The sequence below is a fragment of the Hevea brasiliensis genome, chromosome 9 (assembly GCF_030052815.1).
Source record: "Hevea brasiliensis isolate MT/VB/25A 57/8 chromosome 9, ASM3005281v1, whole genome shotgun sequence".
NCBI lineage: Eukaryota > Viridiplantae > Streptophyta > Magnoliopsida > Malpighiales > Euphorbiaceae > Hevea > Hevea brasiliensis.
In genome coordinates, this window is record NC_079501.1 from 23,445,457 (window position 1) to 23,516,034 (window position 70,578).

The window sequence follows — 70,578 nt, forward strand, 5'->3', positions numbered from 1 at the left end:
TTACAATGATGAGAACAAGAAGAATAAGTATGCTAGGGACACACTAAGGCATGTTTAAAATAAGTTATAGTGAGATGATAGATTCAAGGAGTAGTAGAATCACGATTTAAGTGTTAATGTGTCAGGAAATACATCACATAAAAAGAAGTTTTCGGAAGAAGTCAAGATATTTTCATTCCAGAGGAGGAGTGGGAAATGATAAAGTCGCATGAATTGGGTTATCAAGGAATACAAACACTTTTGTCATATAAGAGAAGGGACCCAGTTCACTTTCCAATATTGATAGATGGTGTAGGGTACACTTGGCACTTGGATGGAGCTTTATAGGACTAGATGCATAAGATGGACAGGAGTTGGCCTAAGGACCTTACTAATGACACAAGGTAAATTGGAAATTCGAAGTGTCATGGGAGTGAGAAGATGCACAAGTGTTGACCATTGAGGTCATGGGACAAGTAAAGATGTCGAACAAGATGCCTATGATAGATGGTGTAGGAAAGCATCTTATAGGATACTATAGGATAAGGAACATAAGTCATGTATGTAGGAAACAGAGATTATTAAAACAGAGGTATGGGGACTAAAGCCACTAAGACATACGTTAGGGCATAATGAAGGAGAGATAAGCACCAAAGCTAATGGAAGTTATGAGATATCAAGTTAAGCACAGTGGAGGTACGGTGAGTACTGAAGATGTCAGAAAAAGATTAAGAAGTGGTTTGAGGTATGAGTTTCACTATGAAATAACGATGATAGCTAGGATACTACAGCAGATAAAAGAGCTATGCGGATCCTAGGCGGAAAGATGTAGAGTTTACAGTGGATGATTATGTATTCCTAAAGGTCTCCCCAATGAAAGGAGTCACGAGGTTTGGGAAGGAAGGCAAGCTGCCACCTAGATACATAGGACCTTTGAAGGTATTAATAGAGTTGGAACAGTTGCTGACCAGTTGGAGTTATCACCAAACCTTTCTCATGTCCACCCAGTATTCCACATCTCTATGTTGAGGAAGTATGTTCTTGACCCTTCACATGTGCTACAATCAGATGTAGTAGAGTTGAATGAGAACCTAACCTTGGAGGAGCAGCCTGTAAACATAGTGGACTATTAGATGAGGCAACTAAGTTCAAGCAGATCCCTATGGTTAAGGTTTTATGAGGAGCCAATCAGTGGAAGAATGCACCTGGGAGTCAGAGCGGAATATGCACAGCAAGTATCCGTACTTGTTCACTATGTAATCCTGTAATTTTATTCTGCCTTATATAAAATTCGAGTATGAATTTTCTGTAAGGGGAAAATAATGTAACATCCCTAATTTTCAAATAATTATTTTATATGTAAATATTTTATTCTAACCCTGATATTGTTGACTTCGCTTAGGTACTTTCGTTTGGTGGAAATTCGATCGTCGCCCAGATCTATAATTTTGGGCTGAGTAGATAAGCTACTGGAACCATTTCGGAATCGGGTCAAAATTATATGCTACCCCACCATTTGCGGATGCCCCGGACGAATTTTAAGCGTTAGTGTCGGGTTCACAATAAAAATCCATAACATATTCGAGAATTATTAGAAAATTATAATTCTTTTTGCAATAACTTTATAATATTGTTGAGGACCGCGAGGCAAAGTTTTAGAATTTTTAGAGTTTATTTGAGTGATTTTTGCAGAATATCCATTTTAGGGGCTAAAACATACTTTTTCAAATTTGTGACTATTACCTGGTTTGGAGAGTCTAGGAGGGGCCATATGATATTGATGAGATATGGGTTGAGATGTGTGATTCTAGAAGTGTTATTTGAACCATTGTACAGGTTGAGTAGGTCCTGGCTATAGGAGAAACTTTGTCGAATTTTTGGCATAATTTAGGGTATCTTTGATTCTTTTTAAGCTTGTATTGAGTCAATTATATTAAATAATTATAATAAAATCATTAGGTGAGCCGAGACAACCTTCCTCCTCCTTCCAGCCGCTACAGTGACCTCGGTTCACGTCTGTAAGTAATATTGATTTTAATTATAATTTTAATATTATTATATGTTCAGACATGCCTATGCATCACTTATAAATATATATATATGTAGTTAAACACTAGGCACATTTTATATTGCATTCTTAATTGATGAAGTGCTATGGATGTTGTTTTATGGTAATTTGAAGCAGTGTGCATGTGTTGGCGTGCGTGTGGTGTGTGGTATTGAATATGGACAGGACAGATAGACGAGGTTGGAGCTTGATTCGCTAGACTCAATCCTTTTATGTATAAGTCGGGGTAGGCACGGCTCGAGATGATCTCGCTGGCCCTCGCATTTGGTTTATTAAGCGAAAGTCCGGCTTGAGATACACTCGCTGGCAGAGGTTGGATTAAGAGAGCTGTATAGGGGATCAACTCCCATATATGTACTGTTTGAATATTACATGGGTGCGTGAGTGTTCCAAAATACCTTTTTGCTATTATGATGTCATTTGTATGAAAATTATGAAGGTGTTGCATTCCACTCTTTAAGATGCATAAGCTTTAGATATCTATAAAAATTGTACTTAAAATCGGTATTTTACTCTTTGAGTCTAACACTCACTCCTGTTCACCTTATTTTTCTAGGATACAAGAGAGTTCTCGTTGAGTTTTAACCTGCCTCTCTCCTTCGTAGGTAATTTAGTAATGCCTGTTATGTTTTGTATAATTTTACTAAATTATAGAACTCCGCATGTATTAGAAGTATTTTATTTGATTTGAATCTGTATTATAATACAATGTTGGATCTGTAAATCTATTAAATATGTGTATGATTAGATTGGATGAGGGAGCTGAGCTCCCATTTGATTTTATGACATTATGAGTATGTGCAGGGTGTGTTGAGCTTTCCAAATTGTTATATATATTTTATTTACAAGTCGAGTGAGTTAAAAATTTTCCGTTGTATGGTTCATGTTATGGCCGGACTCTGTCCGGTTGAATTCTCGAAATTGGGCTTAAAATAGGCCTTAGGATTGGGTTAAGAAATAGTTATACTTACTACGGGTCTCAGGGGCTTTAGACTAGCCCAAATCCTAGTGTTGGTTCGGCCCATGGAATTGAGTCGTGAGAGAAAGCCTGTTCTTTTATCCTTATTTGTGAAATTACAATTCCCGAGCAATACAAAAATTTTCTTCTCCAGTTTGATCAATGAAGGCCATCATTAAAAGAAAAATCTGAATTACAAAAATCCAGAGTAGGCCTAGGAATCAAATGACTCATCTAGCAGAAACTCCTGAAGATTTCAGAAACTGGACACCCCATATTTACATCATCTAGTACAGAAGCCAGCATCAATTTCTTCGCATGAACATAAATTACATCAGAGGGAAAAACATGGCAACACTTCATCATTCTCCTTGGACAGCGTTCTGCCTCTCCATGTTTTTATTGAAAATTTCATTCTTGGCCACCCTGTCACAACCTGCCTTGGTGCTTATTCAAAGTAATCCATCCCCCAACGGCCCACCAAAGAACAATGAGCTACCCAGGAATGTCCCCACAGCATTTATCACTAGTGATCTCATTCCCTGATTGACATAAGTAAGGGCGAGCATCATACAGTTCTTTTTTTCCTTTAACTCCAGCATGGGGCTAGATATCCGGAATGATTGACATTTTTATCCTCCATTGACTTTTGGCCGTTGTGAACATAGTTGGCCAAGGATTTTGAAGGGTAGCAGTGCCTTGTAGATGCTGGATTTATGGATGATCAATCCATTCCAGGCAAGCAGCTAAGAACTATTACTTGAAATCTGAGTCTCTGGATGCACCTTGACCAGGGAAAGAATTTGTTATGTATAATAAATTCTATTAACATTTATCCGCTCAAATGCAGATGTGTACACAATAAACCGCACCATCATTTTCTGTCCTAAGTATTGTCAACTGAAGCCTATACAGATGAACAGCCGCTTTTAGACACTGTCATTCAAATTTCCCTCCTACAACTTCAAGCAAGAAAAACTTTGTAACAGCAATGGTAACTTATCCGCTTGACTACCTGAGCATAAATTCCAATTTCTATGGATCTATCTGTTGGACGTAGCCAACTTTCTTCAGGTCATGACCCAATTTGTCAATCATTTGATAAATCGTATCTGATTTGGGGTGTGATTTGTCAAATACAGTGAATTCATGAACCTCATTATCCAGCTCGATGGAACTAGCACCTGATGGTTTTTGGACTCCAGTACCCTTCATCTGCAACCTCATATTGGCAACACTATTCCAGTCACCTGCAGCAGCAAAAATATTTGACAACATAGAGAAATTACCAGGTTCTGATGGTTCATGTGTAACCAGGCGATCTAATACCACCTCTGCTAGTTCCACAGCATTATGCATTCTACATGCCCCCAAAAGGGTACCCCAAATAACGGCATTTGGCTCCATTGGCATGCTCTGCACAAGCCTAAAAGCTTCTTTAAGATGCCCCCCTCTACCTAAAAGATCAATCATGCAACCATAATGCTCAATATGGGGAACAATCCCATAATCCCTTTCCATGGTATTAAAGAAACAAAGGCCCTCATCAACATAACCTGCATGAGTACAAGCACACAAAACACCAATCAAAGTAACTTTATCAGGCTTAAACCCTTCGTCCTGCATTCTAGAGAAAAGCTGAAGTGCTTGTTCACCATGCCCATGCATGGCAAGCCCTTGGAGCATGCAATTCCAAGTGACTAAATCTCTCTTATGCATCCCATTAAACACACTTAGTGCCATGTCTATGCTACCACACTTAGCATACATATCAACCAATGCATTGGACACATTAATACTGCACTTAAACCTAGTCATCTTAATGGAAGCATGAACTCTTTTCCCCAACCCAAGCGAACCAGACTCTGCACAAGCAGCCAGTATGCTGATAAGAGTCCCATCATCAGGCCTCAGTCCAGTTGCTTCCATCTGATCATACAATCTTGCTGCCTCTTTTACAAGCCCTTTCTCAGCAAACCCAGATATAATTATGGTCCAAGGAATTACATTCTTGACTGGCATCTTATCAAACAACAACTTAGCCATTTCCATATCTCCCGCTTTCCTATATCCTGAAACCATAGACGACCACGAGACAACATTCCTCCCTGGCATTTTATTAAACAACTCAAACGCTTCATTCATCTCTCCTGCCTTTGCATACCCATCTAATATAGTGTTCCAGCTAACAGTATCTCTCACAGGCATTTCGTCAAAAAGCGTGCGAGCTGCACTCAAATCCCCAGCTTTTACCAACCCACCAATCATAGAATTCCAGGAAACAATATCTTTCTCATCCATCGTTACAAATAACTTCATTGCAGAATTAACGCCCAATAAACCACACTTAGAGTAACTATCAATTAGTGAATTAGGCACAAACAAATCTCCGAAAAACCCACATTTCTCCACATGGCTATGCATCATTTGCACTAAAGGCAACCAAGCCTGCCCATTACAGGCCTTCAAAAGAAACGTGTATGTGAAATTATCAGCAAAAACACCATTCTTTTGCATGTCAAAGAAAGCAGCAAAAGCCAATGAAGGCTGCGAATTCTGAACATAAGCTCTTATCAAATTATTATACAAATGAACATTGAGGTCTTGAATTTGGTTAAAAACATTAACAGCTAAAGTCATTTCGTGACAAAGAGAGAAGGCAGATATTAGCTTGGGAGCTACATACAGGTCTCTGTGAAGATCTCGTTTGATTATTTGGGCATGAACTTCCTTTATTTGGTTTAACTTGGTGCATTTGTGGAGGTCTTGGAGACTTTGCTCAAAGAGCCTTCTTGTTGAAACCCATGCTGGGGCTCTCATTGGCGCTGACATTTGTGTCGGTTTAGACATAGAGGGGAACTTGCATTATTAGAGAGATTTGGGGTTTGAGAAATTTGAGGATGCTAAGACGAGACAGGGTTTAAGGATTTCTGGAGTCTCATTGCTTTGAACTACAGGGCCGGTTCAGTTAATGGATCTCTGTTGATTGTGTGGGCCAGGCCCAATCGCACAATGAAAATTAATAATATTTTATTACCATTTTAACCAAGCATACATATTTTTTGTATTTATCATAATTTCGAATATAATTCTTCAATTTAATCCTAATTTTATTACAAATTTACAATTACTAAATTTCATTTTATATTAATAAAATTGTCTAATCTTGATTTTGATATAAATTTTCGACATGTTAAATTGTTAATCATTGCAAAAAGAATTGAAAAACTCTTAATTTTACCCACTTATAATTTTAATAATTAATGATATCAATAATTTATCATATTAGAATGTTAATGTAATTATTGAATTATATTTTCATATAATTTAATAAATTAATAAATTTATTATTATAAAATTTTAATCTTAAATACTTTTTTTGTATAAATATTTAAATATTATTATTTAAAGTTTAATTAAAATTTAATTTTTTAAATTAAATGTCAATTTAACTAACTTTATTTTAATAATAATTTATAATATATATAAAAGTATTAATTATAATAAATCATTAATATTAATTTTATAATATTTAATAAAATACTGACTAAATTCCAATCTAGTCTCTATTAAATTGAAAACACTTAATCCTCCACTTTTACTTGTTTAATGATTATCAAATTAAAAACATTAATTTAATAGTTTTTAATTTCTACTTAAATTGATTAAACTAATTGGTTTTATCTGAATTTAATGATAATGTAATTTGACTAAATGAATAGAATATAAGAATAAAAATAATTAAGATGTTGGTTTCATTTTTATGATCAAATAGGAAATAAAATCACAATTACATATTACATACATTCTTGTTATGATTAAATATATATTAATTTAATTAATATATATTAATTTAATTAATAAAAATATATTTTTATAATGGTTAAATATAACACAACAATGAGGTTGAACTTAAGATGTATAGCGATTCTCTATCCCTTTTAAATATAATAAAAAAAATAAAAATTCTTTTTAATTTTATTCAATAATATTCTGAATTTATTTATTTAAAACGTACGTACTAAAAAAAAATTTTGAAAAAAAAACTTTAAAAATGCCCAATCAAATAGCTTAGAAGTGCTTCTTCTAGACTTCTAGTGGTGGTTGGAACGCAATAGGCTTCAAGGCTGCAGGAACGTGAGATTCTCCATCACTGGCGCCACCAAACCACTTACGACACCAACCAACCAAACCAAAGTTCCAACCTTTCTTTCTCTCGCTAGTCGCCGTGGACTTTTGTTTCGATAGTTCTCTCTCTCTCTTATTTCTCAAGTGTAGATTTTCCTTGCACTTTAAGCTTTCTGTCGCGCTCTACAATGGAGGCGAAGCTATTGAAGGCTCTCTCGCCAGTATTTCCGTCTCCTCATATATCGAAGTTTCTAAGCACAAGTAGCTGCTTGGATCCCAAAACCGGGAAATATCCTTTTACATTAACGCCGCGAAGCTTGGCAAGGAGACGCATTCCATCTATTCGTGCATCTGCTTCTTCCATTGGGTAGTGGAATAACCACTCTTGCTTAAATATTTAAATTTTTTCGATTCAGCTTGCATTCTGAATGGTTATCTTGCATTTTACTTTGTTTGGTTTTGAATATCTCTGTTTTCTATTTTCTGTTTGTTTGAATGTTATTCCTGAGATGGGTATATCTTATTTTGTCAATTTTTTAAGAGGTTCGAAGTGTTAAGGTGTGCTGTGGTCCAATTTCTCACATTTTGATATTGAAGTGTTAAGAGGGCATATTGAACCTTTTTTTTGTTCTTTTTCCCCCTTGAACCGTAGATTTCCTCCCCCTGTATGCTGCTTGTGCTTTAGTATCAGCACGATTGTGACACGCACTCACGATTCTGTTTTATTTCATTTTATTTTATATTATTTGAATGATGCAGATTGGGAAATTATGTCATGCATGCCGATTGATTGATGAATCGAGATAGACGAGAAGTAGGCATACCTGCTATTAGAAATAATGGAACCTATTCTTGGACCTCCCAAAACTTTATTTTAAGTTGGGTGGTTTTATGACTAAACTTGAGCATTTAAACTGAGATATTTTAGGATTTAAGTAACCGAGCGCCTCCCTAATCAAAAGTTTTACAGTTTGAATGTTGGGATGCCCTTCGTATTTATTAAATTTCGATGCATGATAAGGTGGACATGTACTAGACTACTAGTCCACAATCTAAGCTCAACAGGTTTTACCTGAGGGGCGTACCAGAGTTTATAAAACTTATTCTTGGACCTTCACTTATAAGCTTTAACTTTTATGTTTGATTAGTTTATTGACACCTGCAAAGTATATATTGTGATGATGCGTTGTATAGATCAATCCAAAGCCAAAATTTGAAGTACATCATGAAAATTTGTCAGTAGAATAACTCTAATCACATAATCAAGTGTGCACCTATTTTTCAGTTGAAGATTTTTCCCTTTTTTTGTTTTTGGTGTTTCATCAGAATGTCAATATTTTTATTCCAATATAGGAGATCATTTGATATTCACATATCTATTAAAAATTGTCAGTACTATGGTGATTTGCTTTCCTGCAACAACATGGGTTTTAGACTAATGGTTTATGTTTTGGAATTGTGAAAAAAACTTGTGCACATGCATAGACAAGCATACTTATGGGGTAAATTGTGCGCATATACTTTCACCTTAAATGTGCTTAAACTGATCATTAAGTACCTTCTTAATAACTCATTTGTTGCTAGTGATAAAAATTTTGAAGCAACAAGTTCAGTCCTCTTTTGTCCTTGTTAATATTTGTGGCTAAAATGCTTTCTTATTATTTGGACCCTTAGTCTCATCTGGCACTTCTCAATTGTTCTCAAAGTTTACATCATTATATGTTTTGAAATATTTTAGAAGCTCAAATTTTTTGTGTTTTGAAATTGATTTTGATGCATTCTTTTGGAAGTTTTTTGATACATTAACTTCTAATTGGCCATAAGGCTCCAAGTTTTTAAATTAGGCTTTCTTGCTATGTAGGTTGGAAAAGAAGAAAAGGGTTGATGAGAGTGATAATTTGACCCTTGAGCATATTAGACGTTCCTTGATTCGACAAGAGGATAGCATAATATATAGCCTTTTAGAGAGATCCCAGTACTGTTATAACGCTGATACCTATGACCCCGATGCTTTTGCCATGGATGGCTTCCATGGCTCTTTAGTAGAGTTCATGCTCAAAGAAACTGAAAAACTTCATGCTCAGGTATATTATACTTATGCTTCTGAACTTCCTGGAGAAACGTCTTGCTGATTTTCTTAAATTGTAACTGCACATTAGGTTGGCAGATACAAGAGCCCTGATGAGCACCCTTTCTTCCCAGACTTGCCAGAGCCAGTGTTGCCACCTCTGCAGTACCCACAGGTACAAAATTAGATGCTGTAAAAACATTGCATTTGATAAGGTAGTTGTTTTCTTAGTTCATGGACCAAGCTCCATGCAACAATACTCTAAATAATATGTGATATTTGGTAATTTCCTTCAATCTAGAAGGAACTACACGTTACTCTTGCTGAATATTTGGAAAACTGATACTTTATCTGACATATGAACAAGTTTTCAGAATGGAGAACTCAGGGAGTACATTTCATTAACTTGCACCTAATTATTTGAGCATATTAGAGGCAATTGCTTGTTTTTGCTTGTGATATGAATCCAAATGAATGTGATATAGTTTTGAAATAGTATGACCATGATCAGATGAAACTTTTTAAGAGTGATTTGCTAGTAGTGTAAGATGTACTGGCCTATTGATTTTAATTAAATGACTGCTTATTCACGAGTCTAGTTCATCCATTTTTTGCCCTCTTTGATTTTGTTTCTTTCTTGTCAAACAGGTACTACATCCCATTGCTGATTCAATTAATATAAATAGGAAAGTATGGGACATGTACTTCAGAGATCTTCTCCCACGATTGGTTAAAGATGGAAATGATGGCAATACTGGATCGACTGCTGTATGTGATACAATCTGCCTGCAGGTAACCCATTTTAACTATTATATCCACTTTGTGACCAATATTGATTAGTTTGAACACATTCAGTGGGAATATTCTGTGATTATCACAAACTTGGTGGAAATTGTTCTCTCCTTTATGATATATGAGATTTCAAATTTGTGCAATTAAATTCCTTGATAATCTCTCTCTCTCTCTCTCTCTCTCTCTCTCTCTCTTTTTGGTCATTTTTGTACTGTATATGTCATCCATGGAAGATCATGAGTGGTAGTGAAACATGTTGCATCATAGCGTGCTCCTGATGCAAGGATAAAAATTCATATATTTAAATGTATGCATGTGTGTGTGTGTGTGTCTATGTCTTTATGTGTATATATGTATCTATGCTTGAGTTTTTTGTATGTTTATTAAAGTTCATAAAATTGTATTGAGCAGGTTCATGTTTTTTAATTGACATTGCATTTGACTTTTTATGACCACAAATGCATCATAGATTCCTAGTACTCCCTCTGTCTCGAAAAGGTTGTCACTTTCATTTTCTCACACATTTTTAGAAAAAATAATTTATACTATGCCAACTCACATTGTCATTTTCCCTTTTACGGTTTCACTCATTATTTCCTAGAAAAATTATCATCTCTCTCTTTCCTGGATTTGTTTGCTTGAAAATATACAAAGTGCAATTAATATCACATTTTGGTATGTAGTTAATGAGGGGTTGAATAGGAAACTCCTTTTTATGTGAAATAGGGGCCATCCTGCAAAGGAATAATGGGCAAGCTTTGTAGGACGGAGGGAGTCGTAAAATTGGTCTACCCGTGTAGTTTATTTACTTCCTTATAGTCAAGGGAAATGAAAGGGTTACTCTTTACTTCCATGAGTTTGATTCCTGAACTCAAATGGTTCTTTCTATCCAGCTAAATTTTAATATAAAAGCGCCAACCGCTTGGTGCTAAATCACCTCAAAAAAGGGTATTGACAGGGGTGGTTCGATTCACCTCCCAGCACTCTAGTTTATATAATCAGGTTGGGAAGGGTTTGAATGGAAAACCTTAGTCTGCCCTGCCATATTTCTTTCCAAATACTGGTTTGGGCCAGGACAGGACTAACAGAATATTGCTGGCCCAAGCCTGACAATTGTCCATGCCAGGCTGGCTGGGTCCCTAAAGTTCATGAACAGGTCTAATCGCAAGTATTTAAATCTGATAAAAATGGATGTCGGGATCAGTTCTGGTCCTATCATAATCCCAATCTGAGATCTTTGTTATTTTTTCTTGATTCATATGATAATTCTGATGAAAGCACATGGACATGGGTAACATCTTCATAGATTGGCTAAGAATCTGTAATTGCAAATAGGCAACTGGTTTTTTACATGGCACAAATGATTAGCAGTTAGTTTGACAATTGAGACTTAGATGGCTTAGAATGCTAATGAATTCAATTAAGATTCGAGTTTCCTAAATTTTTGAGCTAATGGATTGAGACAACTACTTGTTAGATCATTCAATTTGGATCTCTTGTGCATCCCTGGCATTACCATCTATCTCTGACCTTTCTTTTGTGGTAGGATTAGACTTTGCTTGTGGCTTACTGATATGAAGTTTACAACATAACTCTCAGGAAGGGGGGAGGGATAAAGGAAATAGGAAAACACAAAGATGAGTGTAGATCCTGCTCTCATTTGGCTGTTTGTTGAAAGTACAAGCCCTGATATACCTGTTCTCACAGCATCATTTTTATATGAGACTGTCTTCTTGAAGTTCATGAAATATAATTTTACCTTAAGAGGATTTACTGTGTATATAAAGTATCAATGACCATCTGCTATTGATGCAGAACCCTAGTTTCACACACAAAAATGTTTCAATCAACAAAAACCAAATATTCCAGTAAAGGCTACATTCATACTCTAGCTTTACAAATGGGTATACTGCATTAGCTATGCTCCTGGTATTGCATCGATTAAAGAATTTATATTTCCAAAGGACACCTTCTCATATGTGTGTTTCCTCTAGTTTTTGGAGATCCATTTATGGTGTTTTCCTATAGGTTCCTGGCATAGCTTAATATGCGGCTTAAGTACATACAGATTATTGTTGAATTTTTGTCCTCTATATGGTAGATATGCACACCATTGGAATTTATGGTGCTGGCACATAAATTCCAAAAGCTGTTCATTAGGCTTGGTATTGCAATGCTGCAATCCATTCAATTGCTGAATCTGGTGTTTTTTAAAGCTCAATGTAAACTTACGAACCAAGGTTTCGTGCGAAGCACAAAGTATGAGGTGAAGCCATGAAGGTGCTTGTTTGAGTTAATATAAGTCTAAATCTCTTTATATGAAAAATAATTATAAAACGTCAAAGGAACAAGAGAAAGTTATGACAGTAGTGATTTGTGTATCTCATTTAACTTAAATTGTTAAGCACTGTGCCACTGCACAAAGGTTGTGCATTTGAATCCTGCATGAGCTATTTAAATTATTTAAAACTTCAATCTGATGATATGCAATGCAACCAAGCCAAATGGTTATGAAAAGAAAATTGAAACAATTTTAGTTCACCTCTTTCTATTATGATTTCCAAACTTGGACATGAGCATGGAAAAGCAAGATGAAGAAAAAAGAAAATTAAGTTTACAAATTGCCTGGACTTTGAAATACATGTGGAATTATGGTGTTTTACCAACAGAATTTATCTGTTTTGGGGAAATTGCGTACAAAGGAGAGAGCAAATGCAGAGAGAGAGAGAGAGAGAGAGAGAGAGTAAAAGGAAAGAGAGAGCTAAGCATAAAAGTTTAAAAAGAAGTGTGAAAGAGGGAGGTGCCAGAAGAGAAGAGCTGGGCAGGTTAGCAAGACAGAGCATTCTTCGGTTAGAGCTGTCCGGATAGCGTACGCATTTTCCTTTTATTTTGTATTTTTTAAAACCAACTTTTTGCGCCTCACCTCAAGGTTTTAAGATTTGAAAACATTAACTGATCATTAAAACCATTCCTATCCCCACCCACCTTCTCTCTCGCTCTCTCTCTCAAGTGGATGCTTGCATCAATTCATGGATCAGTACTATTTTTTAGATGCAAATGCACATTACAATTCATATTTATGAATTCTTATGCATTGTCATGATTGCAGGCTCTCTCAAAAAGAATTCATTATGGAAAATTTGTCGCTGAAGCCAAATATCGGGCCTCTCCAGATGCATATGAAGCTGCAATTAGGGCACAGGTATGACCAACAACTGTTGTGAGTGTTGTAAATATTTCCATGATTTGTTTCATGTTTTGTTGTATGCTCGCCTTGATGGAATTCTGAAATTTCCAGGACAGAGAGAGGTTGATGGATTTGCTGACATACAAGAAAGTTGAAGAGGCAATCAAAAAGAGAGTGGAGATGAAAGCTATAACTTTCGGGCAAGAGGTGACAATATATTGCGAGGAAGATGGAAGTGACCCAGCATGCAAAATAGAACCAAGCTTGGTTGCCAATCTATATGAGGACTCGATAATGCCATTGACAAAAGAAGTTCAAGTTATGTATTTACTGAGAAGGTTGGATTAAACTTTTCAATGGTTGTTTATGATAGAGTTTTTCCTGATAGCAGCCGGTTGATGCTTGTGCTTGTAATTACACGTGTGAAAGATGACAGATATGCAAGATCGCTATGTAAAAATATCAAACAGTTACAGATTTAGAAAAATAAATTTTGTGCATGGAGACAACCTGCACCAAATAAGTTGTCATGTATCTTATTCTAAGGCAAATTGGAAACATGGAAAATTTGTTAATTCTCAGAACTCCAAATGATAGTGATGCATGGGGCTTGTATTTGTATATGATGCTGCTTGGCGGCAGCCAGGATGGAATCCTAGCATCCCCTAGAATCCTAATCTAGGATGGAATCCAGAGAATCTTCTCTCAAAGAAGTTGTTGGATTCATAAAATCACGTATAATTGAACCAAAAATGTTATTAACGATTTAAAGATTCAAGATTATTGTTGAACAAGAAAAGCCATTGAAGACACCTGAACTTGGTATTGTTCCGGCTGTAATGGGCTCTGCAGGTGAATCCAGCTCAGCCATTGCATCGAGTGGGAATCTAGTAATAAAGATGATTTTGGGGTCCACCCCCTGGTCCCACATTGAAAATAGAATTTTTAATTCTGATTTGATTTGTAAATAGGAATCTTAATGTTGATATTTGGGCATTGATACTGTTAGACTATTTGGTTTGAAAAGGGACCGTTGTAGGGTGATGTTTATTTTCGGGAGTCGTAAAATAACATGTAGAACATGATGATGGTATGGTATTAATCATAATCAAAGCATGGGAAAATGTACTTGATTGTGGGCTTTTCTGGTCACCCATTTGCTACATGAATCAGGGGAATTGAAATTGCCTTGTGGATCACTTTCCATTTCCCCCCAATTTAAATTTAATGATAAATTATTTTTTATTTTTTAATTAAAAAATTTTATTAAAATTAAATCAAAATAAACAGTTTTAATTTGATTTATAATTAATTTTGATTAAAATAATTTTATTGATTTTAGTCTATTTTTAAATTAATTTTAAATAATTTTAAATTTGGTGTGTATTTAAGAAAATTTGGAGAGTATGTTATTTTGTTTAACTCCAATTAAGTTTATCTTTATTATCATGGTACAAAAAGAGAGAGTGGGGAATATCACAGGGACAGGGTGATTGAGCTTGAACGCTAAATAACGACAGCTTGTCCCAATCACTTAGAATCCATGGAGGTTAACCCCCAAGATTTTCAAAATAGATTAATCCATGGTGGTTTAATAGATCTAGCTAGAAGCTAAACAAGTAACCTTTTCTTGATAAGCAGCAGCTGCTCTGTGGTCTCTGTACTACATCATATAATAAAAAAACCAAGCCAAGAAAAGCCAAAAGCATAACGTCTTGCAGCGTGCTACAGAGAGAGAGAGGGAGGAGATGGAGCGAGTGAACAGAGGATGTGGGTCTGGCTTGCCTGTCTTGATGGTGGTTACTTTGGCGGTGGTGCTAATGGTGGTTTTGGTACCTGAAGTGTCTGCAACTAGATGGATTGTAGGAGGTAATATGGGCTGGACTACCAATGTGAATTATACTGTTTGGGCTAAAGACAAGCATTTCTACAATGGGGATTGGCTCTGTAAGCTATCATTTTCTTACTCTTCTTTTCTTCTGCAACTTCCCTAGCTTCAGATCTGTGCTTATTGTCTAGCTTTTCCTTCTATCTCTGTTTGTTTATCTTGCACTACTTGTCTCGAGTGCAGGATTTGGCTTTTTGTTTTAGTTGATTTGTACTGGTCTTGGAGCTAATTGGAATAGATCTGCAACTGGGTTGTGTTTGGAATGAGCTGAAAGTTGGGGAATCATCAACTTTTCCTGTGTCTTTGTTTGTTAGATTAAGTTGCTAGTTCGTATTTCATTGCAGGTTTCTGCTTGGAGAAGTTAATTTAATTGCTGAATTTTGATGTGGTTTAGCTGATCAGATCTTTGGTTTCTTGTGCATATTTATGTGGGTTCCAGTGAATGAAACAGAGTCTGGCTGCTGAGAAAATGCAAAGAAATTTATGGTTGCTAAATAGAAAAACGAAGAAGACCAATTACCTATAATAAGCTAAGTAGAGGATAATTTTATGGTTCCTAGGAGAACTTGAGAAGTGCAGAAACAATGAAACATGCATGTTTGTGCAAAGCCCAAGAAAAGGTTGTAAAAGTCTTGGATTAACTTTATTCATTGCTTTGCTAACCATCAGATCCAAAATTTTGCCTCTTACTTCTACAGTTTCGCGTCGGATCTTGAACTTTCTTGGATTTCCTGTTTGTGTTACCCAAAGTGCTTATCTTTACGCTTTGAGCGTTTATTATTTACTTTTGGTGATTCTATTAAAGGTTTCTTTTTTTTTTTTTACTTCTTTCTTTTTCAAATCAAAGGGGCTGGATTGAGTTTACAAGCCAAGTTTAATCCAACGAATTATCAACTGCCCAGTTTCCTCACTTTACCATTTTGAATTTGGGTCCTTTAGCTGAATGATTTAGCTTTAACTACATTTTGCAGACCCTTAGGCCTCAACCTAAACTCAGTTAAGCAAACTTGAAGCCACAAAACTGGATTGAGTTTGTCTTGAATTTTGCTTAAGAAAATGCTTTGGTTCAGTCAACAAACCCAATTAGGGCCCAATTTTTACTTCTGCATTCTTTGCACATGTTAAGAAACAATTCCCCCAATAATTGTGCCCTTTTGTCAGATGGGATAGGTGTATTGGAATACCGGAAATATAAACATCATGCACAAGAAGTGCAATGGGTAGTGTATTTGCATAAATTGTACTATGATCCATATAAGAATCATTTTATTAATCTCATTATCTGAACTGGTCTCAAATCCTATTAAAATTTATCTTTTATTTACCAGAAACATAAAACTTCTTAATAAACTCTGATGATTAAGGGGAAATATGAATTTTTCTTCCAAATATTCAATTTAACTATTTGGCATCAGCCTATAGGACCTTGAAATGTCACTTTTAATTTTAAGTGCTCAGAGTTTCTTAAAACTTAAATCTCATTTCAGTCTTTTCCCAGTTTTTGTGTACGATAGGAACCAGATGAATGTGCTAGAGGTGAACAAGACAGATTATGAGTCATGTAACTCTGATCATCCTCTTCACAACTGGACTAGGGGAGCCGGAAGAGATGTGGTTCCACTGAATGTGACTCGCAACTACTATTTAATCAGTGGTAAAGGGTTCTGTTTTGGTGGAATGAAGCTAGCTGTTCATGTTGAAAACCCACCTCCCCCTCCTACAGCTGCCTCCTTGAATGAGAACAGTGCCTCTCCAAGTTTCAATCTCAGAGGCCAGTATGTTCTCCCAGCTGTTCTTGCTATTGGTGCTTTGTGGGATGCATTTGTCCACTTCTGGTAGTAGCATTTTCTATAGCTTTCTTATGAGGATCCATACCATCTCCTACATTTCTTCAACCTATTTGTGAAGGGAAATCGAGTTGTCTTCTACATTTTTTCTTTCTTTCTTTCTTGGGGTGTTGTTTTCTTTATGGTAGTTTGACCTGAAATTGGGTTTGTCTTGATTAAGGTTGTTCATCTGTGCTTGGTGTTAATTTAATCTGCATCCTTAGAAATGTTGGCTAAATCAAACATTAAGGATTGCTTTCACTATTTATTGGAGAATTCAATGCTTACATTGTGCAGATGCTTCTCATTTTCTAGGACAGTGAATGATGAATTTTGTAGGGCCCTCTACCATATGGTGGGTCAATGTTACCAGATTCTATGTAAGGAATTAACTACCGATTCCGGAATTAAAAGTGGATGCTTTAATGATTTCTTTATTTGTAGGAATTTTTCAAAGAGTGTCTATATTATTTCGTTAGATCACACGTGCACATGTGCAGCTTGTACCTGTTATTGAATCCGGTTCCAAAGTTGACCGATAACGGAATCGGGTGAATGAATGGGTATTCAATCAGTAGATTAGATTAATGATTTAATAGGTGAGTTATTAAAAACTAATTAAATATATATATATATATATATATATTAATTATAATATCTATTAATATATATATAAATAAATAAAATTAATTAAATTTTAATTATTCAAAATAATATTTTAATATTTATTAAATTATATTAATAAATTTTAATAATATTTTTAAATTTTATATAAATATATAATTCTCTTAAACATTAAGTATATGTTAAAAAATGAATATATTAAAATAAAAAAATATATAATTATTAAGTTAGTTCAATTAATTTTGATTTTAAAAACTTTATATGAGATTTTGAGTTTAATTTTGTATACCAACATTCAAAGAATAGAGATTCCATCGAATAATTAAACTAGCTGAATTAATTAGATCATATCAATTTATCGATTCAATTGTTGAGTCGATCGAGTCATTTCAAATCACTTCATTATTTGATTCAATTATAATTTTAAATTAATTTAAAAATTTATTCACTAATTTAATTAACCGATTCGATTCGGATTTAATTAATATGACTTCTACTTTATGGGGAAAAATGGCTACCAAATGCAAGGGTTGTGTGTCTATATATATATATATATATATATATATATATATATATATATATATATATATATTGATTAACTAATTCAGATAAAAAAAAAATAAATATTTAACTCTCAAACTCATTCCTCCTTCCCCCTCCTATTATATTATGATGATACAGTGATAAAATCCATAAAGCTCAGATGTTACACTGCTTGCACTTATACATCTAATGAAAAAAGATGGGGAGCATTTATATAAGGAAAAATGGATAGAGAGTTCGAAATTAGGGGAGACAGAGGGGGGACAAATATCGTTCCACTAATGGTGTGGGTCATTGAACTACATCTGTAGCCCATGCCATTGAACCCTCAATGTCACCTAAAGTGCCTGATAGAACCTAAGGTTTTACAATGGGAAGAGGGCAGCCTCCTATACCTAATTAAAATTAGCAAATAATATAATAAACTACATATATAATATGAGTCTTTAATGGATTTTGTATAATAAGGAATAAGATGTGAACATGGCATGATATATTGGACATTATATTTATGCTATATTTTGGCTTTGCTTTATGGCGTGGGGATTGTGTGTGTGGTTATCAAACATGGATCCACCATCTTCATTTCATGCAGAAGTTTAAATACAACAAGATTTAATAGCTACTAGCTTATGTCTTATTGCTGTAGAATCAGCATGCTATAAATCAAGAATGATAACTTATTATTTAATCTCTATATTTTAATAAAATTAAATATTTAATTTTTATATTTTAAAAATATACTATTTTGTCCTTATATTTTACTTTTATTAAATTATTTAGTTCATTTGTCAATTTTTTCATTAGTCAATAGTAGACAAACTATTATTTAGTTCCCTTATTTTAATAAAAATAATTAGGTAGTTTATATATTTTAGAAAAACACATTAGTTAGCCTCTGTTATTTGACTCTGTTAAATATTTAGTCTTTTAATTATTTTTTATATCTAAACTATATTAATTATCTCCTCTTTATTTTTCTTTTATTCTCCCTTATTCTCTCTCCACGTTTTTTTCCCTTTATATTTACACTCTTCTCCCCTTCATTCTCTCTCTCTTTTTTTTTTTTTCATTTGTTAATAAAAATAATACAAGCTATTTAAACAAAAAAGTGAACCAGTTTCCTTAAACTTCTAAGTAATTAAGGAAAATTGTTTCCCAATATATAAAACACAAAAATGATGTACAAGAAATTGGAAATTAAAAAAATAATAATAAATTTAGATTAAATTTTCACATAGCAAAATTTATATTTTTATCAAAGATTATATTTTTTAGAATATTATATTTTTCAAAATATATGGACTAACTAATTAGTTTTACTAAAATAGATGAACTAAATAGTAATATTTATCAAAATACAGAGATCAACTAATTAGTTTTCTTAAAATAAAGTAATTAAATAGTAGTTTGAATAGTATAAATAATGAAAAATTTGACGAGGAATTAAATAATTTAAAAGAAGTAAAATACATAAACTAAATAATATATTTTTCAAAATACAAAAACTTAATAATTAGTTTTATTAAAATATAGAGACTAAATATTAATATTTTCAATTAAGATTTAAATTGGAGTCTTCCTAATGCTTCTGGTGGCAGGCATATAAATTATGATTTTTCTCCTTTAAAATAAGTTTATCATAAACTCAATAAACAAACATATAAGTTTCATATATTTAATAAATGAGTTTTATTATATATCATCTTTTATCTGAGATTCATGGTAAATTGAGTCTAAATATAAATTTTCTTACAAATTAATTGTGACAATTATACAACTAAATGTAATTACTGCTTGGTATGGAACGGTCATCAATTCAAGGAGATTTTTAAACTGTCTGGAGTAATAATTATATTTTAATTCAAGAACCCTAGTTGGATGATGCAAGGGTCCAATTTATGTGTTCATTAAATTTCTGAGCATAAGGCCAGTGGATGTTGCATTGCACTACACTGCAACTGTATTTTACATTTCCTGATGCAACTGTATTTTTGTAACGATTTTTTTTTTTTAATTCTTAAATCATTTTAAAATATAAAAATATTATTATTTTAATCCACATCAGCCTTCATACCGTTCGCATCGTTCTTATCTACGTCAATAACGATTGATAGAAAAAAGATAGAAAATAATCTTTTATTAAAGGTTGGAAACTCTAGGTATCATTTTATTATAAAATAAATTATAAACCTTAAAATATAAATGAGTGTAATTATATGATATTTATGTAATTTTTTTTATGAATTTAATTAAAAATTATTTTTATTTTTTATATTTACTAATTTAATAAATAATTTTATATAATTATCAAAATTATTTTATAAGTTTCAATATTCATTTTTTATGAAAAAGAGTAACTCAAAGTAAACAGCGGATCGAAGCAATCAATAATTATAAAGTCTAAAAATCTGAAATACATTTTGGTAATTCTATTCAAAATATCAATTCATTAATATAAATTTTAGTGGAACCAAATATTACATTCCCATATATCAAGCTGTTATGTTTAAATTTTTGAATTTAAATTTAATAAAATTGATTGTTTAAATTTAGTAAACTTTTATGAATTATGTTAATATTTAAAAATATTTATAAATTTAAGTGAACCTTTATAGAAATTTTGTCCTTTTAAATTCATAAATTTAAACCAATGCGTTGAGATAAGATCCTTTAAACGGGTCATACTCTCTCCACAATCTCCCTCCATGGCTTCTACTTGCCACTCCCTCCTCTCATTTCCTCCGCTTTCCAAGCCACCGTCTCTTCTCACTCCCAAATTCTTCACGCAACACTCCTTTCCTCGCTCCATTTCCACCGATAGGCCCTCCAAAACCCGATCCAACAGCTCACCGTCCTCCTCCACCGCAGCAGGTGTCGAAGATGACCCCAAAAAAAACTCTCTGCCCATGTCCATCGATAATCTTCGCCGCTTCTTTGACCTCAATGTAGGCAAATGGCACGGCTCTTTCCACGTGAGTTTCATAAGCTTCAAAGTTTTCGTACTGAGGTTTTTTATGCTGTTATTGATTTCGATATTTATTTTCATTTCCATGAATTTTGATTTGGGCAGCAATTTGATGCCAATGGTAAATTGATGCAAAAAGTGAGCACAAGGCTTTCTGCGAGCTCTTATGGAGAAGATGAACTCATTAGTCTCATTCAAACGTAAGTGTAGATTATTTGACTACTCTTATTGTGTTTCATGTTGACATTGAATGTTTTATTTGTGTATGGTGCATAATCTGAAAGCAAAATTAGGGAAACTAATGGGAGGGACTTTTGAAGGAAGCAAAAGGGTATGATGAATCAAGCATCACGGCCTTCTATGATTGGCTTGTTGCACCAAATCAACTTATTGTTTGAATAAGTTTTTTCTGGTTTTCCATGGAAAGTTTATTAGTTTAACCATGATGAGAAACATGTTAACTTGTTGAGCTTTTTACCATTGCACTGCAGTTTATAATGTGAGCTTCGTAGTACACTAATAAAAGTATAAAGTTGTTATTAAGAAACCATTTATTGAGCTAATGACGCAGTTAGTATGCTCTTCCTGGAGTCATTTCTATCTTCTCATCAATTCCAGTGAAATAACTAAGTGTTGTCTTGGTGTTTTTTACTGTATGCATCTCATTGCTATTGAACCCTTTGTGCTCCTAATTTTATTGTATTTTGTAGGCTATATATAAAACAACCACCAACAAGCACTTCAATCTCTGGATATGATGAGGAGCCAGAATGGGCAGAGTACAAGATAAAGGAAACCAACATGTTCACTGTGGATAGTTATCAACAGGTGAGTTGTCTAACACTTCAAATAATTGCTGTTTATCAATTATCTATTCCTTAAGTAAGTATCAATTATCTATTCCTTAAGTAAGGAAACAGCTTATACCTTAGTTTTCTTGTTTTATATTGAATATCCATAATGATTAGTTGGCAGCTTGGCTTTTTCCCCAATGAGAGGGCTTTTGCCCTAAGATACCAAACAGCTGGCATGTTAGAAACTGTGTTAAGGCAAGGAGTACTGGGGGAAGATGACACTGGAGAAGAATCACCTAGGTGAGTGCTTTTTTCCTCAACTGGCATTCTAATTGTGTAAAAGACGGTAATTTAGTTTTGGCAGCAGTGGGCAGAACTAAATCGACATTTATTAAATAATTTAAAAACTATGTAACTACTCTCTATTATTTATGAAATATATAACTTAGTACTTATAACTCTTGAATTTTTCTATTGTACTGTGAATATACAAATCATGGTTAGCAAAGCTTTACTTAAATTTTTCCTGTGATTACTTGTTTATTACATCTTTTTACCATGTAGAAATCTTAAGCTTCCTTCTCGGCTGCCTTCTATTGTATGTGAGAACTGCCTATATTCTCGAGAGAAAGATAGGCGAGCAAGAGCTTTTCATATCATGGATCCAAAAGGCATTTTAGAAATGCTTCTTATCTTCCTTGAGGATAGAGGTGATGGAATCCTATCTCGTCCTACGCTTGACAGTAATACTGTAAGTTCTTTACTGGTTGTAATTTGTGGATGATTTAAGATGCTGAGGGGAATTGTATTTTGATTAATAACTGAATTGTTTTGAAATGGCAGTATTAAATTTCTAAGTTTATGGTTAATATGATGACAAGGTTTCTTGTTTATTGATTGCAGGATGGTACAAATAGGATTATACCATTTCTTGGTTGGTGGAAAGGCCATTCTGTAACAAAACGTAGTGGCGTTTATGGATCAACACTTGCTGAAGCTGATACAATAGCTTTGCTTGAGATGGATGATAAGGGTCAGCTGATCCAGGTACTGTTGCTTCAGTTGCTTTATTGGGAAAGGAACATGAGAAGGAAACAGACTGGTACTGAAGATTTCAAGAGAATATGTCGCGTTGTAATGTGACTGATGTCATTGAAACCTAAGCAAGAAACTTGTGTACATATTGATGCTAGCAAGGGTGATGAAATATATTCCTATTAACCAAAAATCATATCCATGATGCACATACAAAGTGGATTGTGTTATTCAATTAATTGATTTACATGCCTTTGATATTATGGCTCATTTATGGGTGGAATCTGATTCTCTTTCTTATGAACAACAACTTTCAGGATATTACTTCAACATCTGATCGACTTGGTGTTACAACTAATGTGCATTGGACGGGCAACACAGCAGACAACTTGGTTACATTTGATGGAGGATATCAGATTACATTATTACCGGGAGGCATGTACATGGGATGTCCTTCTGACATCGCAAAGAGTGTTGCAGAATCAAAGTCATTTCATTTAGAGTTTTGTTGGCTGGAGTCTCCCGGCAAGAGACAAAGATTGGTTAGAACTTACGATGTAGAAGGCTTGGCTGTCTCATCAACTTATTTTTCTGAAATTAAATTGTGAATTTCCTTATTCTGCTTCATCATCAAATTACTCTTTAGGTTTAATATAGAAATTCATTTTTATGTGACAAAATGCTGTGCTAAATTACTTGCAGCTGCATGGTCACTTTATGACTTTCTTTAAATACAGAGTAGGGTAAAGAAAAGCCAAAGGTCTATTGTTGCAAGTGAATTGAGGCATATATACTGTTAGTTGTATTGGCATATTTCCTAGAAAATATAACCCAAGCCATTTCCGGTCAACCAGTCGATGGGAACATATTTTTGAAACTATTTTGAGTGAATTCAAGGTTGAAAATCATGCCCATAATGATTTTAGATAGAGTCTAATATACAAGTATTATATAAACTCTAAACCCTGTACAATCTGGGCCTTTAACCTTCCTACTAATTTGAAAGCTCAAGTCCAATTAATTGGAGCAAAATAGATGATATCTTATAATAGAAATTTGCTAATATCAATATTTATAATATTTTGATTCATTTAAATTATAATTTTCAATTTTATTTTTACATTATAAAACTTCTAAATGTAATCCTAAATTCGACTTCATCAAACTTTATTAAAATAAATTTAAATAATTTCTAGATAAATTTCGACAAAATATATATTTTTTTAAATTGTAAATATTTTATATATTAAAATTTAACTTTTTATACAAATATAATAAAATAGATAATAAAATAAATATGATACTAATCTTAATATTTATAATATTTATAATATTTTATTAATTTTTAAGTTTTAATTGTTAATTTTATTTTATTTTATTTTATTTTATTTAAAAATAATGTCAATTTTATGTTTTAGCAATTATATATGTTGTAAGTTAAATTTTCTAAACTTTTATTTTTTGAAGCAATTTAATTTTCTAAACTTAAATTCAGCCAAAAAACGTAAACCTAAACCTAAGTCTTCATCCTATCGTTAGCACCATCTCACGCTTTCCCGCTATTCACTCTCAGACTCTCTCGATTCACTCAGTAAGCTCATTGCCATCCGTTCCTCCATCCAATCCTTCCGCCGTCCCTCAGTCTCGCCTCTGCACAGAACCAATCGGCTCCGCCTCTCAATCTCTTCACTGCAAAGAAGAATCCCCCGCTCCTCAATCTCGCCGCAGCACAGAGGCAAAGCGTCGCCTGCCCCTCAACCTCGCTGCTGCACCCGCTGCCGCTCATCCTTCCTGCATCACATAAGCAATCCATCGCAGGTGAGTAGGTTTTGGGTTCAGTTTTATTTAAAGAATAAAAAAGGCTGGGTTTGTATATATATATATATATAACCATGCGTACAATTGAACCAGTTGTTTGTGTTTAGATTTTTTTTCTAATATATATTTAGGTTTTGGGTTCACAGCTCTCTGTTGTTCATAACTTGCAGTTGTTAATTCCTCTTGTATATTAGATTGTAGTTTGTCAAGCGATGGATTGCTTGTAGTTTTGTTTCTTTTAAATTAAGCCGGGGATCTATCTTTTCAATAGCTGGAATTATGAGTTGTGTTTGTCAAGCGAAGTTTGATCTTGACTTGCCGTGCAATTTACCATTTTCTTATAGTGGCATAAATCAGTTTTGTTTAGCATATAATTATATAATATTCTATTCAATTCTTGAGCAAATGCCAACTTAGAATTAGTTATAGAGAAGCATCTCTTCGCTTTTTGATTTGAATAGAGATTCCTATGTATGGTTCGTGTTGTGGTAAAACAGTTCTTGTTTAAATTCTTCTTTCTTTCTTTTTCTTTCTTTTTTTTTTTTTTAACTTATGAGTAATAATTAAAAAAAGTTGCAAACAACAGCAGGATCAGAAATTAGACATGGATGGTGGAATTTTTATTTTAGAGTTTCCTCAATACTTTGTTTTGTTATTTTGTATGTAAATTACAACAAAAAAAATCAGATTTGGGCAGGTTTGGGTAGTATGAGGGTAGTACTACCGTTAGTAAAATATATATTCTAATCGGGTTTGGACGGATTTAGGTAGTAGATATAGTGGTTCAGGCTTGGATAGTTTTAAATTCGCGGGTACCTTATCTATTGCCAACCGTATTTGTAATGCAAATGGGTCTTGAATTAAGTGGGCCAGTAGTTGAACAAAGCTAAGCCCTAAGCCCATTGGTTTTAGGGTTTTAAGTCTTTTGGGTATGGCAAAGCAAAAATCTTGAAATAGCCTGTGCGAAATCCAGGATTTCAGCTGTTCACTTGGGTTTTTGTTATCATTTGGGTACAATTCTCAATTGTTGTGGTTTCTAAACTGAACAGATTGAAGAATGAGGAAGCTAAAGTTTCATGAGCAAAAGCTACTGAAGAAGGTAAATTTCTTGCAATGGAAGAGGGAGGGCGACCACCGAGAAGCCAATGTCATGCATCGTTACCACATAGTCGGGCGGGATGATTACAAGAAGTAATTTTCATGTTGGCTCTTGAATTAGGTTTGTCGTTTTAGATTTTTTTTTTCTAATTTTGTAATGCGTTTGGAAAATGGGAAAGCAGGTATTCGAGTTTGTGCCGGATGGTGCAGAAGTTGGTCAGCATATTGAAGCAGATGGATCCTAAAGACCCTTTTCGAGTTGAAATGACTGATATGCTTTTGGAGAAACTGTAAGTTATTTTTCCATGTTAAATAATTATATGATGGGTCATTGTTAATTATTGCTATTTGTTTGATGGAGGTTGGTTGCGTCAGGTTGTTTATAAACTTTATTTGGTCATTTATGAGTTGATAAATTGTGTATAAAAGCAGATTTTGTTGGCATCTTTGTGCGCATTACTTAAGATATGCATTTTTTATGCAGTCTTTCTTTTTTCTTTTTCATATTATTTTGTTTAGTGTAGCTGGTTGGCCTAGTTGTAAATGCTTTATTGTGGATTTTCTAATATTTTACTAGGAATATGTCCTGCAATTTGGGTTTGCAAAAAGTGGTTTCATTTAGATATGCCTTCTCTGTCTCTATGCAAATAGTTATTAATGTGTATGATCAAGTTATTTGACATTTCTGTTGCTTTGCAAATGGCAGCTATAACATGGGAGTGATACCAACCAGGAAAAGCCTGGCTTTGTGTGATCGTTTGTCAGTGTCATCATTCTGCAGGTACACAAATGCCTTGCTTTCTCTCTTTTCCTCTCTCTGTCTCACACACACGCAGACAATTGTGTGCACAAAGCATTGCACTGAAAAGAAAATAGTTGCACTATTTAATAGTGATGGTGTAAAATAAAATCACAACCTCTATAAGGACTTGAAGCAAGGGTCTTTGTAACTTCAAAATACCTGAAATACTGAAGGTTGAAGATGAACCTCTATTCAATCTGTAACTCTGCTTATTTGCCAAATCTCTTGCTCTTCTATTTTGGTCTGCTGCATTTCTTTGTTTCTAATTGTTATTTCTTTGATTGCAGACGAAGGCTTTCAACTGTTTTAATGCGATTGAAGTTTGCTGAGCATTTGAAAGAAGCCGTCACATACATTGAGCAGGGTCACATTCGAGTTGGTCCGGAGACAGTTACTGACCCAGCATTCTTGGTTACAAGGAATATGGAAGATTTCATCACTTGGGTAGATACGTCCAAGATAAAGAGAAAGGTGCTGGAGTACAATGAGAAGTTGGATGATTATGATGCAATGAACTAAAAAGACTCCTCTTGGATGATTATGATGACTTGCAGCAACAAGTGCTGTAAATTTTGTGATCTCGTGGACAGATCTATATTCTTCTTTCAAAATTTATTGTGTTTCCCAATTTCTTATTACCATGTAAAAGATTGCTTTAGTTGATATAGTTTGGAATTGTTATTGACGACTGATCTTATCATTTTAATTGCTTGAGCATTACTTTCTTGAGCAGAAGATAGATAAACGAAGAAAAATAGAAACCATTATGGCATTGTATGACAGATTAAAACATAGAAGCCATCGTGGCATTGTATGACAGATTAAACATGCTAAAAAAATTATTGTTGCTGCTTGTAAACTCGAAATTGATCAATTTCTTGAGCAGGTTGCTGCTTGTTATCTTGACATTGATCAAATTCTTGTCCAGGTTATGCTTCTGCATTTTTCCTGACGTCAAGCACTCAATTGCTCTAATATTCTTCCAAGTTACAGGATGGGATGTTCATAAAAGCCCAATCTTTATGAGAGGAGGATGGAAAGAAGTGCTTCGAAGTCCTACGTTTCTGTCGTTATGGAAGCTAGGAACTTTTTATTGCCTGTTAAATAAGCACTTTGGTTTGTTGATGCTAAGGAAAAAAATTTTCCCCTATTTATTTTATTTTACTTTATTTTTCCCGATAATTCTTATGTAGTTAAACAATTAATAAGTACTAAAAAAAACATTAATTTTATTGTCTATAAAAGTAATATCCAATAGCAACATGAATACTTGCCATTAAAAGTAAATGAAAAAGATATGACAATAAATATTATTATTATTATTAAAATTTTTTAGCAATAATTTGTTGCTATCAATAACTATTTTTTTATAATAATCACAATTTTATTATAAAATACTTATAATTTTATAGCAACAACACATTCATATATTATTGAACCACTGAAAAATTATAAATCATTAGCAAAATATGTGTGTTGTTTTAGCTTTGATTAGAATTTGAATTTATAACCTCAAGACTATTTTAATATTTAATTCAAGATGATAAAAGAAATAAAATATAATGAATATTTGTGACAAATTACCAAGCTAACTTTTCAATTAACAAGATGCTATAAATTCTACCAACTCATTCAAGGAATTATAAGAAAAACCACCTTTCTTCATGCTAAGTTGAGCTATCTCCTTCAGGTCCATTGCCCTTTGTCTCATCTCCACCCCTTCCTTGCCAACCAGTAAGCTTCGAACAGCTCTTTCTATCTCTCCTTTCTCCAACTTGTTCTCCAATTCCAAGCCTACCCTCCATAAATGACTTGCATATCTTGTAATAACTCTTTGATCTCCGAAATATGGTCTGCATATCATTGGAGACCCTTCACATATACTCTCCGGAGTTGAATTCCACCCGCAATGGCTCCAAAACCCACCTACTGCAGCATGTGCTAAAACTTCCTCCTGTGGCGCCCATTTTACAATGCAACCTCTTTCTCCAATAGCTTCTTTGAAGCCTTCATGCAATAGTTCAATCCAGTTTGAACCTCGAATTGACCCAGGCCTAACAAACCACAAGAATGGCTGCTTGCTGTTGGCTAGGCCCCAGGCCATTTCAGCTAGCTCATTCGCATCGATGATAGCGATGCATCCCAAGGTTATGTAGATAACTGCATTCTCAGATTGTCTGTCAAGCCATCGTATGCAGCTAGTTTCTTCTTCTTGTAAGCTGGTAGAAGAGGCTGGAACAATCTTGTGCATAGGGCCTATTGGGAAGAGTGGAATTTGGCATTGCTTTTGAATCTGTGCTAGCGATGATCGCTCTAGGCAATCCATGGTAATCCATATGATGGCTGAAGATGATCCTGTATCGCGTACGGTTACCATAAACCATAGCAAGGCATCTAAATTGAAGCTGTGAGCTGGAAGATCGTTGAATCTGAAGGGATGAAGGCCAGGTGCAAGGTCCAATAATGCAGAATCTGGTAAAGATCATAAATGGTAAATATAATCTACAAGATAGCATTCAGTTGTTGCATCTAACAGAAATAAGAAATTTCCTACTCGAAATGAATTTGTATTTCACTCTTGCTATTTTATTAACAATCTCACACCTAGCTAGTTTATTACGTACGTTTATACCTTGCACAGGAAGATAGCCTTCCTTTCGGAGACTAGGGAATGCATAGTGTGTTAGTAGATTAGCAGCGCAGCTAGCGCGTAAAACGACGCTTGGAAGCTTCAGAGATTGAGTTACTGCTGCTACAGAATACATTAATCCATCATAGATTATGCATGGGAGCTCATCATCTTGGCCCTACTTCTGAATCATCTGAATCAATGATTCCCGGAGTGAAGCTTCACAGTTAGCATTTAGAATTGAGAGAGTCTACGAAGTTATCACGGAATGGAGTGAAGCTAGAAATGCCATCTGATATTGGATGGAAGGTGAAGTTAGGGTGATTGGATGAGTTGGGAGAATTAAAATGGGCATGAGCAATCGCGATGGAGAAACCCTTGGACTGAAGAATGGCTCCTAGCTTAAACATTGGATTTAAGTGGCCTTGGAATGAAAATGGAACCAGCACCAATTGCCTGAGAAATCTCCATTCTTGCATTTCCATCTTTTCTGACTTGCACAAGGTACAAAATGAAGGCTTGACGTTTATATGAAAAATAAGAATTCGAAATCAGCTCCTACAAGTTCATTTTCACACGCAAGCATAACTTGAAGTCATTGTTAATAAACTTGTGATTAACTTTGGACATCTAGTACAGCTGCATATCAGGAAAACAAAACATGTAAGAAGATGATCACTCTGTTTGACCGTCTACTTAAATAATAATTGATGATGCTTCATAGCATATAAAAGAATGAGAATATAAAGCAGATGGAAGGTCATTTCATTTTAAATTATCATTGTTATAGTCGTCTCCCATATGTTCTTGGCAGTTGAGTTGCGGAGCCGTGCAAAATTTTTCTCCCGTGTGTGCATTATTTTATTTTATTTTATTTTTTTTATAAATCTCCCGAAACTATCTCAATAGGTATGGATATTAACCATTTGCCAAGGAGAGTATTCTTTGAAGGAAAATAATTTCATAACCAAGGAGCAAAATGTGTTCGACACATATTAGATTGTGTCGCATAAGCTATCATTGATACCTGGATCTGATGTTGGGAACCTCTAAAAATTTGCCAAGGAGTTCAATAATCTTGTGAAGAATGAATCCCTGTGAAATATCAACACGTTGACTCCTTTCAAGAGATTCAACTCTGCCCACTTCTATTGGTTAATCAGTATACAAATTGTAGTTAGACATCCCCGCACAGACAAGAAGAAACTAGAATCTTCTTAATCAATCATCTTGAACGGCAATTCAAAGTATTCGGCTGCATTTTCACCAGCTTGCAGGTTGCAAAGCCATCAGTAAGTTTAACGACCGAGACCGCCTCGATGAACTCTGCGCACAAAGTAAACTAATCAGTATACAGATCTCTAACATGATAGATTGGGAGCAAGCACTCGAAACAAGTTGTGTCACCCAAGACCCAAGATCAAATGTAGATAAATCACCCTTACATGTCTTACAACAACGCCGTCTCCACCTAGAGCATATCTGAGAGCCAGGTATTCATGTCTCTGGGCCGAGATCTGTTGCCGGCCCCTTTGACTGCCTGAGACACTTTGTACTGCCTTCTAACAAATTCCAGGTATGATGCTCCCTTCTCCCAATCAGAATAACTAAGTAATTGAATATACTGAGTGTGCGAAGCATCCCATTTTTTTTTCAAAAGGTTCTGGTGCTGACTTGCTTCCGCTGACAACTTAACTCAAAGATCCAGATGTATTTGAGTTGTTTTCATCCTTCAGCTGTGCTGCAGAAGCAGATTTTCCAATACCCAGCTCTCTGTCTACTGCATCAGGTTTTGGAGGAGTGCATGCCTGAGATATGATTCTCAGGCAAGGGACAATTATATGCTCAGCTATTCCAGGAACCCAATTTAATGGACGAGAATAACAGCTGGAAAACAACACGTAATTTGATTCCCAGAACTCATCGGCCAAGGAACACACTTCCGAAAGCAGAAAAAGCCCCTCACGAGTGGCAAGGGCAATGTCCATGAAGCGATGATGTTCAATTGCATTATCCGAATTAATGTTTCTGGTGCAAGTAACTCATCAAAACCCGACGAAGAACCTGCAAAGTCTGAACACTTTTGCTGGAAGAATCAAAAGCAGCTTTGCACTTTTCACCATGCCTGACACACAAGCAATCGTTCGGTTTAATTATCCAGGCAGAGAGACCATCGTCTTGCTGGTCAGAATTTCGTTCTCACCAATGCTCGACACAAGCCTTTTAAAGCCCAAAAGTTGTTGGTATCTCCTATAAGCATTTTCTGATTCTGATTCAATGGCAGCCAAATCCCTCTTCATATAATCATCATTCTCCGTGTTATTAAATGTTAAACTAGCTGGTGTAATTTCCAGCACACTTCACTATGATGCGGTTGTCAGTAAACTTAGTCTCAGACTTCAACCCTTCTAGCTTCAATTTACCATAAGATACCTCAGGAGAGCTGCAGGCAACACAGGGCTCACTCTCAAGATAGCATTATCAGGGACTTTCCCCCGTAACCAAATGACCAGTTCGGTGAATTCAACATTCTGACCATACATTCGCAGCTTTCAACTTTCACTTCTAGAATTGTAAATTTTTTTTTTTTTGAAGTTTTTCAATTCAATATCTATAAATTATTTTCATTGGCTGAATCGAAAATTTTTATTTCCTTAGTCAATAATATTTGCTCCCTTATTATATTCATTAATGCCTAGATTCAGTCTGTGGTGGACTCAAGACAATGAATGATTTAAAACTATTGCATGACCATATATGTATAATCAGTTTTTATCAATTACAAATGATGAAAACATAAGCAAGATAAATCACAAACATCATGAAGTAATATTTTTATCAATGGAAAAAACTTAAACAGACTTAATTCATTATGACTTAAGATATAAATATGTGAGTTTCATCTTTTTTTTATGTGAGTTTCAATATATATATTGTATCTTAAATCTATAATGGGTCGAGTCTAAGTAAAAAAATTTTCTTATATCAATGATATTCACAACCAAAGTATTTAATATTATATTGTCATCATATTAATTCTAATTAAGCTGCATATTAGCAACATTTATTATTCTTTAAACAATCAATAATTAACAAGGCATCCTTTATCAATTATTATTACAATAATGGGATGAAATTATTAAAGATTTAAAAAGTGCAAGTCCAATACTTGCGAGTTAATAATTTTGAGCCTAGTAATTAAAGCCTGAAAATTATTTGGATCAATTAAGGTGAATGAAATTAATAAATTTTAAATGAGTTGAAATTATCTGAAATACTAGCGAATCACAATACCCTTAGTCTTGATTTAATAATTATAACAAAATTCTTTTGCCATTGAAGATATGTGAGTGCATGATAGTCAATTAGACATGTTTAGTTGGTTATGCCAACAAATTTCATTTTATTTTGTAAATAATCCATTTCTTTTCCTAAATTTATTCTTATAAAATATCCATTTTCCTAAAAATATGTCACGACCCAACCTATGGGCCGGACCGGCACTAGGACCTGGGCCAGCCTAAAGCCCCCGAGGCCCGTAGTAAGCCTTAACTGTTCATTTACCCAATTCTAAGGCCCATTGGGCCCAAATTCAAGAAAACAAACGGACAGAGTCCGGCCATAAAATGGACTTTCCAACGGGGAGTTTTCGACTCACCCGACCTGTAAACACAATATATAGTCAATTGGGGAGCTCAGCTCACCCTCCACATACTCATCAACACAAAATAAATGGGAGCTCAGCTCCCTCATCCAATCCATCAAACATGCATAGCACATTTAAGTTTACAGGTCCAAAAATAATAATTTAGTTTACAGACCCAAATCAAATAAACATTTCTAACACATGCGGAAATTCTAAGATTTAACAAGTTTATACAAACAGTAGTAATCGACCTGCGAGGGAGAAAGCAGGTTAACCTCAAAAAAATATCCTCCTGTGGCCTGTAAAAATTTTTGAACAGGAGTGAGCGTTCGACTCAGAGAGTAAAATATCAATTTTAACCATAATCTCTATAACTATCTGTAACTAATGCACCCTGTAGCGTGAAATGCAACATCAACATCATATTCACATCATAGCATCAAAAAGGTAATTTGGAGCACTCACGCACCCTGTAGCATCAATCATAATATATTGGGAGCTGATCCCCTATACAGCTCTCTTAGATCCAACCTGGTGCCAGCGAAGAACTCAAGCCGGACTTTCGCTTAATAAACCAAATCGAGGGTCCCAGCGAAGAACTCAAGCCGTGACTACCCCTCGAAGGAACGGGTCCCAGCGAAGAACTCAAGCCGTGACTACCCCGTCCTATCCATAGTCCACACCACATCACACGCACGCCAACGCACGCACATTGCTCCAAATTACCACAACAACACTCATGGCACATTAACAGTTATGAATGCAACATAAATCGTGCCTAGAGTTTAACTACATAAATATATGCATATAAGTGATGCATGGGCATGCTGAACATATAATAATATCGAAATTATAATTAAAATTAATATTTTACTCACGGACTTGGACGACAATCACCGTGGCGGTGGGCGGAGGAAGAAAGGTCATCGCTCACCTGACAATTACATTACATTTATTTAACACAAATGACTCAATACAAATAAAGAAAAGACCAAATACGTCCTAAGTCATGCCGAAAATCCGGCAGAGTCTCCCCTATACCTAGGACCTACCCAACCTGCAAAAGGGCTCAAAACACACTTCTATATCCACAATCCATATATCCACAACTCAATCACATCACACAGCCCATCCTGGGCCCATCAAATCAATCATTCATCACAATATGGAAAAATTTCAATTTAGTCCTTATAATTGATCATTTTTGCAAAAATTGCCCAAACAAGCTCTAAAAATTATAAAACTTTGCCCCATGTCCTTAGCAATATTACTAAGCTATTGCAAAAAGAATCGTAATTTTCTAAGCTACCACGAATATTTTATGAATTTTTAATCCTATTTAAGCACTAGAAAATTACGAAAAAGCAAGGTTCGGGTTTACCTTTGCCGATTCCGACTTCGGGAACACGCTCGGGATGCCTGACAATGGTGGGGTAGCCAAAACCTCGATCCAATTCGGAGACTTTTCCTAGTGGTGCATTCGCCGGAAATTCACGATCCGGACAACCGCCTGAATTCCGCGAATTGAGGATACCTACACGAACCCCAATAATAATATATAAAAAATCAGGGGTGTTACATTCTTCCCCCCTTACAGAAAATTCGTCCTCGAATTTTTACACAAGGCAGAATAAAGCACATGATTATACATTGAACAAATAAGGGTACTTGCTACGCATGTCCCGTTCTGACTTCCAGGTGCACTCTTCCACCGACTGACTCCTCCACAAAACCTTAACCATAGGGATCTGTTTTGATCTCAGCTGTCTCACTTGGTAGTCCACTATGGCTACAGGCTGCTCCTCAAATGTCAAATTTTCTTTTAGCTCTATCACATCCGGCTGCAGTACATGAGAAGGATCGGGAATGTATTTCCTGAGCATGGAGATGTGAGAGAGGTTGGGTGGTAGCTCCAACCGGTAGGCAACTGCTCCAACTCTATCCGTAACCTCAAAATGTCCGATATACTGAGGTGCCAACTTGCCCTTCTTTCCGAATCTCATGACTCCCTTCATTGGAGATACCTTCAGGAATACATAGTCGCCCACTGCAAACTCCACATCCCTCCGTCTGGGTCTCATAACTTTTCTGCTCATCAAAGCCGTCCTCGATCGTTCACGATTAAAGGAACTACCTCTGAAGTGTACTGCACTAGGTCTACATCCTGCACCCTTGCTTCCCCATTTCTCCAACACAGAGAGACCTACACTTTCTTCCATATAGTGCCTCATAGGGTGCCAACCCTATCTTTGGAGTGATAAGCGTTGTTGTAGGCAAACTCCACTAAAGCTAGCTGCTCATCCCATTGACCTCCAAAATCCAAAACACTCATGCGAAGCATGTCTTCCGATGTTTGGATCGTCCTTCGCATCGTCCCGTGCATGCGAGGGTGGAAAGCCGTCTTGAAGTTCAAGCAGTGTGCCAAGTGCCTCCTGCAACTTTCTCCAAAACCGAGAAGTGAATCGGACCCTCATCGGATATTATGGAAGTCGGAACTCCATGCAATCGACTATTTCTCGAATGTAGAGCCGCATACCGTGCCACGCAGTATGTAGTCTTCTGAGTAAGAAGTGAGCCGATTTGGTCAAGCGGTCTACAATTACCCATATCGAATCATATCCTCGCGTGGTACGAGGCAACCCATCCACAAAATCCATAGTACTCATTTCCCACTTCCATTCTCGGGATAGGGAGCTCTTGCGACTTCCTTGACGGTCTCGTGTTCAAACTTCACCTTCGACAAGTCAAGCACTTGGACACAAAGTCGGCTATGTCTCTCTTCATGCCATTCCACCAATAGCTATCTTTCACATCATGGTACATCTTGGTGGAACCTGGGTGGATACTGTACAGTGTATAGTGTGCCTCTCGCATGATTTCATTCCTGAGGTTGTCCACATCGGGCACACATATCCTAGAACCTTGCACTAGGGCGCCATCATTGCAAACCCAAACTCACCACCTTCACCTTCAGTACTCTTTCTATGATCTTCATCAATTGTTGGTCTCTGTGCTGGGAAACTCTAACTCTGTCCCTCAAGTCTGGCCTCACTGAAAAGTGAGCCAACAATACCCCATCATCTGAAAGATCTAGGATTAAACCTTGATCCATCAACTCATGTACCTCCTGAATCAACAGTCTCTTCTCTGCTGAAATGTGCGCCAAACTGCCAGAAGATTTTCTGCTTAAAACATCTGCTACTACATTGGCCTTCCCAGGGTGGTACTGGATGGGGCAATCATAGTCTTCCAGAAGCTTCATCCATCTCCTCTGTCTCAAGTTTAAATCCCTCTGTTGGAAGATGTACTTCAAACTCTTATGGTCGGTGTATATCTCGCACACTTCACCATACAGGTAGTGTCTCCAGATTTTTAGTGCAAAGAATACAGCCGCCATTTCCAAATCATGGGTGGGATAGTTCTGCTCATGCCTCTTCAGCTGCCTTGAAGCATAAGCCACTACTTTTCCATTCCGCATCAAAACACACCCTAGGCCAACTCTGGAGGCGTCACAGGACACCTGTATCCTTCACCGCTCATAGGTAGTGTTAACACGGGGCAATGGTTAGACACTCCTTATCCTCATCATTATAAGCGACTCTATCGAGCTCTCTTCCTGTCCTTTGCATCTTATCCACTTCCCTTTTCCTATTTTTGGTATTGTTGGTATCATTTCAACCTGCTGTACTTATTCCTTAATTTTTAGTCCTATCTCATCCTTACACCTTTTCCTTCAAAGATGTCTATCCCATCATCAACTTTAACTTTCTTTTTATTTCTTAGTCTTATCTTGAATACTAGTTTCATTACTTCAAGAATTCTAACCCTATGATTTACTCCTACCAAAGACATTCTTCACCTTATGTAACACTTATAATTACCCATAGAAATTTTTTTTTCTTGTATCCCCTTTTTTTTTCCAACTTAACTATCGTAACATTATCATTCCCTATCACCTTAGTAGGAAATTGCTTATCTGGATGAATATGAGCCCCATAAACTATAAGTTCCATCCTGAACTAACACTACTGTAGGAAATATGTGTCATGCCTTAATTCCAAACAAGATACTTCACGTGTTCATTCTCCTTAATATAATCATATATCTTGCCATAGCTTTCTAAACTTCAACCTCAAATTACCCATCAAGAACAATTTCATCTATTGAATCTCAACCATAAATAGTACTTCCTCCGACTCATAGTTTAAAACAGTTGCAAGCCTTAGTAGCTAACTCAATTTAACTCCTGTCATTACTGTTCGTCCTTTCATACTTAATACTAGGTATGCACTTCTTGTCATTCTCATATCAGGAAATTATGTATGAATTTGTGCCTACTAAACTCTCAATAACTAGGTCTCCTTGACTCAGTTTCTGTTCCTTATATAACCTTCTAGAACCAAAAGCACAAGCTAAACTTGAAAAGAAAGAAAATATCCTCTTATATTCAACTACACCCGATTGTCATATTATAACGTTTCACCTAAGTTTCTTGGTCTTTCTCTCCAAATTTCATCATCTCCTAGCACAATTATGCTCTACCTATAAGGTATCATCTGCATGAACCCTTTACTGTACCATTTTCCTTCTTGACATAATATTTTATAATTTATTAATTTTACTTATACTCGACCTATGATTCATATCTATCATCGTTTTTATTGTGCCATTAACTTTTGTTGATTCCTGAAAGATTTCTCTCACTAATAAATTATTCCAACACTAATTCCACCCTTATCTAGGGTCATTAATTTGATCCTTGAACTTTCTACTGATTTATAACCATCCAGACTTGTCACTTTTCGTTCTACCCCTACTATTGTCCTGTCGTTATTGCTTCACTACAAAGTGATTACGTTGATCACACTAAAAATGTTTGCACGACATTCATAACGAAACTCTAACTACCTTCTCACTATCTCAAAAGTCTAACCTAAAACCTATGTGTCATTATCTATCATTCTTTTCCTCTCATCATACCTATTTGATCCCTTAGACTGACTTTTATTCAACTTACTGCTTACTAACTTCTCTTTCTCTACCTATTTAGGTAGTCCGCAATACCATCGCACACCTTCTAACATTTACTCATTATTATTGTATTCCATACCTCCATCACTTTTCTCACTAATGTGGTCCCATTTTGGGTTTTCCATCCTTGTCATTCTCCTTGCCAAGAATAACACTTAGCCTATCCTATATCTTAACTTTGTTCCTTTTATTATGCGCTCTTTAGGTTGTCCTTTCATTTATTTCCTTTGTCTTACCCAAAATAGAACTTGACTATTCTATCCCCTGGTTCCATTCTTCTTCCTAACATAATAGCCGTACTTGCTAACTATATCTTTCGAGTCTCTATCGCGTTATCATATGTCCTGCTACTCAGTTTGGTCCTTTGACCACTCTAGCTAGTACTTCCACTAGCATTTAGATTATATTGCATCTGCAATCAATTGCCCAAACTTTCATTCTGCACTTTCTTTATCCATTGGCCTTCGTGATTTATCTTCGCTAATTTATTACTCTTAACACTATTATTATTATTATTATTTTCCATGTTTACTCAATTCCAAAACTTAAGATTTCGCACCCAAACCCGTCATCCAATTCAAAGGATTTACATCCATCGTGATCGATTATATATGATTCCTATAATGGAACTTGTATCCTCTCCGGGATACCCGAGCCAACTACTCTCTACCACACTCTACACCCCATCCGGGACACTATTCCATAAGTCATCATTATCATTAATAACCTTCGATCCATTCCAAAAGATAGGACTATATCCTAACTTGTCGCAACAAAGGTACTACATCTACCACCTTGCCAGAACCATGTCAAGTTAATGACTCTTTTATCATATCATAGCTCTATAAATCATCAATTCATAGTTTCGACCTTCTCTAGGTAGTAGAGTTGTACTTTATTCCATACTGATACACACAAGGTATACTATTCTCACTCTATAAGTGTCACCTTTACTTTGCAACTAGTCCGAAACCTTTGGTCTGTGGCAACTCTTGATGTAACTCTAGCTCATGCTGGGGTAACTGAGTCACTGACTCTAGTTATCACCCAACTGTGACCTTTCAATATTCTAACTCTAGACTCTTAGCCAGGAGTTCCCAACTCCTCTGCAAATATAGAACTCTGTTACGCATAAGCTGTACCAAAGCGAAGCCATCTCAAACACCCTCATTATGGAGCACCACGGGGATGCACGCAGCTCTACACAATAATCTCATGTCGGTACTGTAATCTGCAGCTTACAGAGCAGACATCGAGAACATTGTATAGTTACTACGATACGTCCTGACAGACTAGGTCTCCTAATTTCTTATCTCTCCTGAATCTTCTATTATCACAAACTTATTCTGACTGGGTCATCTACTGATGACTGCCAGTAGTGGTATCCTCATCCTTATCTAGGGCAACTGTACTTTTAAGACTCACTTTTATGTACTCGTGTCTTACACGAAATGGGCACACCATTTAAACCCATACTGACAAAAATATAACATTTCTTGGAGTACGTATCCTCATGATAGATCTCACATGTCTACTAACTCTATTTCACATTTCTGTGTACTCCATGAAAATCAAGACACTAACTGAGGTAATCTTATATTTCCCGAGGTATAACGTAGAATCTAGAAACAAAGAATTACAGGAAAAGACGAAACAGAATCCTATACTCCGCATGTGACTCCTAGTAGACTCTTCCCAACATTTTAGACAAACATTCCCTAAGAATCTGGAGCCTAAGCTCTGATACCACATTTGTCACGACCCAACCTATGGGCCGGACCGGCACTAGGACCTGGGCCAGCCTAAAGCCCCCGAGGCCCGTAGTAAGCCTTAACTGTTCATTTACCCAATTCTAAGGCCCATTGGGCCCAAATTCAAGAAAACAACCGGACAGAGTCCGGCCATAAAATGGACTTTCCAACGGGGAGTTTTCGACTCACCCGACCTGTAAACACAATATATAGTCAATTGGGGAGCTCAGCTCACCCTCCACATACTCATCAACACAAAATAAATGGGAGCTCAGCTCCCTCATCCAATCCATCAAACATGCATAGCACATTTAAGTTTACAGGTCCAAAAATAATAATTTAGTTTACAGACCCAAATCAAATAAACATTTCTAACACATGCGGAAATTCTAAGATTTAACAAGTTTATACAAACAGTAGTAATCGACCTGCGAGGGAGAAAGCAGGTTAACCTCAAAAAAATATCCTCCTGTGGCCTGTAAAAATTTTTGAACAGGAGTGAGCGTTCGACTCGAGAGTAAAATATCAATTTTAACCATAATCTCTATAACTATCTCAGAACTAATGCACCTGTAGCGTGAAATGCAACATCAACATCATATTCACATCATAGCATCAAAAAGGTAATTTGGAGCACTCACGCACCCTGTAGCATCAATCATAATATATTGGGAGCTGATCCCCTATACAGCTCTCTTAGATCCAACCTGGTGCCAGCGAAGAACTCAAGCCGGACTTTCGCTTAATAAACCAAATCGAGGGTCCCAGCGAAGAACTCAAGCCGTGACTACCCCTCGAAGGAACGGGTCCCAGCGAAGAACTCAAGCCGTGACTACCCCGTCCTATCCATAGTCCACACCACATCACACGCACGCCAACGCACACACACTGCTCCAAATTACCACAACAACACTCATGGAACTTTAACAGTTATGAATGCATCATATATCTTTCATTGAGTTTAACTACTTATATATATGCTTATAAGTGATGCATGGTCATGCTGATCATCTATTAATATCGAACTTATAATTAAAATTAATTTTTTACTCACGGACTTGGCGACAATCACCGTGGCGGTGGGCGGAGGAAGAAGGTATCGCTCACTGACATTTACATTAAATTTATTTAACACTATTGACTCAATAGAAATAAAGAAAAGACCAAATCGTCCTAAGTCATGCCGAAAATCCGTGAGTCTCCCCTATACCTAGGACCTACCCAACTGCAAAAGGGCTCAAAACACACTTCTATATCCACAATCCATATATCCACCAATCAATCACATCACACAGCCAATCATGGGCCCATCAAATCAATCATTCTTCACAATATGGAAAAATTTCAATTTAGTCCTTATAATTGATCATTTTTGCAAAAATTGCCCAAACAAGCTCTAAAAATTATAAAACTTTGCCCCGCGGTCCTTAGCAATATTACTAAGCTATTGCAAAAAGAATCGTAATTTTCTAAGCTACCACGAATATTTTATGAATTTTTAATCCTATTTAAGCACTAGAAAATTACGAAAAAGCAAGGTTCGGGTTTACCTTTGCCGATTCCGACTTCGGGAACGCGCTCGAGATGCCTGACAATGGTGGGGTAGCCAAAACCTCGATCCAATTCGGAGACTTTTCCAGAGTGGTCCTGCTGCCGGAAATTCACAGATCCGGACAACTGTCGAATTTCCGCGAATTGAGGATACCTACACGAACCCCAATAATAATATATAAAAAATCAGGGGTGTTACAAAATATATATTCATTGGATCCCTTTAGTGGAAAATGCTAATATTACAGATTAAATAATAAAATTATTTAAATGCGTCAAGGCTTCTTTCATACATAGGTGAAATTCCTTCCTATCGACGATGTAAAAAATGGAGAAAGTGAGTGAGTTGGGGTTGGACCCTCCAATCTAGGGGTGGCCACGGTTCAGAAACCGTCGATTTAGGTTTAATGAAATCATGAACCTGAATTAAACCACCAAGAGATGGTTTGGAAGACGGTTCCTGAACCGCCGGTTCCGGTTTGAGTCCCGGTTTAAAATTGTTTGAAGGACGGTTAAAAAAAGAATGGTTTAAGACAGTTTGGAGGACGGTTTGGAAAAGGTTTAGGGATGGTTTAAGGGTAGTTTAGATAAAAAAATTAGAAAAAAATTTTATTGATTCAAAATTTAAGTTATATTTGTAAAAATATTTTAATTTTTCTTAGAAATCTTTCAATCAAATTAAAATAAGAAAAAAAAGAAAGAAAATAATTTATCTTTAAGAAAATTTAATAAATAAAGACTCGAACTTGATTAAAAAATTAGAGATGAAATTAATTTTTTTTAAAGAAATTAACAAAAGGTGTATGAACTTAATTTTGCCTAAATATCCCTTTACGATTTAGAGGAACAAAAATTTTTAGTTTTATTACTTGCCTTTTTTTAAAAATTATATAATAATTAAAAAGTATAAAAGAGAAAAAAAATTAAAATATAGAGTATTGAAAATTTTATTGAGGATTAAAGTAATAACAAAGTAATTGAGATAGTATTGAAAATTTCAGTAAGTACATAAAATAATAAAATAGAAAAATTGAGATAGTATTGGAAATTAAAATGAGTTTAGAAAATAATTATTTAGAGAATTTAAGAAAAATTGAAAAAATATTAAGAATTGAAGAAAATGTAGAGAATAATTATGTAGAGAATTAATAATATATATAAATAAATTAGGAGTGAGGTAACATATTTATTAAATTCTTTTATATTTAAATCATCAATTTAATTCAGTTTGAAATCATTGGTTCAATCCGATTCGAAATCACTGATTTATAATTATTAAAATATATGAATATAAATCAAATCATAAAATGATAATTTCAATCTAATTTAAAATCGGTTTCGATTTTAATTAAATTAATTTTAATTTTAATTAAATTAATTTTAATTCAATTCTAACTCAAAATCAGAACCAGCCTTACTCCAATCTAATGGGTAGAGGAAGATATTATTGGCAATAATCATAACAAAAGGCAATTGTCGTCTCAATGCTGCTGTCTCTCTTGCAGTCATTTATTAGCAGATACCAGACTTTTAGGATTCATTTTTAAAATCCTCAACTTGGCTTATTTTGTGGCGTCCACTTTCCATACCCCTACCAATTATGCTGAGTTGTTGAGAAAAGTAAGCTTGGAAAATTGGAACCAGGTTTAATTGCTGTAAATAGCTGAGCAGCCACTGTCAGTCTTATCGTGTAGAGGTACACAGGCACAGCCAGCTTACGTTAGGTGCATCTTATTCTCCGCCACCACCACTTACATGCATGTATTTGCTTTCCCATGCTTTGAAATCAGCCGCGCCGACTTAAATTCACTGAATTTATCAGATATTTATTTGAAAATAATGTGAATTAATTATTCGGATATTGTATGATCCCCTTCTTCTTTTATTTATTATTTTTTACTGGTAGCTGTTGCTCTGATGAATCGATGATTTAAATTAAAATAATAATTATTATATTTTATATAATTAATTTATCTTAAATTTTTTATACAAAATTATGACAAATATGAAATTTTATATTTCATTTTTATTGAATAAAAATTCTTTATTTTATTAAAACGAAGTGGAAAAGTCCATAGTCCTAACGTACGTCAACCACCACCACCGCCACCATTAATACGTAATTCATACCCAGCTTTTCTTAAATGGGGCATTAATATAGGGAAGTGGGGTATATCAAGAATTTTTCAACTTTTCTGTAAAAAAAAAAAATAATAATAATAATTCAAATTTTTGTAAAAAAATATATTTTTATATTAAATATAAAGTTACTCTAAATATATTATACGTTATATTAATTTAATTATTTCATTGAGATTTTATGTTTTTATTAAAGTTTTATAATTTTTGGTAGTAATTTAAAAAGCTATAATTAAAGTAAAAAAAAAAAAAAAAGCTTAAAATGATAATGAAACAATTATTGTTTTGAGAATTAAACTTAAATATATAAAAAAAAATAAAAGAAAGAAAATAAAAATAAAAAATAGTAAAAAATTGCCACTTGGGGATGGGAGTTGCGTGAGGGTGAGGCGAAATGGATTAGGGAGAGTGGTTGGAGGGTCGAAGTGCCGGTCGCGGAGGGCAACCTAGTCAATTGGAAAAACCGCCCCTCTCCTTTTTCCCTTTTGTCAAATTTCACTTTGAGTTTTGCTCTCATTCTGTTTTATCTTTAAATTATTTTTAATTAAAATTTAAATTTAAAACTTTATAATTTTATAAATAATTTTAATATCACTAAATTAAAATTTATTAATTCATTATGATTTACTAAATTTTATAAATTTATTAAAATTTATAATTTCATAAATAATTTTCCCTCTCACTCTCTTTCTCCTCATTAACTCTCTTGTTCATTATGAACATCACCGATAAGATTCAGATCACTTTTCAATACCAATGAAGCAACTGATTGATTCAGCAAATTACGTCTTTCCCTCCTCAGTTAACTCTCTTGTTCATTATGAACATTAACGATGAAATTCATATCACTTTTCAATACCAATGAAGCAACTGATTGATTCAGCAAATTTAAGTACAAAAGAAAATGAAATTAACAGTGATTTTGAATAGTTTGACGATAAATTTTGTTAAGAAGATTAACAAATATTAGTAAGACTGTATAGAAAAATACTGATATTTTCGTGCATTACTGGTATTTAGTTAGTTTTTGAACATTAATAAATTTTATCTTAATAATATTTCATGAGATTTTAAATTTAAAATGTGATTGAAACTTTCTAAATTAAAAAAAAAAAAAGCCAACTATGGATTAATTTTTTTTTGTTAATGCATAATGTATTTATAGTCAATGGTATTATCAGGCTATCTTTGACATATCAATGTTAAGTTCTTTTTTCGAGCAAATATATATAAACACGTACTTTTTTATATTAACTTAGATTATTTAAAATAAATAATTATAAATTACAGAGTCAAACTCAAATTAATGAGAAAGAAGAATTTTCATCCTTATTAATTGGGGTAATTCAATTGGATATAGTCATATTTTTTTTATTAATTAATATTAAATATTAAAATTTAAATTATAATAAATAAAACAAGAAATTGCAGATAAAATAAAATAAAAAAATTATCAATTTAATCAATTAATATAATTAAATTTTTATGAGTAAATAATATATTACATATCCATATTAAAATCATATTTTTAATAATTATATTTTTCATTTTCCAAAAAGTTGTCATTGCCCATTTCAAGTCCGTGGACTTTCCACTGAATTTCTAGACAGCACGAAACTACCGCAAAGCCGGATAGAAGAAAGCAAAGAAACAAAAACTCTCCCTGAAACGGATATAGAGATATTTCTCATTCCTGGCTGTAGACGCAGAGCAAGATTAAGGTAGGAGTTTCTTGTAAAGAGAGAGAAAATATTTTACTGACACGATACGAGAGGATAAGGGAGAAGAGAAGAAAAACTGGCTGCTTTTGAGTTTCTGTCCAATGGCAGGGAAACAAGTTTCTTCTACTACAACAACAGCAGCTCCTCCACCAGCACGCCCTACAATATTGCTGCCGCCGAGGCCTTCTATGGATACCCTTTTCACTGGTGGACTCAGTCCTGGTCCCATGACTCTTGTCTCTTCTTTCTTCTCAGACAATTATCCTGACTCAGATTGTCGCTCCTTCTCTCAGCTACTCGCTGGCGCCATGGGTTCTCCAATAGCTAGGCCGGCCTTTTTCACTGACGCTTCTGTACCCAATAATAGTATTTCTTCTGTCAAGCAGGATGGGGCGGGGAATAATAGTAATTTGGGGTTTAAGCAGAGTAGGCCTGTGAATTTGGTGGTTGCTCCTTCTCCATTGTTTACTGTTCCTCCTGGGTTGAGCCCTTCTGGTTTGCTAAACTCGCCTGGGTTCTTTTCTGCTCCACAGGTACTTGTGTAATTGGATCTGAATAATTATGGGTTTGCTTTATGTTTGATGTTTTATATCGTCCTTGGCGATTTCGAACAATTGGGATGTGTTACTGTGTGATTAGATGATAAGTGTACTGATTGCTTTACTTTTGCAAGTGATTATGAGGGATTATGGTTTGAGTTTATATTTCCTTTGAGATGATAATAGGAGGGTTTTATTTTATTTTATTTTTTCCTTTTTTAGGAAAATGTTAACTTGTATTTTGATGACACCTGTTTTCAAATGAAATGTTTGGTAAGGTTGGAGTTTGAGAAGGATGTGTTGGATGCTTCTTGTTTGTTTGATGAAATAATAGCTTGGGTTTTGGATTGAGAAGTATGATTTGGGTGATTGTTGATTATGTAATCGAGAAAATAGTCACATTTATGAGCTTAAATTTTTGCTTGAATAATGGTTGTTTGTATTTATTATGCTTACTTTGTGAACGATTTAATCTGAAATTTGAGAGAAAATGAAGGCTTATTTGAAACTAGAAGAATTAAGGGGTGTGAATGAGCTTGAGGCTCAACTTGATCAGGCCTTGGCTCGATTGTTTAATGAGCCAAGTTATAGCTTAATTTTTAAAGATTTAATAAATGAGCCAAGCTTAAGTTTATTAATGCTGGGCTTGTTTAGGCTTGAAAGCTTACTCATTTATAGCGGCGTCATTATAATTATTAATTAAATTGTTATGATTTATTGGGCTTATTATTTAATAAGTTTTAGATAATAATTAATAAAAGATTTTGTTTAGCAATTTAGCTAATTAAACTTAATGAGTCGAGCTCGAGCTCACAAATTTAATAAACAAGCTAACACATGCAGAACTGATGAATTTGACATACGAGTTAAATGCAAAGCTTTAAATCTTAGCTTGAGCTCAGTAAAAATCTAACGAGCCGAGCCTAAACCCTTCAAAGCTTAGCTTGATAACACTCATAAGTGGAAGTGAGGCACTGTAATTTGGATGCTTTAAGGTATTGTAAGGGAACTTGGTTAGGTTTTTCTGGCTTAATCCTTGTGGGTATCTTGTCGGCCTTTGCAAGTTAACTAAGTTGAATATCTTCTCATTGGTCCTTCTTTAGAGGCATTTCAAGCTTAGTCCACGACTAAAGCTAATGTATCAGTTCCATAGGCATGTTTCGGACAGTGTAGCTTCATTATTTAGCGAGGATGGTTTCTATGTTGTCTCTTAGATAAAGGAACTTCGATTTAGTGCAAGATTATGAAGAGTTGGAAATGGGCGTGATATCGTCAGAAAATTAGCGTTTTATTCTAATAATTTGATTAAAAACCTTGGGATATGCTTTATTTCTACAATTTAGTGTATTGGTTTGATGATATATTGTTTACCAAGTCTGTTTTAATCATATAATGCATGTGGATAAGTATAATGATATCTGCTAGTAAAAAATAGTTGTAATGTCTATCTTGGGATGTTGATTACTAGATTCTTTCCCCGTCAAACTAGATCTGATAATCCTGATTTCTATTGAAGATCATCATACCTAGACCTAATAAAGAGATGGCCTTCCCTCCTAATTAAACTGAACTGGTACATGTGAGGAAACATTCTGTTATGGAAGTATAATATTATTAAGCAATGACTTGAATCAGATAGTTATTTGTTTTTTCTTCTATGTCCATGCAGAGTCCCTTTGGAATGTCCCACCAGCAAGCCTTGGCACAGGTTACTGCTCAAGCTGCAGTAGCTGCTCAATCTCATATGCACTTGCAAGCTCAATATCAACCTGCTCCAGTAGCAGCCTCTACAGAGTTATTGACACACCATCCATCCTTTACCACTGGTGAAGCTTCACAGCAGCAGATGCTGCCCTCAACCTCAGAACATCCTAGTTCCATGGTGGAATCATCAGATCTCTCTCATTCTGATAGGAGACAGCAGCCTCCTCTCGCTGTTGATAAACCAAATGATGATGGCTACAACTGGCGCAAATATGGGCAGAAGCCAATTAAGGGTAGTGAATATCCTCGAAGCTATTACAAGTGTACACATCTGAATTGTCTTGTAAAAAAGAAGGTTGAGCGATCTAGTGATGGCCAGATAACTGAGATCATCTATAAAGGCCTGCACAACCATGATCAGCCTCAACCCAATAAGCGTGCAAAAGATAATAGTGACATAAACGGAGCTATAAATTCTCAGGCTAAGTTTGAACTTAGTTCCCAATCTCAAGCTGGTAATATGAACAAGTTGAGTGAAACACTACCAAGTCATTCAGTGCATGGGAGGGAGCAGGAATCTACTCAAGCAGATCCCATAGAACTACCTGGATCAAGTGACAGTGAGGAAGCAGGTGATGGAGCAACAAGACCAGAAGACGGGGATGATGATGATGAGCCAAAACCAAAAAGAAGGCAAGTTAGAAACCTTTAATCGTATATAATCATAACTAGATCTGTTTTCCCGTGTAATTTCTGAAAAAGTCTTGCCACGGAATACAGGCATACAGATGTTGGGACATCTGAGGCTGCTTTACCACACAAGACAGTCACAGAACCGAAAATCATTGTTCAAACAAGAAGCGAAGTTGATCTTTTGGATGATGGCTACAGGTGGCGCAAGTATGGCCAGAAGGTGGTCAAAGGGAATCCCCATCCAAGGTAATTATTGCTTTACATATGTTCGCCCCCAAACCCTAAAGACAATAGTTGCAATTGCTAATTTTCTATGCAAGTCACACCAAACACATCTTTGTTGCCCTTATTAAAGCACCAAAATAAAAATTTGGATGGTTTCTTTCACTTTTGTACTTTGGATTTTTTTTTATTTGATTGAGAATGGTGACTTTAGGACTTGAGAAAAAAAGAGTTTTGCCAAAGACGAAGTTTCTGGTTTGAAATGAACTCATGATTGCTGAAGTTTTGTAAGCCATTTATTCATAACTAGTTGATTGTTTGATCAGTAATTGAAACATCTTTTTGAAAGCCATTCAGAAGGCCTCTTTTAAATCTTCAAAATAACCCTCTTCCCCCTTTAATGAAAGATTTTCCCAATACTCAAAATTGTATTGTACCTCCATGTGAAATCCTTCTCTTGCCTAGATTTTGAAGAATACAGTACCCATCATGAATGTGAGCGGCAATCTTAACAGCACTGTAGCTGTAGCTGTTGCCTTATGTATCTTGTCCATCTGCTCCACTTGACATGCAATGCATGATAACTTTGCAATTTTTTTTTTTTTTTTTGATTGTTCATGAAAATTGGTAAAATACTTTGCCTTATGGAATTTATTCTGTACGAAACTTCTTATTTATATCTCTTCAGCCTTCTTTCCTGGATTGACAGTACCTTTTCTAAAAGATGTCTCCATGACAACATGATTCTTGTCCTCTTTTTTTAACATTTTAGTAATTAAGTTGTTAGTTTGAGCATAAAACTTTGGAACAGCATCACTTGTTTCATCTTGTTAGCCTCTTGCCTTCTTGGCATCATGGGATTTGGGTTTCATTGTTTGTTCTCCTTATTTTACAATTAAAAATACTTAAAATTGTAATAGAGCTTTATCTCTCAGCCAAGTTTCTCTAGTCCATACTCTGTACTATTTAGGGCTTCATCTGTTATTAAATCTGGGCTGTTGTCAGTCTTCTCATATTCTTGGTCCGCATGCCTCTTTTCATCTTTCCTCTTCGGAACTTAATTTTCTGTATATTTGAATTTAGCTTAAAGAATTTTTTGTTGCTCGCTCAGTTTTGGGAAGATATTGTCAGACTATCAATTTGGCTGTATGAATCACTTTTACAATCTCTACCATTTTCTGGTGATTTAGCAAGGAATAACTGATAACTTCATGCTATCTGTACGTACAGTTGATGATTTCTCTACTTATGGGGTTTCAATTTCAACTTTGAAGGCATTATCAATCCTACTTTGTATCCTTCATGTCTTGGTTGGTGTCAGACTGGCACAGAAATATGCGCTTAATTTTTTGATCAGTTTCTTTGGAACTCAATAATTAGGAAGAGAAAAGTACCTGCAGATGTGATGATTTATGTTCTTAGACATCCATAGCGCATGTGAAAGTGCTTTAATCTTTAGGTGCAACACGTGCATTGACCAATTCTTTTGGTATTCATCTCTTCTTTTCTTCAGTTGCCTTCTCAATTCGATCCTACATTTATGTTGTGTACCCTGAATGCAGTGCATAGGCTTGTGCTAGGGGGGTTGTGTGACTCAAGGTTCTTTCCTCTGAGAGAGAGAGATTTTAATTTACCTAATCTCCTGTTCTGATATGTCAAGATTGTTTATGGTCTGACCATATGCCAAGGCTCTGCTATTTTTATTAATTCACATAAATGGCTCAAATTTGTCACCTGGAATGTTAATCATGATCAAAGCTGGGATGCTTTATCAAGATAATTGTGTTCTGCGTTTTCTGCTCCTTTCAAATTTAAGTTTCACTTTCTGCTTTCAGCTATTGGTGTTTCAATCGCAAACATTGCTTAATTTCTGCAAGGATCACTTCTGATGCGCTGATTATATGGACAGGAGCTATTACAAATGCACTAGTGCAGGATGCAATGTTCGTAAGCATGTTGAGAGAGCTGCAGCTGACTCCAAAGCTGTCATAACTACATACGAGGGAAAGCACAATCATGATGTTCCAGCAGCTAGAAACAGCAGCCATAACACAGCCAACTACAATGCACCACAGTTGAAACCTCAAAAGGTGGTGGCTGAGAAGCATCCTTTGCTTAAAGGGATGGACTTTGCAAACAATGACCAAAGACCAGTACTTCTACGGCTAAAAGAAGAGGAAATCGCTGTATAAATGCTCTCTCTGCTGATAGTTGCTAGAGAATCACAATTCACAAGGATGATTCCAGCCAACTAACATGGTACAATGAAGAAAAATGGAGAAGAAAGGAAAATTATTTGAAAGCAGTGAGAATTTAGCTGTAATGGTTCTTTTCTACCCTTTGACATTTTTGCCTTTTTCTATGAAATGTAGTGGTAATAGTTACTGCATGTGTTAAACATTTGCCGGAGAATGCTGTATTCACTACATGTTCTGTACAATTAAATTTCACAAAAGTGACGCTGTATATGATCTTTCACAGTTGAGCGGAGATAACAATAACCAAGGTTTGATTTTGAATGTAATTCAAGCTCTGTTTATTCCCTGGGCATGAGGCTGTCTCCTGATGTTCTGTTTATGCTAAGGGTGTGGAGGACCCATATGTTGCTTATATAGAGGCAAATATGTAACCAGTTTGCAAATTTGAGATTTCTGTTGTATGTTAAACTGGAGAAATTTTACTAGTCAATCCACTTATCTTATTATTATTATTTTTTTTATTCCTTTTCACGTCACTAGATGATTAATGGATGTGATTTTGTTCTCTATTGTTGATTAGTTGCACCATAGTGAATCTTCTATTATCTATGAAGAAAGGGGTCCTCAGACCATACAGATTGAGTGTTTTAGAATGCAAGAAATTGGTTCTCTAATGATTTAGATCAATATTATCATCTGCATAATCTCAATATGCATATCCTCATTGATGGAGTTGTGCAGTTGATTTGGCTTTACTGGAATCCCCTTTTTGGCTCCTGGTGACACAACTCTACTTTGGCCTCAAAGTAGGAAATGCTACAGTATAAATGGTATCCATCCTAACTATTTAAGCATACGGCTTCTTTTTATGCTTTTAATAAAGACTATGGTTTCTAAGTGTGGATGCTTTGTTACTTTGTCAAAATTATCATGTGTAAAGACCAATGACATTTATAGAAATTGTGAACATCTTGAGTGCTAAACTCTCTTTAATTTGACAGTTATGGATCGGTTCTTTTGTCCTTTTGCAAATAGTTTGAGTTAGTGATGCGTCTTGGATGGTGGATTTCATAAGAGGACATTAAAAATCAGGTTTTCTCAAGATCATCCCTTTTTTTTAACCAATTTAAAAAACAAGTTATAGAATTCATAACAGTGAAGGAGAACTCATCCAATGTATATATTCATAGTAAACAAAAAAAATATATTTCTAATGATTTCAAAGTCTTTCAATTTTATAACTGTGAGTCTCCAATTTGAATTTTAATTAAAATTAATTATAAAAAAATAATATAATTTATTCATAAATCATAATTATTCATATTTATGATAATGAAAATTGAAATCTTTAAGACAGAAAAGAAAATTGAAAAACAAAAGTTCAACTTTGAAGATATAATTTATATAGAAAATTGAAAGATCTGTGAAGATGGGTATGAAGCTAATCCATTTATCTAAATTAGCCACCAGAAAATTACTTGAGATATTAAAGACATTGCAGTTCTAATAAAGCTCTGATTTTAATAGGGTGCACAGTAGCTGTTGTTGGCAGTTAGACTGCAACTATCACAGACACCTTCTCTTTCTCTCTCTCTAAACAAATCAACTAACGGAGAATAATAACAGAACCTCCCTAACGGTTACATTTCACCTCTCTCTCTCTCTCTCTCTCTCTCTCTCTCTCTCTGCTTTTCGCAAGCACAAGAAAACAGAGACTCGAAAAAGCTATAGTCACACACCTTCCTCTAAAAAACATGAACCAAATTAGACCCATCTCTCTCCCTTTAATCTCGGACCATTTTGGCACCAGACATCCTGCGCAAATCTCGCTGGCAACTTACGACAAACACTCATAACTCGTTGCCCAAAAAAGGGGCAAGAAAAATCTCTGTTTTTTCCCCCCTGTTTTCTTCTTTTCTTTTGAGTCTTAACGTATCGTCAAAATTGATGTAATGTTATAGTGATAAACCAAAAGTAGACCCAGCCCCAATCTGGGTCGGATCCTAGATTAGGGTTAATGGGTTGCGTTAGCTCCAAACGGACATTGTCGGTGGCCGATGCCTCCCCTGTTTTAGACTATTCCTATGCACCACCTCCATTGGCTGGTAATGGCCATAGCTCGGTGGGTTCGTCAAAATGCCCATCTGGGTATTTAAATTTTGAGCAGAAACACAAAAAGGATAAAAAAGATGGAAGTAGACGCAAAAAGAGTAGTTATGACATTGATAACAATAATGAGGAGGAGGTTAAGGAGGATCGAAATACCAATCTGCATGGCAAAAAAGTCAAGAGAAGGAGCTCTAGCGGAAAGAGTGGACCCATTAATCTCAAATTGGGATTCTCCCATAGGCACGTTGGGGCTGAGCAGATCGCTGCTGGGTGGCCCAGCTGGCTCAGTTCTGCAGCCGAAGAAGCCATTCATGGTTGGTTGCCTCTACGAGCTGATGCATTTGAGAAATTAGAGAAGGTATTAAGAGTTCATCATTCTTCCCTTCTTTTTGAATAATGTTTTGGATTTGATTTCAATGCTACTACATTGTTGATGATAATGGAAAGTGCTCCCTTTATTGCATTTTATTTATTCATTCATCCACTTACCATCTCTTTTGTTTGTATAAAATTTTGTTTGGGAAATGAAATGCTACCAATTGGAGATCCCAGTATTAGTATTTGTTATGATTGCTTCCCAAATTATCATTTTTGTGGGTAAGTGAGAAATTTCAGGGGAAGGGACAGATATGGCTTCTGAAAGATTTAGTTTTGAGTTTTAAAAATTTTGGTCTTAGAACCTTTGGTGGAGCATTCTTAATCTTATTTACAATGCAGTTAGAAATTTAATATTTTGACAATATGGGCAAGTATTTTGAAGGTTTCAATTCTAGGTAAGTTGTGTTGGTTGAGCTGCAAATTTTGTTCAGGACGGTTGCCCAACATTGTTTGGCTTCAGCTGCACTGGGAGTAAGCCACAAAGTACAGGCCTACTGATTGTGATATAATCAATAGACAATAGGATTGCTGGCTCTGAAGGACAGTAATCTCCGATCTCCTTATAGTAATTCCTTTAGGTAAACATTGAAAAGTAAGCCTGATGTGCCCATAAAAATGTTGCTAATAGGCATGAGGTAATAACTGTGAGAAACTACATGTTATTGGTATGGCGCAGCAAACTTGGATTTTTTTTACTATTTTTTGATAGGCAATTCAATATAAAGTCAAACTTTCAAGTCCCTCTAACGTTTTTTTGAATAAGCAACCAATGTTAAATGTTTATTTTTACACTGCTCTTTTTTATTACTTGCGTTACAATGGGTGGTCCAATTGCTGGCTCTGAAGGACAGTAATCTCAGATCTCCTTATAGTAATTCCTTTAGGTAAACATTGAAATGTAAGCCTGATGTGCCCATAAAAATGTTGCTAGTAGGCATGAGGTAATAACTGTGAGAAACTACATGTTATTGGTATGGTGCAGCAAACTTGGATTTTTTTTTACTATTTTTTGATAGGCAATTCAATATAAAGTCAAACTTTCAAGTCCCTCTAACGTTTTTTTGAATAAGCAACCAATGTTAAATGTTTATTTTTACACTTCTCTTTTTTATTACTTGCGTTACAATGGGTGGTCCAATGCTCATGCTTTGGTCATTTTTCGTAACTCATGATGTCTAAGAAGTGTTGTTTGCAATCTGTCATACACCTAGATCGGACAAGGCACCTATAGCAGTGTGTTCCGAGCACGTGAGGTCGAGACTGGAAGGATGGTTGCACTGAAGAAAGTGCGCTTTGACAATTTTCAGCCAGAAAGCATTAGGTTTATGGCACGCGAAATACTGATTCTCCGCAGGCTTGACCATCCAAACATCATAAAGTTGGAGGGAATAATTACTTCCCGATTGTCAAGTAGCATATACCTTGTGTTTGAATACATGGAGCATGATCTTGCTGGACTATCATCTTCTCCAGACATCAAGTTCAGTGACTCACAGGTCTGCTCATCTTCCTTATTAAAAGGCCTTGTGTATTTTCTTTATTCTAATACAGTATAGTCAATCAAATAAATTAGTCATTTCTTCTTTGTCATCTGATTTGATTACAAGGCATAAAGGGTTTGTGGCATTTCATTTTTGCTTCTAAGAAGTTAAAAGTTTAATTAGGTTGACTTTCTATACAGGTCAAGTGCTACATGAAGCAACTTTTACAAGGGATTGAGCACTGCCATTTACGAGGTATAATGCATCGTGATATTAAGGTGTCCAACATTTTGGTCAACAATGAAGGAATTCTAAAATTAGGAGATTTTGGATTGGCAAATGTCCTTAATTCAAAGAACAAGAATCTGCTAACCAGTCGAGTGGTGACTTTATGGTATCGCCCTCCTGAACTCTTGTTGGGCTCAACAAGTTATGGAGTTTCAGTGGATCTGTGGAGTGTGGGCTGTGTATTTGCAGAACTTCTCATTGGAAAACCTCTCCTTAAAGGGAGAACTGAGGTAATCATTTTATCATAATGCAGTATTAAGCATATGTCTCCGTTGTGTCTTTAGTGACAATATAAGAAACAACGGTGTTTCCTGCATCTTGTCCTATATATTATCCCTTTGTCCGTAGTAGAGAGTTGAGACCCTAAAAATAATTTTTTATTATGGCTAAACAAATTATTGTTTTATAAATAAAAAAACTCCAACTTATTTTTGTATTTTCATTTGATTACCTCTTTAACACTGTACACTCTGGTGTTAAATATTGAAAATAACATGTGGGCATTGCTTTGCAGAATTGTATGACGCATTTGCACCTTTCTTTTTTAAGACTTATCTACGTATATTAGGTTTTACTTCTAGTATAATATTGGAAAAACTAAGCTGTTAACTAATTGCTCGTGAGTTCAAATCCTGCTTGGGGAAAATTTATAGTTATCGCTTCTCTGAACTGGTGACCCTGTTTTTCTCTTTAGTTAGTGGATTTCATTTTCCTCACTTGTTAATTGGTGTCTAGAATTCTTTTATGTCTGGCAGATGGAGTTAATAATTATTATCCTTCAACTAGGTTGAACAATTACACAAAATTTTCAAGCTTTGTGGTTCTCCTTCTGATGAGTATTGGAAACAGTCTAAGCTTCCTAATGCTACCATGTTCAAAGCCCACCATGTTCATGAAAGTTCGCTTCGAGAGAGGTGTAAAGATTGTCCAACAACTGCTGTGGACTTGATAGAAACTTTTCTTTCCATAGAACCAGAAAAGCGTGGGACTGCCTCCTCTGCCCTTTTGTCTCAGGTAACACCCGCTGAAAGTTTGATCCACCAGTAATTCTATAGTTTCAAACTAAAGGTTAAACTTGAAATATATTGCATTTTTTAGTGCTGCAGTTAATTCATGAGATCTTTTTTCTTTTTAAAAATGGTGTACTTCTTTCCAGTATTCTGAGTATTACATAATTATGATAGCCTAATAATTCGTGAATTTTATATTTTTGGCATAATTTTTGTTCAATATTTTATGCCACTCACCTTTTATCTTTTCTTTTCTTTTCTTTTCTATCTTGCCGTCAGTACTTCAACACAATGCCATACGCATGTGACCCATCAAGCTTGCCAAAGTATACACCAAACAAAGAAATGGATGCTAAATATCGAGAAGAAGCAAGGAGGTAAAACTATTAATTCTTTGCATTGAATTGAATATATATATATATATATATATATATATATATATATATATATATATATATATATATATAACAAAAATGACTCTAGCTATTGTGCCTATCCTAGTCCTTCTGATATATAAAGGTAAATTGGTTCCGTTGTTGAGTGAAATTCCTCCATCTGTTGGTTTGAGTCCAATAAAAAATATGACTGCAAGTATGATTCTTTAAAGTTTTGCTTTTAGTGGGGATTATTATTTTTTCGTTATCTGTTAACATGCATAAGATAGCATTACAGTACAGGCTTTGGATGTATATATTTTTTTTTTCTTGTCATAGTGGTTGAAAACCTGCTTCTTGAATAGGCAGCTAAAATAAATGCACATCTGCAGTCTAACAAAAGTAGTACTGTGTAATTATATCTGCAAGCAGGGAATTGTACATTTCTATGGTAAATAATTCCTAAAACCCTTGTTGTTTCGTAAATGAGATGCGTTTCTTATTAGGTCCCATCTAACTATGGCTTTGAAATGTTCTTTTTGTTGCTGAATAACTGCTGTACCTCCAGGAAAACTGCTGGTTCTAGAACAAGAGATAGAGATAGAGGAGCACCAAGAAAACCAAGAAAAGCTAATAGAACATTGCAAGAACGCAACAGTAACAACAAATTTGCACCAAAAGAGGTCAGTTTTTCTCCCTTGCTTGCTTGAACATGCTTCCAGCCATAAAATGGAGCTTGTTCCCAATAGTTTTTTTTTTCTTTATTTGTGCAGGAAGTGAAAGAGAATACTCAATTTGTTCGTAAGATCAATGACAGTAATGCTCAAATGGACAAGGGAAGAGAAGTTGTGAACAGAGAACTGAATTCTACATTTGACACAACCTCAGAGACTTCCCAAGCAACAAAAGGGGACTATGTTTTCTCAGGTCCAGCACCAGTCATAGCATCAAGTGGATTTGCGTGGGCAAAAAGGCGGAAAGAAGATGTTACATCAACATTATCTTATAATCAAGATATCTCAATGAGTGAAATTAGTGCATTATATTCATCAAGTTTCAACTTTGCAAACAGTTCCTTTAACTTGGCGAAAGAAGAAGATGAAAGACATGACTCTCAAGAGGCTACAGCCAAGCACGTGATGCAGAAGCAGCGACGCCGTTTTGGTTCGTCAGATTCTTTTGATGCATCCAATTTATACCATTTTAATGATTCAAAGGCAACTGATGAAGCAGATGCTCTGACGAGTTATCCAGTAAGGGTAAACCATAACCACAAATTTTATCCCCGTTTAGCAATGATCTGGAATAAATTGTTTCCTGTTTTGCACTATTTTAGAAGTTATGGTATTTGAGACTCACTTCCATTTCTTACCTTGTTAGAATTACTTGAAACGAAGAGAGAATATTGAATTTTCTGGACCATTGTTGTCCCAATCAAATAAAATTGATGAGCTCTTGCAAAGGAATGAAAGTCAGATACGCCAAGCAGCTCGCAGATCAAGGTTGGATAGAGGTACAGGAACACTTGATTTTCATTCTTGCGCCAAATTATATCTACTCTTTCTATAAAAATGTATATAATTTATAAATTAAATCTAAATTTAAAAGGCTACAATACTGAAAAGAATTCATGTATGTTCATTATATAAAATTTATTTGCAAATAGAATGTACTCATGGTGTTGTTTTTGCAGAAATGTGAGGCATGGATTCTGGTATTTGAAAACCTTTCAGAAACAACTTGCAAGCTAACTCCCAGTCCTTGGAGAATGGAAAGCAAAGAGCTTTAAACAACTGCTTCTTGCTGAGATATTGGAGTTATGTTTTCATAACCATTGTATTAGTTAGGAACCAAAATTTTTAAATTTGTATTGTATAATGGGACTGAAAAGTGATCACATAGGATGAAATCAAAATCAAGTATAAGAAAGAGTGGTGCCAATGTCAAGCCCCACCAAAATCCAAAAAGGGCAAAAAAAAAAAAAAAAAAAAAAAAAAAAGGTTATTCCTTCCTTGTAGTTGGCCTTCCTCTTTTTATGCACATTCTAGCAATGAAGCATGAAGGTGGCAAATAATTATTTGTAAATCCTAACAGTGATTTAATTTTTGAGTTAATTATAGAAAAAAAGTATAAAATTTGAATCAAAATTATACTTTGAATTTTGTTATTTAATAACTAATTGTAAATCTACGAGTGATTTAATGGCTAAGTTAATTATAAGAAAAAAAAATCCTTAATTTAATAATTGGATTTTGTTATTTTAAAAATAATATTTTTGTTCTTCAAAATTTCGTTCAAAAGTGCTAAATAGCATTTTCATGATAATTTAAAAACTAAAAATGCCAACAAGAGTGCTAAATATTACTCAATAATAATATTGAAACCTCAGATTTCTTTCCCTTTTTTTTCAACACCCAGATCCCAAAAAACAATATTGAAGAAGTAATGCGAAAGAAGTATAATTTATTAAAAGAATTATTTATGAAAAGGGAAAATTTGAATGTAAGGCAATCCCCTCCCTTTGGCTGCAAAGACTAGAGCAGTAAAGCGGCCATGGAAGCCCCAAGCTCGGTTAATTTGCGCCCGTCGCACTATCACCCGCCACGATCCTGCAAAGAGCCTCTCTCCGTGAAATACCACGCCACCCCTTTTCTCACGAGGGAAGGGAAGCGCTCGGCCTCACGCGACTTTGCTTTGCTTTCGTGTTCTCTACTCATTTTACATCATCCTAACCCAACTACTTTCATTTCCTCTCTTGCCACTGCTGTTTCCCTTGTTTATCCTTCTATGCTTTTTTTTTTTCATTTAAACATAAATGAGATATATTTTAAAACTTTTTATATAATTTTTTTTTTTCATTTAAATAAAGCCAACAAAATACTTTTTTTTTTTTTTCACAAAGATCATAATTGAATTGAAAGCCCCTAACTGGGCATAAGAGAAAATACAAATTCATCATGGAGAAGTGGATTACAATAAAAAGAAGCTTCATGAAGAGTTATTACTATCTCTTTTGACAAAAACAAAGGATTTCTGATTAAAGGTAGCAACTGTTTTGCCAAAGAGTTCTTCGGCTATTCCAGTCAGATGGTCTAAAGAAAAGAACTCCTCAGGGCCCAGAGATGTTCTCGCAGGTTTCGGAGGTGGGCTCTCGGCTTCAAAAGCCTTTTTCCCTTCAGTCCATGAAGAAGGCAGTGGTTGTTTAAAACCTGGTGGGATGGAGGAGTGAAAGGCCTTTGGTGTGCAGGATTGCGAAACTTTTCGAAGAAGTCTCCGGCGTTGATATGATCTATACCAACAGAAGAAAGATATTGTTGGAAAAGAGCTGTGATTTGTTCTGGGGTGAAGAGATCTGGCTTACTGATGTTTTGGGGCTCAATGGATGGTTTGGGTCTCGAGGTTTCTTCAAAAAGGTAAGAGACAGACGAGGGACCAGCTTCGTTGTGTAAGTTTCCTCATTGTTGCTTGGGTTCGGTAGAGGTTGGTTTTCGGAGTTGTTTTCGGTAAGTTGGTAGCAACGATGGTATCCGGTAGGGCTAGCTGGGACTCTGGGCAAGCCGTTTGTGGTGGAGGGAGAGGAGTTGTGTCTCTCTGAGTGGGAGGATTTGGAAAAACAGGGTTCAGTTGGTTCTCTTTGGTATTGCGATGAACTGGATTAGTTTTCATCCATGGGCCAAAGCCAGTGTTGAGGTTGTGGTTATCTGAACTGGATGGTTGAGTTTCAGTTGTACATACCTTACTGAGATGCCCCATGATTCCACAGCTGAAACAGATGTCTGGCATCTTCTCATATTTGAGTTGAATCCACTGCAAGGATCCATCATGCATTTGGGTATAAAATCCAGAAGAGAAGGGTTTATCAACTGCCAAGAGTGTTCTGATTTGAAGGATAACCGGGAATCCAATTAGACCATCTCGAGTGAGGTCTGCCTCAATAAATTGCCCAATACGGTTGCCAACGTGTTGTCCCAAAATAGTTCAAGAGGGGGTGAATTGGACTTTAATAATTTTTCGGCCCTTGCTTATAGCCTAATGAAAAATTGAGGCTTCGTTCAATTACGTGCTTCTCTATATAAAAAGAAAATGATATGTGCTTCAACAATGTGTTCCTAAGTTGCAATTCAATTCTCAATCAATGTTTATGGCAATATCTAACAAAGCATTCATCAATCAATTTTCTCAAGTCACTCAATATATTCACAAATTTATCAACTCAATCTATTTAACCAACATTCAATATCATGTATATGAGGAAAAATTTAAAATTGCACAAAAATAAAAGGTAAAGGATAGAGAGATCAAACACAAGGATTTTATAGTGGTTCGGTTTAACTAGCCTACATCCACTCTCTCAAAGAACCTTCTTTGAGTCTTCTCTCCACTATTTGCTCTTTTGAAGGCAAGAGACCAAAAGCCCTTTACAATTTCTCAACACCAAGCTTTTACACCAAGGTAGCTTGAAACCTTCTCAAGTGCAATCACAAGCACTAACTCTCCCAAGCTTCAATAGGTGCTTGTACAACCTCTCTTGAATGTAATTCAATGTTTCAACACTCACTCTTACACAATACAAATCAAACTATAAAAAAGAGATGAGTTGATTTGCCAATGGTAGCTCAAAATCTTTAAAGCTCTTGAATGAAAGCAATAAATGAAAAATCAATGTTGGAGTTCAAATGTAAGCTTTCATTAAGTATAAATGAAGTGAAGAATGTGTATTTATAGTCCCAAATCATTTTAGACCGTTTGAAACCCTTTTGGAACGTTATACACACTGCCCAAGACAAAATAGCCGTTATTTTGTCCTTTTGTGTGAAGTTGAGCAATACGATAAATTAGCAAACTAATAAAATTTTAGGAGCGATCAAGAACTGTTAGTAAACTAACGCTTTTAGCAAACTCATTAGCAAACTAAAAATTTGGCAAACCAGTTAGCAAACTAAGTCAACATTGCATGTCTCAACTTGCAATGCAAAATGATTTAGACCTTTAAAAATGTTTCAATAGTTGTGTTCAAGGTCATGATGAGAAAAGTAATCGTAAAATAAATTTTCATTTTTGAGCTCCATATGACTAAATTCTCATCCATTCTTTTTCACACAAGACCTAAGACTCTAACACTATGCTTTTCATACCTTTGCTTTGAGTCTTGATTTCCATAGCCTTTTTCTCATTTTGGATTTGTCGTGAAATACCTTTGAGTATCATTTCTCTTTAGATACAACTTCAAAGGTTCTTTATGCATAAGACAAAGAATCTACACATCACTTTAAGGTTAGGTTAGATAGATTCTCTTTGAGTTTTGTTATCATCAAAATCAATGCTCATTTTGAGCTACACGGGGTCAACAATATCCCCTTTTTGATGATGACAAAACTCAATCAATCAACAAGAAAATAAAAGTGTGTGAGAATTTATGTGAGTATGTAAATCCAAGTATAGTATACCGAAAAAGCTCCCCCTAAATATATGCACACAATATCCAAGAAATCCATTTTCTGTACATAAGCTCCCCCTGAAATTATGCTATCAAACATATTCACACTTCACAAGTATCAATCACAAGTATAAGCATATATCCAGCAACACAAGTATCATCACATATATATATCTCACAATCATCAACACACATTCACATATCATCACACTTCACAAGTATATCAACACATTTCCATAGTCTCATGTTTATCAACACATATTCACATATCCATAACCATTCTCCCCCTTTTTGTCATCAATCAAAAAGGAAACAGGAGAAAATACCCAAAAAGAATCATGTTAGCCAAAATGGAAATGCAAGAAGGTAGACAGCAAACTAAAAACCAAAAGTAGCACACAGACTAGTAAACTAAAAATGCAATCAGTAAACTAAAAATCCAGATGAGATGCTATTTAAGTCTGTTACTCCTGCGAGTAGATTTTGAAGGCACCATTTTCTTCCTAGGCAGTTTAATAACAGGGGCCGGAGGTGCTTGGTCAGCCACTTGATCATTTTTCTCGGCCTCATCATCGTCGGAGGGGTTGAAGAAGCGTTTGACACGGTTGACTTGTACCTTTTCTTACCTTTCTTTGCTTTGCAGGGCAGCATGAGTTTGAGCACTAGCTTGGTGTTCTTTGAGAGAAGGTTCCCAGTGCTTGTAGGAACAAAGAATGGCTCAACTGGTGCGGTGGAGGTTCAACAGCTTGTTCAGATTCTAGAACCGTTTCACTTTCCTTTGGCAACTCACTTTCAGTTGCTACAACTTTTTTACCATCAAGGTCAGGAGGTACATCAGTTGTAGGACCAATCTCAGGTTCAAGAACCTGGTCACTAGCTTGCTCATCAGGGGCATCCACTACAGGTTCAAATTCTGCTTCAGCAAGTTTACCACTTTCACATGCCATATTAGCAGGAGACTCTTCAACTTTGTTGCTTTCTCCCTTATCAGCAAAAACCTGAGTACCAACCTCAACTTTAGTTGGAACTCCAAGTTCCTTGGCTTTCTTTAAGAGCTTCTTTAACTCCTCATTTTGAGTGAGCGGTGACTCACTTTATAGTCAACCACATCCACAAATTTTCGAGAATGTCAAGGGACTGACTTGTTGCAAGAAATGTTCATTAACAATAGCCTTTATCCCTTGAATTTCATTCAAAACTTCACTAGCGTAACTGAATCAACTTTAGCAGAGGAGGAACCACCCTTTTCAAATCTTGTTTTTCTCCCATCGTTTGAATGTATTTCTCTAAGCACTATCAAGTCAGCCCTAGAGATTTCCTTAGTGACATTCACCTTTAGCTCTTTAAACACAGCAGTTAACAAATGTGCATAAGGCAGTTTCCCAATCCCATAGGCTTTGCACATGTTTTTGAAGATTAAGTAAGCTAAATTCAACCTAACTTTATTCACAATGTGCCACATAAAACACATGTCCAAGTGACTCGATAGCCATAAGCGCGATTGGACAGAACACATAATTCACCATCCGTGAATAATTTTGATATGCTGGAGGGCTTTGGTATTGGTGGATTTCTCATTTTTGGCAGTGTTAGCAGGGAACACCTCATTTTCAAATTCAACCAGATTAAACCCTGCTACTCTAGCAACATCCTTATGTGTGGAAATTCTATTTCCATCATTGGGCAAATTTAAAGCCGTGGCTATCAGTTCAACAGAGACACTATATGTATTTGTATTCAAAATGACTTCAAATCGATCCTCATCATCAACAGTTCGCATGGTTCTATAAAATTCTTGTACAAGCCTAGGGTAGTATTCATTTGCGCATTCACAGACACCCAACCAGCCTTGAAACTCAAAAAGCTCTTTAAAGTGAAAGTTTACCTGATTAAAGTTCTCCCATTTGATGAATTTGCAATCCAACAGTGCTTTATCCACTGAACCCGAAAGCTTTGCGATACCCATTTTCTTTTTAGCATTCGTCCCTTGCTTCTGTACCGTCTTTTTCTTTTCTGGTGTCGATTTTGGGGATTCGACACCCTTGGACGAGTGAGAGGACTCACTAACTGAGTTTGATTTTGGCACGTCGTGCTTTCCTTTCATTTTCTTCCGTAATGCCGCGACAGGAACATCGTCGGAGGCGGACGAGGAAGATGAAGCAGCGGCAACAATAGGGGATTTTCGTTTTGTGCGAGCCATTGAGACAAAATGAAATCGGGTAATGGTATTTCGGTGAGTGAAGAGAAGAAGAAAAAAAATGAGATTTTTGGTGAGTTAGGGTATGCTTCGCCTGAAAGAAGTATCGGGTATGGTGTTTGGGGATGTCAGAAATCGAAACAGAGAGAGAGAGAAAGCGTGGGAGGGTTCGTGTGGCAGAGGGTTTAAGTCCTCTTGAGTCCCGCGCTTTCCATTTTCAACATCTTACAATCAACCTGCTTTTTCCTTTTCTTTCCCCTTTTTTATTATTTTATTTTGCATTTCAAACAAGTCTACCTATACCTATATGCACAAATAACCATTTTTACATGTCTGACACATTACTGAGAGTATGATATCAAATGTGGAAAGATAAATGCATTGGTGAACACGTAGAAAACTTCAAGAACAATCACCTTTTGGTTTGAAATTTGAACAGTTCATGATATAGCAAACTAATTTTAGTCACGCAATATTAGTATACAACTTAGTAAACTAATTTCATGAGTACACAAACAAGTTAGCTAATATTCTCTAAAGGTTTCTTAGCAAACCTATATCGCAGCAGATCACTCACATATTTAACAACATGAAATTATTATGAATTGAATTTCAAACAACTAGTTCACACATACCAATTTCCCTTCTAATTCTACAAAATGTTTCTTCATTAAGAGGTTTTGTAAAAATGTCAGCAAGTTGATTTTCAGAGGTAACAAACTCAATTTTGATATTTCCATTTTGAACATGATCTCTAATAAAATGATGTCTGATCTCAATGTGTTTAGTTCTTGAATGTTGGACTGGATTTTTGACCAAGTTTATGGCACTTGTGTTGTCACACCTAATTGGAACAAGATTATATTTTAAATCAAAATCTTCCAATTGTTGTTTCATCCATAAGATTTGTGCAACACAACTACCAGCAGCTATATATTCGCCTTTGTAGATAAAGCTACTGAAGTTTGTTTCTTACTGTGCCAAGAAACTAGTGCAAGACCAAGGAATTGACAAGTACCTGAAGTACTCTTTCTATCCAGTCTACTTCCAGCAAAATCAGAGTCACTATAGCCAACAAGATTAAATGATTCACATTTTGGATACCATAAACCAATTGATTGTGAACCTATGAGATATCTAAAAATCCTTTTGACTGCACTTAGATGGGATTCTTTTGGACATGATTGAAATCTTGCACAAGCAAACACTAAAGTGTATATCCGCCTAGATGCAAGAAGATACAAAAGAGAGCCAATCATACCTCTATAAAGCTTGGTATCTACTTCTTTACCTTTTTCATCACTGTCCATTTTAATTGTTGAACTCATAGGAGTGCCCATGCTCTTCAAATTTTCCATCTTAAATTTCTTTAACATATCCTTGATGTACTTTGATTGATTTATGAAGATGCCATCTTTCATTTGTTTAATTTGAAGTCCAAGGAAGAATGTGAGCTCACCCATCATACTCATTTCAAATTCATTCTGCATAATCTTAGAAAATTTCTTGCAAAGAGATTCATTAGTAGCACCAAAAATTATATCATCAACATAAATTTGCACAATGAGCATATCATTATGATGCTTCTTAACAAACAGTGTTGTATCCACTTTGCCTCTTTGAAAATCATTTTGTAAAAGGAATTTACTAAGCCTTTCATACCATGCTCTAGGAGCTTGCTTTAAACCAATAAGGCTTTATTAAGTTTATAAACATGATTTGGATGCTCATGATTTTCAAAGCCTGGAGGTTGTGCAACATACACTTCCTCATCAATATAACCATTTAAAAATGCACTCTTAACATCCATTTGATAAAGCATAAAATCCTTGTAACATGCAAAGGCACACAACATTCTAATAGCTTCAATTCTAGCAACCGGAGCAAAGGTTTCATCAAAATCAATCCCTTCCTCTTGGTTGTAGCCTTGAGCCACTAGTCTAGCTTTGTTCCTAACAACATTGCCTTTTTCATCCATTTTGTTTCTAAAAACCCATTTAGTACCAATAATTGAATGATCTTTTGGTTTAGGCACTAAATTCCAAACTTTATTTCTCTCAAATTGATTTAGTTTTTCTTGCATAGCAAGAATCCAACTTTCATCATTTTGAGCATCTTCAAAACATTTAGGTTCAATTTGTGAAACAAAAGCAACATTACCAAAATATCTTCTCAATTGAGCTCTAGTCATCATCCTCTGAGATGGATCATCAATAATGTCTTCTTGAGGATGATTTCTATGGAATCTCCATTCTTTAGGTAAATCTTCATGTTGGGGCTCATTTACTTGTAATTCTTCCAAATTTGGTATTTCTTCATTAATTTGATCTTCATTGGCATCATGGACATTTATTGTAGTTTCTCCTTGAGTTTCCTCATCTTTGTCATCAACTTGTTCCATTTCTTGACTTGATGTTGAATTTTCTTTTCCAAAAATCTGCTCATTATTATCATCACAAGCATTTTTCTTTCTAATAGAAGGGTTAGTCTCATCAAACAAAACATGAATAGTTTCCTCAATAACCAAAGTTCTTCTATTGAACACTCTATAGGCTTTACTCTTTGTTGAATACCCAAGAAAGATTCCTTCATCGGATTTAGCATCAAATTTCTTTAAGTTATCCTTCTTGTTATTTAAAATATAGCATTTACAACCAAATGCTTTGAAATATGAGATATTTGGTTTCCTTCCTTTCCATAGCTCATAAGGGGTCTTTTTCAAAATTGGTCTGATCAAAACTCTATTCAACACATAGCAAGATGTATTAACAGCTTCAGCCCAAAAGTATTTTGGCAAATTATTTTCACTCAACATAGTTCTAGTCATTTCTTGCAAAGTCCTATTTTTCCTTTCCACTACCCCATTTTGTTGTGGTGTTCTAGGAGCTGAAAAATTATGATTAATTCCATGTTTATCACAATATTTCTCAAAAAAATGATTTTCAAATTCAGTTCCATGGTCACTTCTTATAGATGAGATGCAAAAGCCTTTTTCATTTTGAACCATTTTACTAAAAGAGGTGAATTTTTCAAAAGTTTCATCTTTATGAGCAAGGAAAAATGTCCATGTATATCTTGAATAGTCATCAACAATAACTAAAGCATATGACTTTCCACCAAGACTAGCAGGAGTTACGGGTCCAAATAAATCAAGATGAAGCAATTCTAATGGCCTAGTGGTAGACACAATATTTTTAGATTTAAAAGATGCTCTAGTATGCTTTCCTAGTGCACAAGCTCTACATTGAAATTCATTTTCATACTTAATCTTAGGAAGACCATTAACAAGTTCTTTCTTAGACAATTTTGAGAGTGTATGCATGCTTGCATGACCTAGTCTTCTATGCCACAAATAACTAGAGTTATCAAGAGATACTAGACATGTACCATGATTAGTTTCAAAATTATTCATGTCAAGCAAGTAAACATTATTGGATCTATTGGCAATGAACAATGTATCATTATCTAAGCTATTGATTGTACACAGAGAAGAAGTAAACTTTACCTCAAAACCTTTATCACAGAGTTGGCTTACACTTAGCAAGTTGTATTTCAAACCTTCAACCAGTGATACATCTTCAATACAAGGTTTGGTTCCAATTGTGCCATTTCCAATTATTTTTCCTTTCCCTTTATCTCCAAATTTTACATATCCTCCATCTTTCATTGTGATTTTTGAGAACTTGTCATTTTCACCAGTCATGTGCTTTGAACAACCACTATCTATATACCATTTATCACTTTCCTTCATCCCTTTGCAACAAACCTCATTGTCACTTTCTTCTTCCTTTTGTGAACTTTCGACTTTCTCTTCAAGTGCCATCATACAAAGGAGAGCAGCCTCTTTGTCACTTGATTCATCATTTGAAGATTCTTCACTGTTGCTCCATACTACTTTCATTGCTTTCTTGCTCCTATCTTCTTTTTCTTTCTTCTTCTTGAGTAGTGGACATTTGGGCTTGATATGTCCAGGTTTGTGACACTCATAACATACAATTTCTTCTTTTGAATCTTTGAAATGTTTATCCTTGGGAGTATACTTCTTCAAGAATTTCTTGTATTTGCTTCCACCCTTCTTGAAAGCTCTTTTAAATTTTCTTGCAAGCACAGCCATTTCATCTTCATCATCACTTGAAATACTTGAGTTGTCACTTGAGTCAACTTTAAATGCAACACCTTTCTTCTTATCTTCATCCTTGTTTGACTTGAGAGCAATGCTTTTCTTCTTCTTTTGCTCATTTTCAACTTCACCCTTTTTGTATACCATCTCATGTGCAATAAGAGAGCCAATGAGTTCATCATAGGTGAAAGTCTTAAAATCCTTGGTATCTTGGATAATCAGAGTCTTTGCTTCCCAAGATTTTGGAAGTGATCTAAGAATTTTCTTCACAGGTTCAGCTTCCTCAAATCTTTTACCAAGCGCTTTGACAAGATTCACAAGATCAGTAAACCTTGTACTCATATCCGCAATTGATTCTCCTGGCCTCATTTCAAACAGCTCATAATCTCGAATAAGAAGGTTAGCTTTGGACTCTTTAACAACATCAGTTCCTTCATAAGTCACTTCAAGCTTATCCCAAATTTCCTTAGCAGATTGACATCCTGAAACACGATTGTATTCATTAAGGTCAAGTGAACAATGCAAAATATTAATAGCTTTAGCATTTATAGAGATTTTCTTCCAATCATTGTCATCATATTCATCTTCATGTTTTGGAACTTTTGTAGTTCCAATACCATTCTTTTGAGGAACATGTGGACCATTTTTAATAATTCTCCATGCATCAATATCCACAGATTGTATGAAATTTCTCATTCTTACTTTCCAAAATGAATAATTAGTGCCATTGAAAAGTGGCGGTCTAGTGATTGAGTAGCCTTCAACTAAAGGTGCAGGTATACCGGCAGTATTACTAGATGAACTAGCCATTATGGATCACTCTAAGGTTGTAATACCCTAAGCAAGAGAGTCAGGCTCTAATACCAATTTGTTGTCCCAAAATAGTCCAAGAGGGGGGTGAATTGGACTTTAACAATTTTTCGGCCCTTACTTATAGCCTAATGAAAAATTGAGGATTCGTTCAACTATGTGCTTCTCTATATAAAAAGAAAATGATATGTGCTTCAACAATGTGTTCCTAAGTTGCAATTCAATTCTCAATCAATGTTTATGGTAATATCTAACAAAGCATTCATCAACCAATTTTCTCAAGTCACTCAATATGTTCACAAATTTATCAACTCAATCTATTTAACCAACATTCAATATCATGTATATGAGGAAAAATTTAAAATTGCACAAAAGTAAAAGGTAAAGGATAGAGAGATCAAACACAAGGATTTTATAGTGGTTCGGCTTAACTAGCCTACATCCACTCTCTCAAAGAACCTTCTTTAAGTCTTCTCTCCACTATTTGCTCTTTTGAAGGCAAGAGACCAAAAGCCCTTTACAATTTCTCAACACCAAGCTTTTACACCAAGGTAGCTTGAAACCTTCTCAAGTGCAATCACAAGCACTAACTCTCCCAAGCTTCAATAGGTGCTTGTACAACCTCTCTTGAATGTAATTCAATGTTTCAACACTCACTCTTACACAATACAAATCAAACTATAAAAAAGAGATGAGTTGATTTGCCAATGGTAGCTCAAAATCTTTAAAGCTCTTGAATGAAAGCAATAAATGAAAAATCAATGTTGGAGTTCAAATGTAAGCTTTCATTAAGTGTAAATGAAGTGAAGAATGTGTATTTATAGTCCCAAATCATTTTAGACCGTTTGAAACCCTTTTGGAACGTTATACACACTGCCCAAGACAAAATAGCCGTTATTTTGTCCTTTTGTGCAGTTGAATTGATAAATTAGCAAACTAATAAAATTTTAGGAGCAACAAGAACTGGTTAGTAAACTAACGTTTTTAGCAAACTCATTAGCAAACTAAAAAATTTGGCAAACCAGTTAGCAAACTAAGTCAACAGCTGCATGTCTCAACTTGCAATGCAAAATGATTTAGACCTTTAAAAAATGTTTCAATAGTTGTGTTCAAGGTCATGATGAGAAAAAGTAATCAGAAAATAAATTTTCATTTTTGAGCTCCATATGACTAAATTCTCATCCATTCTTTTTCACAAAAAGACCTAAGACTCTAACACTATGCTTTTCATACCTTTGCTTTGAGTCTTGATTTCCATAGCCTTTTTCTCATTTTGGATTTGTCGTGAAATACCTTTGAGTATCCTTTCTCTTTAGATACAACTTTAAAGGTTCTTTATGCATAAGACAAAGAATCTATACATCACTTTAAGGTTAGGTTAGATAGATTCTCTTTGAGTTTTGTTATCATCAAAATCAATGCTCATTTTGAGCTACACGAGGTCAACACAACGGCTTTGGCATTCGGAAGGTTGATTTGTGTGGGAGGGAGGCCATGTGCCTGAACCCAAAAGGGAGAATGGGTAAAATGCAGGTCATTGAAGGCCATGTCTGGTGGCCACTCTGGAAGACAGAGATGCTGATTATGCACTGACCTGGGCCGATTTCAAACACGAATTTTGCATCCACCTCGTGTTCAAAGGAGAAAGTGAAAATGCTGTTTTGCTTAGTGGAAACTTGGAAAGGCCTTCTGGTGGACCAGGACTTAGTCAATGCAGCTTTCACAGTATTTGCACTGAAACTTCTTGAGGAGATAGTTTTGCCCACTAAGATTTTTAATTACTTCAATTTAATTGGATAGGATTGCCTATCATTTCTAGTGTCACACAATTAACAATTGAATCAGAAGAACATTTTGTCTTATTTTTTGAACAGAAATGAATAGCATTTCACATTTGGATTTGAAAATTGGGATACAAAGAGTGCCTTTTTTTTCTGTGTCACTAATTGCACAATTTCTGTAACATGGGAGTCA

The 70,578-nt window shown here is 35.2% G+C and overlaps 8 protein-coding genes and 1 pseudogene across 12 annotated transcripts in view; 6 read left to right on the forward strand and 3 right to left on the reverse strand.

Moving 5' to 3' along the window:
* Window positions 1–3,159: 3,159 nt before the first annotated feature.
* LOC110663641 (pentatricopeptide repeat-containing protein At3g29230) lies at window positions 3,160–5,973 on the reverse strand. Its single transcript, XM_021823026.2, has one exon. It carries the CDS (start codon window positions 5,853–5,855, stop codon window positions 4,041–4,043), a length of 1,815 nt encoding a protein of 604 aa, XP_021678718.2. The 5' UTR covers window positions 5,856–5,973; the 3' UTR covers window positions 3,160–4,040.
* Window positions 5,974–7,115: 1,142 nt separating this feature from the next.
* On the forward strand, window positions 7,116–13,755 carry LOC110663648 (chorismate mutase 1, chloroplastic). Its single transcript, XM_021823039.2, has 6 exons — window positions 7,116–7,500; window positions 8,995–9,217; window positions 9,293–9,376; window positions 9,850–9,993; window positions 13,103–13,195; window positions 13,292–13,755. Exons 1-6 carry the CDS (start codon window positions 7,322–7,324, stop codon window positions 13,526–13,528), a joined length of 960 nt encoding a protein of 319 aa, XP_021678731.2. The 5' UTR covers window positions 7,116–7,321; the 3' UTR covers window positions 13,529–13,755.
* An 890-nt stretch (window positions 13,756–14,645) lies between these two features.
* On the forward strand, window positions 14,646–17,190 carry LOC110663655 (early nodulin-like protein 16). The gene is made up of 2 exons (XM_021823047.2): window positions 14,646–15,127; window positions 16,567–17,190. Exons 1-2 carry the CDS (start codon window positions 14,929–14,931, stop codon window positions 16,905–16,907), a joined length of 540 nt encoding a protein of 179 aa, XP_021678739.2. The 5' UTR covers window positions 14,646–14,928; the 3' UTR covers window positions 16,908–17,190.
* A 3,527-nt stretch (window positions 17,191–20,717) lies between these two features.
* Window positions 20,718–23,632, forward strand: LOC110663665 (uncharacterized). The gene is made up of 7 exons (XM_021823056.2): window positions 20,718–21,036; window positions 21,135–21,229; window positions 21,740–21,857; window positions 22,005–22,123; window positions 22,388–22,574; window positions 22,727–22,870; window positions 23,176–23,632. Exons 1-7 carry the CDS (start codon window positions 20,770–20,772, stop codon window positions 23,464–23,466), a joined length of 1,221 nt encoding a protein of 406 aa, XP_021678748.2. The 5' UTR covers window positions 20,718–20,769; the 3' UTR covers window positions 23,467–23,632.
* A 680-nt stretch (window positions 23,633–24,312) lies between these two features.
* On the forward strand, window positions 24,313–27,261 carry LOC110663683 (uncharacterized). The gene is made up of 5 exons (XM_021823073.2): window positions 24,313–24,676; window positions 25,726–25,867; window positions 25,957–26,064; window positions 26,481–26,555; window positions 26,864–27,261. Exons 2-5 carry the CDS (start codon window positions 25,734–25,736, stop codon window positions 27,093–27,095), a joined length of 549 nt encoding a protein of 182 aa, XP_021678765.2. The 5' UTR covers window positions 24,313–24,676; window positions 25,726–25,733; the 3' UTR covers window positions 27,096–27,261.
* Window positions 27,262–28,093: 832 nt separating this feature from the next.
* Window positions 28,094–30,063, reverse strand: LOC110664058 (UDP-glucose iridoid glucosyltransferase-like; annotated as a pseudogene).
* Window positions 30,064–44,911: 14,848 nt separating this feature from the next.
* LOC110663702 (probable WRKY transcription factor 3) lies at window positions 44,912–50,912 on the forward strand. 2 transcript variants are annotated; one of them, XM_021823111.2, is made up of 4 exons: window positions 44,912–45,577; window positions 47,253–47,980; window positions 48,068–48,226; window positions 50,038–50,394. In XM_021823111.2, exons 1-4 carry the CDS (start codon window positions 45,146–45,148, stop codon window positions 50,192–50,194), a joined length of 1,476 nt encoding a protein of 491 aa, XP_021678803.2. In that variant the 5' UTR covers window positions 44,912–45,145; the 3' UTR covers window positions 50,195–50,394. The 2 variants fall into 2 exon arrangements, with proteins under 2 accessions (XP_021678803.2, XP_021678796.2); XM_021823104.2 differs by having other exon boundaries at window positions 44,919–45,577; window positions 50,112–50,912.
* Window positions 50,913–51,929: 1,017 nt separating this feature from the next.
* Window positions 51,930–58,187, forward strand: LOC110663714 (cyclin-dependent kinase C-2 C). Of its 2 annotated transcripts, none has more exons than XM_021823121.2 (9): window positions 51,930–52,867; window positions 54,099–54,383; window positions 54,569–54,886; window positions 55,443–55,670; window positions 55,946–56,043; window positions 56,609–56,723; window positions 56,814–57,299; window positions 57,421–57,553; window positions 57,734–58,187. In XM_021823121.2, exons 1-9 carry the CDS (start codon window positions 52,418–52,420, stop codon window positions 57,739–57,741), a joined length of 2,121 nt encoding a protein of 706 aa, XP_021678813.2. In that variant the 5' UTR covers window positions 51,930–52,417; the 3' UTR covers window positions 57,742–58,187. The 2 variants fall into 2 exon arrangements, with proteins under 2 accessions (XP_021678813.2, XP_021678819.2); XM_021823127.2 differs by having other exon boundaries at window positions 51,931–52,867; window positions 56,814–57,293.
* Window positions 58,188–70,440: 12,253 nt separating this feature from the next.
* LOC110663730 (uncharacterized) overlaps window positions 70,441–70,578 on the reverse strand; it is a 5,596-nt gene continuing 5,458 nt past the window's right edge. For all 3 annotated transcript variants that reach the window (XM_058153467.1, XM_021823133.2, XM_021823139.2), the window contains one exon: window positions 70,441–70,578. This exon is cut by the window's right edge and continues 185 nt beyond it. The gene's annotated coding sequence lies outside the window, so the exon portion shown is untranslated.

Excerpts from the sequence above, each read along its gene's own strand:
- LOC110663641 (XM_021823026.2), bottom strand. The coding sequence starts at position 5,855 with ATGTCTAAACCGACACAAATGTCAGCGCCAATGAGAGCCCCAGCATGG.
- LOC110663648 (XM_021823039.2), top strand. The coding sequence starts at position 7,322 with ATGGAGGCGAAGCTATTGAAGGCTCTCTCGCCAGTATTTCCGTCTCCT. Across the intron at positions 9,218-9,292 it reads CTGAAAAACTTCATGCTCAG|GTTGGCAGATACAAGAGCCC; the intron begins GTATATTATACT and ends ACTGCACATTAG. Across the intron at positions 13,196-13,291 it reads AAGCTGCAATTAGGGCACAG|GACAGAGAGAGGTTGATGGA; the intron begins GTATGACCAACA and ends TGAAATTTCCAG.
- LOC110663655 (XM_021823047.2), top strand. The coding sequence starts at position 14,929 with ATGGAGCGAGTGAACAGAGGATGTGGGTCTGGCTTGCCTGTCTTGATG. Across the intron at positions 15,128-16,566 it reads CTACAATGGGGATTGGCTCT|TTTTTGTGTACGATAGGAAC; the intron begins GTAAGCTATCAT and ends GTCTTTTCCCAG.
- LOC110663665 (XM_021823056.2), top strand. The coding sequence starts at position 20,770 with ATGGCTTCTACTTGCCACTCCCTCCTCTCATTTCCTCCGCTTTCCAAG. Across the intron at positions 21,037-21,134 it reads AATGGCACGGCTCTTTCCAC|CAATTTGATGCCAATGGTAA; the intron begins GTGAGTTTCATA and ends TGATTTGGGCAG. Across the intron at positions 22,575-22,726 it reads CTACGCTTGACAGTAATACT|GATGGTACAAATAGGATTAT; the intron begins GTAAGTTCTTTA and ends TATTGATTGCAG.
- LOC110663683 (XM_021823073.2), top strand. The coding sequence starts at position 25,734 with ATGAGGAAGCTAAAGTTTCATGAGCAAAAGCTACTGAAGAAGGTAAAT. Across the intron at positions 26,065-26,480 it reads GATATGCTTTTGGAGAAACT|CTATAACATGGGAGTGATAC; the intron begins GTAAGTTATTTT and ends TGCAAATGGCAG. Across the intron at positions 26,556-26,863 it reads TCAGTGTCATCATTCTGCAG|ACGAAGGCTTTCAACTGTTT; the intron begins GTACACAAATGC and ends CTTTGATTGCAG.
- LOC110663702 (XM_021823104.2), top strand. The coding sequence starts at position 45,146 with ATGGCAGGGAAACAAGTTTCTTCTACTACAACAACAGCAGCTCCTCCA. Across the intron at positions 45,578-47,252 it reads GGTTCTTTTCTGCTCCACAG|AGTCCCTTTGGAATGTCCCA; the intron begins GTACTTGTGTAA and ends ATGTCCATGCAG. Across the intron at positions 47,981-48,067 it reads GAGCCAAAACCAAAAAGAAG|GCATACAGATGTTGGGACAT; the intron begins GCAAGTTAGAAA and ends CACGGAATACAG.
- LOC110663714 (XM_021823121.2), top strand. The coding sequence starts at position 52,418 with ATGGGTTGCGTTAGCTCCAAACGGACATTGTCGGTGGCCGATGCCTCC. Across the intron at positions 54,384-54,568 it reads TCAAGTTCAGTGACTCACAG|GTCAAGTGCTACATGAAGCA; the intron begins GTCTGCTCATCT and ends CTTTCTATACAG. Across the intron at positions 56,724-56,813 it reads ACAAATTTGCACCAAAAGAG|GAAGTGAAAGAGAATACTCA; the intron begins GTCAGTTTTTCT and ends TTATTTGTGCAG.